Source organism: Polypterus senegalus, chromosome 5 (assembly GCF_016835505.1).
Source record: "Polypterus senegalus isolate Bchr_013 chromosome 5, ASM1683550v1, whole genome shotgun sequence".
In the NCBI taxonomy this organism is placed as follows: Eukaryota; Metazoa; Chordata; class Cladistia; order Polypteriformes; family Polypteridae; genus Polypterus; species Polypterus senegalus.
The window spans coordinates 59,912,771-59,984,859 of record NC_053158.1 but is presented as its reverse complement, the minus strand read 5'-3'; the positions used below and the strand labels follow the sequence as shown (position 1 = coordinate 59,984,859).

Below are 72,089 nucleotides of genomic sequence, written 5' to 3'. Positions count from 1 at the left end.
CGAATAAGAGTAAGGTTCAATGGCCAGGGGGGACAGAAAAAACAAAAAAACTCCAGACCATGAGACCGCCCAGTCCCCTCTGGGCATTCTACCTAACATAAATGAAACAGTCCTCTTTGGATTTAGGGTTCTCATGGAAGGGCCTGATGATGATGATGGTGTATGTCTACTGTCACACATGTATGTCAGAAGGTCACCTTCCGGTCACATCCCACCCTGGGACACCAGGGGCATGTCTGCTGACTCTCCTGTCTTTTTTGTCACCCACAGCTCAGAGAAAATACCCACCGAGGGCAACTGACCCCACCCCTTCTGGTCCAGGAGCTGTAAAAGCAAGATGCTCTCAGAAGGTGGTGTGCCATTCAGGAGATGAGCAACCTGCGCTATGGAGCCCCGACTCTCCAAGGCTGACCACTCTCCAAAGTCTTTAGAACCACAGCCAATGTGTAAATTTTGCTTTTGTCTCTTTATTGCGCCATCAAGTGCCTGTTATTTCAGTTACTTTATTATCTGTGTAAGCAGGGTGGCCTGGTTGGCACCCCAACATTATCTCTTGACTCCTCTCGTACCCTCGGCTGACTTCGCCATTTGGTAAATATAAGCACCACCACTGCAGTGAACAAACGTAAACATGACATGCTTCATGTGCTCAGCCCCGGAATTATTTAAGGCAAAGGTTCCCAAGTTTAGCTCTTGAAAGTTTTATTCCAACCAATTTCACAATCGGGACATTATTCATTTGAGTGATCTTATTTGTATTATTCTAATACATTCTGAAATATGTATATTTTTGCCAAATGTTTAAATGATTACATTTCACTTGCCATTTTGTTTTTAATTTACCCTTTTCTGTAGAGTTGCCTCTTTCATTGTATCCAAATACAACACTGAATGCTGTAGGGGAGCAATTACTTCAGTGAAGTGTTTACTTGTCTGCTCATTTGTAAGAAACGTTTCTCAATGAGCAGACATGTTAAAATAGCAGTGAACTTGCTTCCCCTTAGCATTCAATGTCATTGGTATTAAGTGTATTATTATTACTATAATTATTATTATTGTAGGGTCCTAGGGGATTTGACTGCAAGAAAATTAAAATACTGTAGCTGGTTCATGAACATAAAAGACACCCACCCAAATGCTACTGTAAGGACGTCTACTAAGGAAAAAAACATAAGTGTAAATGTGATGAAAAGTATTTAATTTTTTTCACATTTTATTAAGTTACAAAATACAGAATATGAACTTAGAAATGATCTTTGTAAATACTTTGTCAATCATACCTTTGCTCACCTCTACAATTATAGACTAGAGTAGGGATGCTGAAATTTGATCATGGAGACTCACAGTGCTGCAGATTTTGCTTCCAATCCAGTTGCTTAATTAGAAAATAATCCAACCGATAGCAGAACTTATTTAGTTATATTGCATGGAAGCATTTTCATGTTTTCATATCAGGTAACTCTTATAATTTTCTTAAGGTATCATTCAAATGATTTGAGGTTCAGAGCTGATGAGCTGAGTTTTCAGTCCTTAACTTTTTCTGCTCCATTTCCTTCTCATTTTTATTTTATAAATCAGATGCTTCACAATGAACACGCAGAAGTTGTAAGGTGAATTGCTGGTTCTTCTGTCATTTGCATGTCATTGTTAATTGGCTGCTAGATGAGAACCTAAAGTATTAGGAAGTTTTTTAAGACTAAAAGAAGATATTAAAGACTGGGAGTCTTAGTAAGTGACTTTAACAAAGTGTTGCTTGAGAAATCTTTTCTACAGCAGTAATAGATGGCTTCTAATTAAGAAATTAGGTTGGAACGAAAACCTGAAGCCACAATGGCCCTCTAGAACCAAAGCAGAGCACCCCAGATTACAGTCTTTTCCTCTCATCAAGTACCAGCTCTGAACACATGCCCATATCCTCTCATGGCAGGCCATTGTATTCAATATGCAAACTGGAAAAAGACTGGGTGTGTAAGACAGGAAAGCTAACCGCTTTATCATCATTTCAGCATCCATCTAAATATATTATAAATGCAAAACATGAAAATAAGCAATGGTGTGCTATGAGACTAGCATTGGCTCTGATACATCAAAATAACAAAATTGTCTGAAACAGTGCGGCTTCTGAAGGTGTTTCATGTGATATCAGATGATATACTCCTGTCCTTGGAAGTCTTATTCTTTGTTAATATATCACTTGTATATGCAGCAATAAGTACTTGAAAAAGTACAAAGAAGTAATCAGAATAACCTTAACATCAGTTCATAGGCTAGGCAAGGCTAAGGTGGGATGCCTCCTGAGAATATTGTTCATACAGTAAATCAAGTTGGTGACAGCATCGCCTAAACAAACGCTTTTTTTGCATTATGACCTGGAAAAGAGAAGGCAAAACAGAACCAGCATACACAACAGTGAAAAATAACAAAATAGATGCCGAAGTCTGTAAGATTCCTAGATTAAGAAGAATCCATTTCACTCAGAAAGAAAATGCCCCCAGTTTTTTAATTTTCTTTTTTTATCTTAACATAAGCACTTGCTCATCCTTTCTCATGCTACCTGCTGCTGGCTATGTACCCATATGCTACTAATTCTATTCATTGTGTACAAGAGTAGCCAAGAGAGCAATACGTACAAAATAAATAAATAAATAAATAAATCAGAGCTCTGGAGTGACTCAGTCAAGATCCAGACTTTATTCTAATCAAGAAAGACAGGGGAGTTGGTCTTGTCCATTGTGAGAGATGGACGTCTGAGATGGTGCTTTGCTGATGATGGTGTTATTCAGCATTTTTTATTACCAATCTGAGATATTCTGTATTTAATCAACCTAAGAGGATTCAATTTCAAGTTTATTAAAAGCATGAGCAGGAGACCCAGGGGTTAGAAAGAGTGTAAGCTGGTACAAATTCATGTTATGGCCTGCAACAGACTGAGTTGGAGGAGACAGGCAAAGGAATGAATCAGCAAGTACTCACAATGCAGTCTCTGCTCCATCCAACAGTGAAGGTGGGAGCAAAACTATGATTGAGGTGGGCAATGACAATCTGTCGATCTCAGGCAGGATATAGGAACCAAGCATGGCCTCTTTGTCCCTGCTGTTAACTACTACCAACACCTCCTGTAAGTCAGCAGCCTCAACGCCAATAGGATACGTAAGTCCACCTTTAGAGCATGGAGAAGATGGAAATAAGCTGTCTGAGCTGAAGGTATTGATTATTGAATTCAGGGTAAAAATAAATGATGCAAAGGAGGATATAAAGAAGGATATACACAACAGAATAGACAAGTTGTCTCAGGATATAAAAGACCAGGATATACATTTAACCAATAACTTTGATGTGCCTTCAAAAAAATCTAGCAAGAATTGATATAAAATACAGGAAAGTATGAGCAAAACATAGAATAAAAATCAGAGTACTTGATGCTCACCTGGAAGACGTTAAGCAAACATTTACTACTTGTATTGAAGAAGCTAAACAAATGACCTCTGTAACCGACAAAAAAGCAACTGCTGTAAAATCCAAATGCAAAGTGCTTGGTGATAAATTAGCTCTGTTTGAAGATAGATTTAGAAGGAACAAAATCAGAATCGAAGGACTTCTTGAAAACCGTGAAAGTTCAAACCCAGTGAAGTACATACCTGGGACCTCATGCATACACGGTGTGTACACACAGAAATGTTCCGTAAGAATGTTTCCACGTTCAAATCGTGATGCATAAAACCTACACTTGGCGTAAAGCCACGCACTTTTCCACGGTACCTCATACCTTGTCGTACGCAAGTTCTCCACTTGGTTTTGCAGACTGGTGGCACCCAGCGTCAAAACAATGCTACTATTCCTGTGTGGTAACTCTTTATTTTCCTGACGCGGCTTTATAAATACACTGAAACTAACAGCATATTGTTTATTAGTGTAATGCATCTGATTGTAATTAACTTGTAACAATATAATGGTCCAGGGAATAGCCCATTCCAAATACCATAACTGCTTTAGTGTTGTTACTCTCACTGCACCTTCTTCTTCTTTCAGCTGCTCCCGTTAGGAGTTGCCACAGCGGATCATCTTTTTCCATATTACTCTCACTGCACCACTCAGAGTATTTATATCACTGTATCTGAGTGTGAATCACAGCAGCAGCTGACCAGAAAGAGAATTATTGGTATACAGCTTTAAGCAGAAGCTGTCTCAGCCACGGCAAAACGCTTCAAAGCCTTTCCTGTACGGACCTCGCGGTTCAGAAACAGTTTCATCCCAAGAACTATAAACGCACTCAATCAATTGCTCCTTGTAGAACTGTTTGTACTTATAAGTACAATCACCCCACTTTAAACTTGCACTACAGCTTTAAAATTTTAGAACAACCTGAGCCACTTTATAAAGCGCGTATTTACATATGATGACGATATCATTTTTTAAGATGAAGTGCAGCAAAATATGTTTATTATATTATACAGATAAAACTTTAACTTCATTTAAATAATCTATATTCTTCACTGGGACTGGCGTGAAGGATAGAATAATTAAACATGTACTATGAAGATATTTCAATGTTCCTTAAACGTTTGGAAGAATCGGTGCTCTAAGCTTACAGATGGCTTAACGTCTATTACAGAGCTAATTGTGTGGCGATCGGTTACTTGGAGAAAGAAAAGCAAGGACTGCAAGGGTGGCCACGCCAATATATATTGAATATAAAACAGAAAGAGAAAATAACGACACAGCTAAAAAACACAGCTGCAAATTTCGACAAAAGTTAAACGCTTGTGTCATGAGCATGAGTTGGCTATGCAGTGTCCGCAATGGAAGTGGCCATCCACCATGCATAAGATGCCATATTGACATTGGCGGGCGAAGGGACCACTGATTCTTTCTCTGCCCACAAGCCTAGAGCTACCCATGAGTACTGCTGCAATAAATTATTTCATGGAAGGTCGCGCACAATCACTGCATCATGAAACTCATGTTTAATAACGTGCTTTAACTCCTATCATCATGAAAATGATATCACGTATACATCTCAGTATTTTAGTTATTCAGAGAGCTCTAGTATCACAAATGTAATGGATTCTGTGTCCAGTCGGAGGAAGAGAGCCGGTTTAAGAAGCAAGTAGTGATTCACACACATAGAGCACATAGAAGATCACATACAAAACAAAGCATTTAACGTGCTACTTTAATTATGGTGTGATTTGAGAAACTGGTTAATTAAACAATTTTAAGATGAAGTTTATGATGTTCTACTTTAATGACAAAATAAACTACATGATTAAAGTGGAAATTTCGAGATTGAAGTTGACATTTCGTGCTTTTTTTCCCCACTGTGTGCCTTTTGTTTCTCTGTACCCTAATAAGCTTTCATATGACACTCAGACGGTGGGCTACGACTCGCCTTTTCATGGCGACTTTGATATCTGACAACTTCTTTTTTACTTCCGGCACTGTGCGACTTCGTGAACGTGAGCTTTGAAGTTTCTCCAACACGCTATGTCACTTGATCAGCTTCCTTTTGTTGATTATACCATGGTTTAAATAAACAAATAGTATGTTTTTCCTTTGCCTCCACTTGGTATTCGCTGAAATTCTTATATTTTCCCCCGTGCTTTTCCCATTGTCTTTTCAAAGAAGGCTGAGCTTAAGGGCGATTTCTATTGATTTGCATATTCAAAGAGGCGTAATTCTGGGAAGAATTGGGGTGGGACAGAAGGCGCGTGCACAAGCGTTACTTTTTACGCTGACCGGGATTTATGGAGCGAAAGAACGCGGAAGTTGGAGTACGCACAGATTCCTGCATCTGGATTTTTCTGTGTATAAGCACATTTCGGCTTTTGTGCTTACGTCATGTTATAGTGCGAATTCTATGCACGGCGTTATGCATGAGGCCCCAATCTTTTTCACCCCCGCAACTGTAAGTGCCAACATAATAATAAACTACTTAGACAAAGTTTCTGTCAATAATATGAAATTAAGGTTAAAACTAATTTATTAAACAACACACTCCTTTTACTGAAGATTGCAAAATGTTCTCAAAAACTCAGAAACAGTCTCTCTGGCAAAACAGTGAACTTTGTAAGGTGGAATGTCAAAGGTCTCAATCATGATCCAAAGAGAAGAAGTATTCTCCCACCTAACAGGCCTAAATGCTAAGATAGCATTAAAGTAAAGTAAAGACCAGTTTAGATTGCAAAGACATTAGAGGTTTCACTCCAGCTATGTAATGAAAATTAGAGGTGTGGGCCTATTAATATATAAGACAATCTCATTTGTGGCATCAGGCATAGTATCTGATCTTAAAGGGTGATAGCTATCATGGGGACAGGTAATTTTTCCAAATCTAATATAATTTTAATAAGTATCTATGTACCTAATGCAGATGATAGAGATTTTGTCCAGAATGTATTTACATCTAGTTCTAATATGAAAACTCATAAAATTATAATGGCTAGAGACTTTAATTGTGTTTTAAATCCAGACCTGGATAGTTTTTCAGCTACAGTGGTGATAACATCTAATACCACAAAAACAATCACACAGTTTGTAATGGATAACAACTTATAAAGACCCATAAAGATTCCTATATCCAAACTGAAGAAGATATTCCTTCTTCTCCCTAGTATTGATAATTACCAAAGAATCGATTATTTCTTTATTGATAATTTATTGCTCACTATCAAATTTTGCAAGTACAAAGCTATTATTATCGCCGATCATGCCCCTCTGATCTTGGACCTTGAATCACTATGCCCTATAACACTCATTTTGTAGCTGGCATCTCAATTGCTACCTGATTTGCACTTTACAGAATTCACCTCCAAAATAATTGATTGTTTTTTAGAGGCAAATGCATCCTCGGAGGTCTCTGCAGGAATACTCTGAGAAACTCTAGAGGCATTTGTAAGAGGACAGATTATTTCATATTTTTCCCATAAAAATAAATCAGAGAATGAGAAGGTGTCAAAACTAATCACCAAAATTACAAGAAAAGATCAAGAATATGCCAGATATCCAAATAATGCACTTTATAAGAAAAGACAGTTTCTGAAATCAGAATTTAACTCTAAAAACAAAAGAAATGGAACATCTCGTCTTTAAATTGTGACATAATTACAATGAACATGGACAAAGCTAATAAGATCTTAGCTCAACAAATCTATAAGCAGAAAGTTCGTAATGCAATAACAGAAATTACCAACACAGACAGAGATAAAATCATTGACCATAAAAATATAACCCATACATTTAGGGAGTATTATAAGTCCTTATTTTCTACTCAGTTTAAAGAATACAAGACTTAATCTAATGAGTTTTTGATGTATTACCAATACCACAGCTAGATACACTTAGTGCAGTGGAACTGGATAAACTGCTGACACTTTCAAAATTACTAGGTGAAATAAACTAATTTCAAAGTGGGAAAGCGGCTGACTACTCAGTGGAATTTTATAAAAAAAATCTCAAATAAGTTGGCTCCGCTATTATTAACAATGGTTATAGAAGCTAAAGGCTAAAAAATTCTACCTCAGACTTTTCGCCAAGCATTAATTACCATCTATCCTAAGAAGAAGAAGGACTTACTACAATGTGCATCATACGGACCAATCTCTCTACAGAATAACTATGTTAAGATACTCTCCAAAGTTCTAGCCAGCAGGACTGAGAAAGTGCTTCCTTTGGTTATATCATGAAACCAAACCAGATTTATTAAAGGCAGACACTTAACTTCTAACCTTTGATGTTTGTTTACTATAATATATACACCTATTATATCTAACACCCCAAAGATCTTATTATCTTTAAGTGCAGAATAAGCATTTGATATGGTTGATTGAGACAACTTATTCACCAACAACTTATTATTGGGGTTCAGCCCAAACATATGTGCATGGATCAAACTACTGTATACTACTCCAGAAGCCTCAGTTTGCATTAAACAATTATTTCAGATAACTTCAAACTAGAATGTGGCACTCGACAAGTATTTGCTCTTTGCAATCACCATTGAACTGTTGGCTGTATACTTCTTCAGAGATAAAGGGAATTTTCAGAGAAGGACTTGAACAGAAAATATCACTATATGCAGATGATATGGTACTGTATATATAAAATTCTGGACCAGCAGTCGTAAAAGCATTAGGAGATTTCCAAAAGATATCCAGAATTAAAATGAATTTGAATAAAAGCGTGCTTTTTCCAGTGAATTCTCTAGCATGTAATATCAGACTGGACACATTCCCATTTATCTTAGCAGATCAGTTTAAATATCTAGGGGTAAATATTACAAGTAAATCTCTTTTTCAACAAAATTTTGGTATCTGCATGGAAATAATTAAACAAGATGTGACTACATGATCGACCATCCACCTTACATTAGCAGGGGGAATGAAACATTGTTAAGATGACCATCCTTCCCAAGCTGCCCTTCCTATTTCAAAGCATCCCCATATAGATTAACAAATAATTTTTTAAGAAATTGCAGTCAATTATAAGTTCATTTATTAGGAATTCAAAACATCCATGCATCTGAAGAGCAGTTCTACAATGACCTAAAGCAGAATGGGGCATGGCACTACTTTACTTTCAATTTTATTACTGGGCAGCAAATATGCAAGTTATAAAGATCTTAACATTGACACAAATTGATGAATATCCACAAGCCTGGTCTGCAATAGAAATAAAATTTTGTCCTTCTTCTTTATATGCCTTGCTTTGTGCACCAGTAAATACAAATTATCATCAATATACTAATAATCCAATTGTCCATCAGTCACTTAGAATATGGAACCAATGCAGGAAGCACTTCAAGGCAAGGAAGCTTTTATCTGTTGCATGTCTACATGATAATCAACTTTTCCAACCCTTTCAAACCTACACAGTATTTAATCTTTGGAAAACACCCGAAATTAAAACACTTAAAGAACTGTATATAGATAACGTCTTTGCAGCTTATGAACAATTAATTACGATTCACACTTCCCAGCAACATGACTTTTCCACTATTTTTACCTTTGCTAAAAATATTTTGCTAAAAGGAACCCACCCAGTTTTCGACACTTTCCACTCTGAGATTGCTGGTCTCAAGGAGACACAAACAGGCTGCTTCCCGATACAGGGGGAATGGCTTACGGAAAAGCCTATGTATGTTGCGCAGGGCACGCATTTGCCTGTTTCACTTCACAGATGCCACCTTTTCTAAGAAGACAAGTATAAATAAGAATCTTTAATCGTACCATCACTGTAGGTTTCACAATCTCCGTGGGCATTTTTTTTTTCTTCTTTCCAGCATGTTGTCTTGCATGTGTGCACAGGTGGGGAGTCTTCATCAATTTAAAATGTGGTGCGCTGCTTGAACACACACATATGCTTGCTTGGGTACATAGAAGGTCAAGTATTGGGCAGGAGGGGTTACAGTTTGGGTTTATTGTTGATGTCTTGCAGCTTGAATGTCTATAGTGCTATACGAGTAACAGTACTTTTGGGTTTTTTTTCGGCATGGTTGTATTGCATATAATATAGTTATACTACCCCTATAAATGCAAGAATAAGAATGGTGACGCCCTATTGGAGCAGACATAGAGATGAAATATCCTTTTGTTATTTGAGTCCTGAAGAACCAAGGGAGAAGGTTGATTAACTACATTCCAGAGCAGTTCACTGCATGAAAAGAGCTGTATCTGGACAAATATGGTATGGGAAATCGCCGCTAAACTCTACGTTTCCCAGATGTATGAGGTAGAGTGCTTGGAAAGCTATCATGTAAAAGGACATTTTGTGAAACAACCAGATGCCTTACGTATGTGGATGTATACAGGAATCGGTGGAAGTTTCAAGGAATCCTCACAGCTAGCAATGAGGTGTGATGGCTGTGAGGTGTAAGAGCCTTTCATATGTTAATGACTAGAGGTGAGTAGAGGTGTTGTCTTTGTTATCATAGCCGGGTGGGGGGGATTAGCCATGGGACAGCAGATACTTCATTATTGTACATAAAAACTGGATAAAACACCCTGTCTGTACAAATGTGTTTACTACATACATTTAATATTAGGATAGCTTCATTTGTGTTTCTCAATAGATCCACAGATGACCTCAAGCGCCCTTCCATGATGACAGGCAACATGTCCAGTATGATATTTTTCCCCAGAATAAACACAAACAATTGATTGACTGGGGTGGGCGGGGTGTCATGGAAAGCATTGAATGGGGAGGGTTGTATTTGTAAAGTGCCCACTCAAAAACAAGAGGCTATCCAGCGTCTTGATGTGCTTCAGCGCAAGTTCGGCAAGCAAAGACCGCAGGAAGAGTCAAGCCATGCGCTTAAAAGAGTCAAGAGGGGGCATAACATGGACAATTGCGGTAAGTTGAGCTTTATGTTAGCCGACAATATAGTAGAAAATTATACCTCGCCAAGTTAGCGCTTGGCTACACATCTACTTTTGTTCCTTGCGTCTAGCTTGTTTAACAGTTTGTCACATCCGAATTATACGATGTTGTTTGAAAATTCTTTGTTTCCTATGTATCTACTAAAGCGTTTTTAATTCAATGTTACAGGAAGCTGTAAGGCGCCTCCATAATTCGGAAAAGAGCCCGCATAAATATGATCCACAAACTGGGTAAGCAGTGTTTTTTTTTTTTTTATATGCGATGTATGGGGTTTTATGTAATCATTTTAAATGTAATTAAGGACACTACTCTCTTTCCACACAGAATAAGTTCACCTCATAACCAGGCAGTAATGACATATCTGCTGGAGGAACTGAAGACGACTTTTGCAAATGCAGACCCTGAGTGTATAAAGGGTAATTTATACACTTAATATTTGTATATAAAGGGGAATTGTTATTATAATTATGTTCATGTCCCCTTTATTGTTGTCCCTCTAATAATTTGAATTGGTTTTGTCACTTATATGAATTATTTTATTCAGCATGCTGTAGGACTTACTACGGAAGCTCTGAACCGCACAGTGAAAAAAATTATGGGATAACCCTTATCACCATGCGTGCGTGAAAATATCTTATGCGTACAAAATACTTTCATGCGTACGTACGAGATGTTTTCACGTACGTATAAGATACTTTCACGTACGTACGAGATACCTTCACGTACGTACGAGATGTTTTCACGTATGTACGAGATGTTTTCCACGTACGTCGCGATAAACTTAGATTAAAATATTACAAAAGTGTGCTTCAGGGCTTCCTAATTACGACCTTACCAAGGCCATGGCGCTTCAGTTTGACGTCACTTCCAGCGCTTGTAGCGCGGTAAAATAAAAAAAAACAGACGTATGGGCTTTTATTTATTAAAGGAGTGTGGGATGGTTAGAGTTGGGTTTAACAGCAGCATGCAATACCTACGTCAGGTAATTCCCAGAACGTCAGTCACGAAATGCCCATCGCATACCCCATTACACTATGGTTAAGAGTAGGCTTGTGGGAGGGTAAGGGTTTAGTTTACAGGTATTCGTCTGCACACTCGTACGGAGCACCTGAGGAGATATGGTGTTTTGTTTCTTCCTGGGAAACAATTTGGTGCGTACAACTTACTATCTCGTGCCCACCACTTACCATAGCCTGCGCACCAGGTTCTTTAAAGTTGCACCTGCCAATATTGCGTGCGCGCATACTTTCAGATGAGCACCAAATGCCGTCGCGTGCTACTGTACATCATTTTCTGGAAACGGGACAAATCACTGAACTGAACTGTCTGATGTTTTCCTCACACATTACAGTCCACAGAAATGAATATTGGCAAGTTTATAAAGGCAGACTATGTATACAAGCCCATATCATTAAATCCGCGAAGCAGCACCACTAACCAATGCACTAATTTATAGTAAAAGGAAATTACATTAGTTAGCCATTTACTTTCTAGCCCGCAGCTTGTTATTCACACAAGTTACGAAAAGAATTCATATTTCACGTATTTAGTGTGTGTGAAGTTTACCCAGTTTAATGCGGGTTCACTAATTTAATTCTCTGGTAAACCTGGCACACTCGATCGCATATCTGAACTAATGAACTGTGTGATTTAACGTGCATCTAAAGAGTTAAATCCAAATCGGCCCACTGTAACTCCTGCAGTTTTCAGACAAGAAATGTACCCTTGTTAAAAAGCCAAACTTGAATATCCTAGTGAAATCCACTGGCCAACCTGGCACACTGGGTCACCCATTGCATTGTGCAAAATGAACTGCGATCTTTAAAAGTACAGCAGAGATCTAAATCGTGTTGCAGCCGATTTTTATTGTCACATATTTGACAAGATGGATCCCTAAGTTAAATGGCAGGTAATACTTCCTTTGCCCAAAACGTAAGGAAATTCATGGATTAATTTGCCCTGTTATCGGTGATGCGAAGAAGACACTTTCTTTCAGTTGACTGTGATATATAATATGCGCTCTAAAGAGTGAAATCGATTTGGATCTCTTTCATTTATATTATATATATACTGTATATATAATATTTAGATATATTTTTGTTAAATGCAGTTGAATTTTGCCCAGACCAACCAGAGTACAGTATAGTCAAATTGACAAGTAAATTTAGCATACATCTGTCTTCATATAAATGGCACAAGACTGATTGTAATATTGATGTCATACTCTAAATTGTTAAATCAGTTTGGCTCACTTTCATTTTACAGTTCTGTAACAAGAGAGACTGCAGTTAGATTTTGACACCCAAATGCGGATACAAGTCCTTTTTTTCTAGTAAAGTTTACACATTCCCATATTAGCAACAAGTCGGACTCCGCTGTTTAAGGGGCAATCAGGTTAAATAACCATCCGTGTCTCTGATATGTAATAAAAATGAAAGAAGGTGTCTTTATTTTTTCCCATTACCGTAAACACAATGACATCATAAGTTAGCCAATTAATATACCAAGTGTACCTACATTTGGGCTCAGCATGTATTACCTGCAATTTAACTTAGTGATCCATCTTGTCAAATATGTGACAATAAAAACGGCAGCAACACGATTTAGATCTCTGCTGTACTTTTAAAGATCGCAGTTCATTTTGCACAATGCAATGGGTGACCCAGTGTGCCAGGTTGGCCAGTGGATTTCACTAGGATATTCAAGTTTGGCTTTTTAACAAGGGTACATTTCTTGTCTGAAAACTGCAGGAGTTACAGGGGCCCGATTTGGATTTAACTCTTTAGGTGCACGTTAAATCACACAGTTCATTAGTTCAGATATGCGATCGAGTGTGCCAGGTTTACCAGAGAATTAAATTAATGAACCCGCATTGAACTGGGTAAAATTCACACGCACTAAATACGTGAAATATGAATTCTTTTCGTAACTTGTGTGAATAACAAGCTGCGGGCTAGAAAGTAAATGGCTAACTAATGTAATTTCCTTTTACTATAAATTAGTGCATTGGTTAGTGGTGCTGCTTCACGGATTTAATGATATGGGCTTGTATGCATAGTCTGCCTTTATGAACTTGCCAATATTCATTTCTGTGGACTGTAACTGTGTGAGGAAAACATCAGACAGTTCAGTTCAGTGATTTGTCCCGTTTCCAGAAAATGATGTACAGTAGCACGCGACGGCATTTGGTGCTCATCTGAAAGTATGCGGCGCACGCAATATTGGCAGGTGCGACTTTAAAGAACCTGGTGCGCAGACTATGGTAAGTGGTGGGCACGAGATAGTAAGTTGTATGCACCAAATTGTTTCACAGGAAGAAACAAAACACCATATCTCCTCAGGTGCTCCGTACGAGTGTGCAGACGAATACCTGTAAACTAAACCCTTACCCTCCCACAAGCCTACTCTTAACCATAGTGTAATGGGGTATGCGATGGGCATTTCGTGACTGACGTTCTGGGCATTACCTGACGTAGGTATTGCATGCTGCTGTTAAACCCAACTTTAACCATCCCACACTCCCTTAATAAATAAAAGCCCATTCGTCTGTTTTTTTTATTTTACCGCGCTACAAGCGCTGGAAGTGACGTCAAACTGAAGCGTCATGGCCTTGGTAAGGTCATAATTAGGAAGCCCCGAAGCACACTTTTGTAATATTTTAATCTAAGTTTAACGCGTACGTATGTGAAAACATCTCGTACGTACGTGAAAGTATCTCGTATGTACGTGAAAACATCTTGTACGTATGTGAAAGTATCTTGTACGTAACTTACTATGAGACATTGCGGAGGAAATACTCTTTGTCTTAGCCAGGAAAGTCCCGACAAAGGAAAAGACTTGTAAGTGTACAAATTAATATATATATATATATATATATATATATATATATATATATATATATATATATATATGTATGTATTAAGTTTGGTACATTTCTGGGTGTTTTTAGGGGTTAACATATGGTGTGTTTTTCAGTTGCTGGAGTCCAGGTCTAGAGTCATCCAAACAGATGCAGAGAGAGAACTGTGGCAGACTGCAATTCTGGACCTGATGTCCGATCAAGAGGATGCCATCGTTGATGAAACACCGCTGTGGGTTGTGAGGTCTCCACCTCACAGGAACCCACAATTGTCTGAGCTTTGCCAGTAGCTTCAGTCCAGATTGGAGGCGGATATACGCTATGCTCTTACACACCGTCAGCGTGTAAGAGCTGATAGAATCGGGCCAGAAGAAGATTCATTTTTGGAACTTTAATAAGCACTGGTGCATGTGTTTGTTTCAGTTTGTTTCATTGCTTTTAATTTACTTGCACCGTCATATTTGCACTTTTTTTCTCCATATTTTCAGTTTTTTCTTATTTTTACGTTGTATATTTATTAGTGTTTGGTTTTATTTTAATAAAAACATTTCTGAATCAATTTTATTCTCATTGTTTTAAACGGTGCGGCGGATGTATAGTACAGTGGGGGGTGGGGAGTGTATATGGTCCGTCTACATACCTGCCCAATAACCAATCAAGCACTAAGCTATGAGGGCTTGGGTTGGGCTAAATAAAAAGTGTGACCAATCAAATAATAACAGGAAAGTCACTGGGTAATGTCCCAATAGATGTCAGGGTTGTGGAAGTGTTTTTTTTTTTAAATCAACCAATCAATGTTGAGATAAAAGACCAATGTAGAACAGCAAAGTTGTACAGAGGTACAAAATGCAAATGGTTCTTGAGGTGTGAATGTCTCCTTGCAAGAGCCTTGAGTGGATTATTTGCCATGGCAACAAATGGCTGTACCATGGAAGAATCCCTCAGCAAGATACATCCGAATTGGTATCAATCTGGAAGTATCCTAGGTTGGTGGAATTTGATGTATACGCTCAGTGGTACTTGTAGATACTTCCGAAAATCAGTGGTGTATACAGGAGTTTCCTAGTACAGATACACCTCTTTACATGCAGTGGTTGGTGATGAGAGTACTGGAAAAGCTGAAAGCCGAGTAGTGAGAGAGACTGGGTGTCTCCATGGCTCGTGCGCTTGGGTGTATTTCAAAAAGTCCCAATAAGCCTGTTTTGATGTCTGTTGTTTTTAAGGAAGTTTTGTTTCTGTTTTTCTTAGTGGAAAGACTGCCTCAGACCCTTATGTTATTTTTTTTTTTTGTTGTAGTATTTAAGGCTGCTAAGCCATTCTTTTCTTATTATAGGAGGGTAGCCTTAATATTCTTCCTGGATTTTTTTTTTTTTTTTAGAGACACAGGGGTTAGTGTTTTTTTGTGTGGGACTTGGCATTCCCTTACACCTTGAGAGTGTAGTAGGAGAACTGCTAGTAATAAACTCAATCTTCTCTGACTTTTACATCTCATTGGCTGGGAACCGTTGTTTGTTTCTTTTTCTCTTGTGTTAACAATAGTCACTGTCAGTTGCGCCTGCTCTCGTAAGTAGGTTGTGACACTCACCTATTTCTACTCCAAAAGAAATACTGATCAGTGTTAAAAATTCAAACAGCATCTCAATAATATATAAAAACATATTAAAGTCTCTTCGTTTCAGTTATCCTAGGGTACAGCGGGGAAAGGATCTTTCACTTAATATCTCAGAAAAGGAGTGGAACGCAGCAATGCATGGAATACACTCTAACTCCGCATGCACAAAGCATTCAATCATTCAACTTAAAATCTTTCATCGAAAACATTGATCATGTTTAAAATTGTCCAAAATGTATCCAAGGAAAGATCCAACCTGGGAGTGTTGCAACCTAGCTCAAGCCTTACTGGACCACATGTTCTGGAAGTGCACCAAGTTAACATCATTTTGGACAAAATTCTTTGAATGCCCATCAGACCAGCCTTGGTGTCACAATCACTCCTAACCCAATAAGAGCTGTGCATGGTGTAGTCCCAGATGGGCTTAAAGTGGAGAAGGACAAATTGATTGTAGTTGTCTATACCACACTGCCAGCACATAAACTTATTTTGCTCAGGTGGAAGAACCCCAACCCACCTTTTATAACTCAGTGGGTAACTGCTGTTCTATACTAGCTGAAATAAAAAATCTAATTATCTCCAGAAGGTCCGATCAAAACATTTTTTAAATATGGCAAGGTCTAATTAATAAATTTATAGAATAAGCATTTATATTGGGGGAAAAAATGTCTCCCTTCTTTGTTATTTTTAAAGATTTGCCATTTTGCTATTTGCTCTCCTCCGTTTCTCTTAGGTGGGGGCTGAATTCTGTTTTGTTAAGTTCAAGTTGACTGTTTGCAATGTTATTTTCTATGTTGTATAAGTTAAACTTGATTGTACATAATGTTATTTTCTTCAAGTAAATAAAAAAAAATTAGGGCCAAAGTAAAAGGTGGTGTTCAACAACTTAACTCATCATTAAGGAGGTCTAGAGTAATTTGGCAAGGCAGATGAGGCAAGTACAGTGTCAAGTTGTTTCATCCATGGAGAAACTCATTTTTTCAAATAATGGACAAGAAAAGAAAGCTAATTCGATTTGTATATATTGTGATGTGCTGGAGCACTGATAAAAGAATTTTGGGAAAAGTGCCTTAAAAAAAAGGAGTGTTTGCCATCAAAAAGGTGAGCATGGCACAGGAGCTCATCACAAGGTGTACTAGATAGAGCAGAGTAAAAACTAGGAGGAAAAAGTGAGATACGTATTTTAGCAGTAAGGTTGTAGGCAAATATTTATTATTTTTGGTGGTGTTTTCTGAGACCCAAACATCAGAAATCTGTTGGTAAAGAAACCTTCAGCAATAAAGGCCTAGGGCTTAGGGTAATTTTGATATTTTTCCAAGTCAAAGTTCCCTTTTTTTCCATAACCGTGGTATTCATTAATTTGCCATGGGAAACAATTTTCTTAAATAATAAAAAAATTTAAAATTTTTCAAAATGTATTTTTTTGGAATAAAAAGTTGCTTATATGGCACTAGTCCAAACATGAAAACAAAATCATTAAAACTTGCATATTGTAAAATGGCATATCCATGTCATTTTCAGAAAAATATATCTGTGTGAATATGGACAGAAAACCCACATTGACTCATGAAAATATATAAACCCTATGAGACAAAGACCGGGCACAAGATCTGTGAAGCAACCGTGCAAATCAACACTCTACCATGCTGCTCTGCATGTCAATCATTTATACAGTATTCAGTCTGCTAGTAAATTACATTAGATCAAATACAGGAATTAAAAAACAAACATTGTAATAATAATTAAATAAAAAAGGTAAATGAAGAAAGTCTGAAAAAGGAACTGTAAAAAAATAGAATCAATACAGAAGCTGAACTTAGTAATGATTCTGGCATTGATATAGTGCTGGCTAACTAAACTTTCAAAATCCAAAGACAAAACTATTATGCCAGTTCCTAGAGTTAAACAATTTACAACATGGAGCAAAATAAAACAGTTACACAAAGCCAACAAATGACACTGCAAACAGGTTATGGCAAAAGGGGATTTTAAATAGCCCCCAGGTAACTGCAGGCCTAAAGATCACAGTGCCTGAGGGCATTAATTAAATTGGGTTCCTACAAGCAAAGTACATGAAGAGCAGGGAACCACACTGAAATCACAAACACAAAATAACTAATAATGAAAATCAAGGTGAGGGATTGAGGAAAAATGACAAAAGAACGGGCAGGTCACATCAGTAATTCCATTAGAGACACAGGGAAAGAGCCAAGACCGGGCATATTAAGAAGCAGAGCCATGCAGGGATCTTTATGAATTGGATTCATTTAACAATGCCAGTGGAAAGAAAAGTGCAGAGTATGTTTCCACGGCACTGAAGAGCAGAGAAAGAACAGGAGGAAGGGCCCTGAAATTAAACACAACCAACTGAATAAAATAGTGGCCAAAATCAAGATGTCAAGCTGCTTTTTCATCAAAGCCAAAATGTTAAACAAACTTTTTTAAGTCAAAGAGGTGTAGGCTAAGTTTATTACCCAGAAAAACTACATTATATTTTAAACATGATATTCATAGAATATCCACAAACTTGGACAAGTTATTCATGATACATTATTGTGCCAGTAATGTAATGAGATTTCACTTCTGGTACAATGTGTCTGGATAGGATGTTGCATCATGAAACCAGCTCATGAAAAAAAGGTGGTGTGTGGTATATTGGGTCCGTGGCTTAGAAGGAAAGGCCAGCTTTTAAAATAAATAATCACAGCTTAGAGAGGGGACGTGGTAGTGTGGCCGGAGCGGTTCTCAGACGCACTGTGGTGCGGGCATTTCCTCGCTTAAGCGCACTGGTAAGGAATTGTCTGTATCCATAATTGATGCCGGGAGCTGCTAATCGCCACACCTGTGCCAGTTCCCATTATGAATAGGAGCAGCGCAAGTGCAGAGCTGAGAAAAAAAAGAAATAAACAGAGAATAGAAGTTAAGGGAGAAGATGGTAGGAAGCAGTGTGAGCGAACGAGCGAGCCAGAGCAGGCTTGCTGTAAGAAGGACAGGCAGCTGGGAGAACTGAGATCTAGCGAGGTATTTGGCCGGCACCCGGGGGCAGATGGATTGGGTCCAGGACTTGATGTGTAAGGGCGCAGAAGGCAGTGGGAGTCGGAGTCTTGGGAAGTGGAAGCCCCAGTGTGAGCGCCCTGGTCACTGGGGAACCGGAGTCTCAGTCTGGCGGAGCCATACGGAGCCAGGGTCCGAAAGGCTACAGACCCTTAGGAGAGGTCAGCTGCAGGTAGGGTGACTCCCCTGGTCCATGGCCCGGATGTGAGAAGCAGGGGAGCCACCAGCTCAAGAAGACACCGGGTTTTGTTTTTAAGGGACTGCTTACAGTCAGTATTTTAACCTCATTTTTAATGGAATTATTTATTGGATTATTTTAACCTCCACGTGTTTTTATGGATTATTTATTTATTGACAATTTGATGCACTGCATTCTTTATTTGTACACTTTTTGGTCTTGTTTTAAATAAAAGCACGTCTGCACTTTTGCACCTTTCCCCTTGCTTTGTTTGGTGTCCTCATTGTCCAGCTCAACTGGTTACATTACTGATGGTGTGGGGTTCAAGAGCTCCTGAAAAGAAAGTGGGAGCATTCAGCAGAACCCACATTGTCACATGGTCCCTATAGAAAACCAACTGCAATATAAAAAAAAACAATAAAATCTTTACATTAAAACTGATTAATTCAGTGTTTATGTTGAAATTACTTTTCTTTAATTTTTCACTTAAGCTGGCACTTAAGTCTTCAATCTGCGTCAACAATGATTTAAGGTCTGAAGAGGTAGGGGAAGTGACGGCGAACGTGGTAAGGATGAGAATGGCGCCCGTACACATGTGCAACATGGCCGCCCTGCTGCCACTGCCGAGAGTTGAATCTACAATAAAATAAAATAAAAATAAAACGAGGAATAATCTTAGAGGTCAATCATCACCCCAAAAGAGGATAGCAGACATCACGTAGTATATGCGTACTAAATTTCAGGTCAATACGTCAAACGGTTTGCAAACTACAGGTGATTTAAAATCCTGGACAGACAAACGGACAGCCATGGTAACGTATTATATAAGAATATTTACTAATACATACACTCTGCAAGCTCTGAATGCTTGCAAGAAATGTATTAAGAGTTTGTAACTGTATTATACTCCATTTAAAAACATTAACAAATATCTATAATCTTCAGTAACTCTTTATAAGTACATTCTGAATGTGAAGTACTGTAAAAGGGCCCTTAAGGTTAAAGACCAAAAATAAAAAAGCTGTCAGATGAGAGGAACTTCCAGAACACTGTTTATCAGTTAAATCAATATTCTCTCAATTTTTGTGTTACACAGCTCCAATTTATATTACAATTTATACTATTATGGATTGAAAAGAATGAAATCTTTCACATAAAGGAGGAAAATTAACAGGCAACAGAAAAAAGCCAACAGATCATCATATCAAACGGGCAAGAATTGCTGTATTGAGGATTATTTACAACTAAAGGCTGTCTTACTGGTTTTGTATCCCCTGGTGTAATTTTTTACACTTTTCAGTTTCACTAAGATAAGATCACTTCATGGCCACCTATCTGCAATAGCAGCTTAATAACTGTTACTAATATGCAGCTTCAGGGAAGATAAATTGCAAGTGCAAGTGGAATAGCTAATTATGATGACAAGGCACTGTAAACGCATTCTGGATGTTTATTCATATTTTTAGAGGAGCACTATATAGATTTTACAATGTTCAAGTAATTTAATGACTTGGCAAATATATGCAACATAAATAGGTCAGGCAGCCAGCCTTCTTTGGCTCTTTGAGTTGCACTATAAGAATGCTAACATGTACAAAATAAAAATGAAGCCTCTTGGTGAAGGTGGCTTTTCAAAAGACACAGTTGAGGTCAACTCCCCAGCCCACATCACCAAGTTGAGTAAGAAGAAGACTCATGTGAAGAAAATGCTATGAGGCTATGAAGTTTTAGTTCTGTCACCATTTTAAAGCTGACTGAGTGAAATCATGCATCAACGTAACTATTAGCTTATTCAACACGCTATTATGCATAGCTAGTCTCATAAGTTAGATAAACTTCTGTCAGATTTTAAACTTAGCATGTTAGGAAATGACTTGGGTGGCTCTTCTTGAAGGTGCTTTTTGTCAGTTCTGTTTGTTGTATGCTGCAAATTGCTTTCTTTCATCTGAAGGTTCTGAGTAAATTTAAGCTCATGTGGTATGCATTTTTAGCTCATGTTGCCTCCAGGTGACACTATTTTGATCTGCCAGGGCTGTGTATAAATTAAAGCTTTATGATAGACTTGGTTATTAAAAATAAAAAAGAGCTTGCGAAGGACATTTGACTGAGTGCAGACTCAGTAACAGCCATCAAGCGAAAGTGTATTGGGTTGGTGCACTGAAAGATGAAGGCATGTCACAGGCAAAATGTAATATTTGTTGTGGTATCCTCTTTGAGGTGCCAGAATTGAAAATACATTACTTTGGAATTTGTGGGATTGTGCTGAGGCTTTGAAATGGACTTAAAGCAGTCAAGTCAAGGGTACTTGTGAAATAGATGGGGGTGGTCTGCCAGTTACTGTTATTATTTGTCTTCAAGGACTGATAAGTGTTGGAAGAAGTGATTATTAGGCCTCATTATATGTAGTTGACTGAGTCAGAGATGTAGTGACAGCTGATGATATCAAAAGAGAACACCACATAAAACAAATAAGTATATTAGAATAACCACAGACACAATTAATATCATTTACAAGTGTAAAGCAATAACAAATTAAACCAGCAGTAATCTGAGAGTTGATGGATGGCAAGCATAGATATGCAGGAAGGAGTACGAAAGTGAGAGACATTCACATGTCCTGTAGACAATGAGTGTTGCTGGAAAATATGAGGAGCCAAAATGAAAGCAATAGAATGAGGCAGCAGCTAAATATTGGCTTCAAGTTTGGGAGCATGGCATGTTTAACAAATGCAACTGCTGGATAAGACTACATGACTAGAAATCAAGGATGATGGATTGCATGTCTGCCTCATGGCTTTTCAGTACAGTTTCAAATATGCTGTCACCCCTTGAAAGTATTGGCTAATTTTTACAAGCAATTAATATGCTGCCTAATAGTACAGGTGGCTGTATGAACATTTTCAAAGTATGACATTTTCAGTTGTAGCCTTGGACTGTCATTTTCCTTTTTATGACCTTTCATGATATTAGAGATATGAGACATCAAAGAGGTAAGCCTCTCTTCTGTTTTAGCTGTCCAAAAACACTATGTTTTCTTCTTTACTTTGGGCTGCATTGTATGCATTATACTTCTGGATGAATGCCCATTAGATATGAGGGGGCGGCCATCTTAGCTACAAACATATCGCCATCCATTTTCAGAAGTCACTTATTCTAAGAAAGGTTCATGGGGAGCTGAACCCAATACCAGTAACAACAAACCTAGGGTACATTCATGCACATCTAAACACTCGAATACTGGGTCAGTTTAGGCCCTTCAACTCACCAGAAGCATGTGTCTTTTAGAAAAGGGATGAAAATTAGAGCATGTGGACCAAATGTATGTGGAAACAAGTAGAGCATGAAATCTCAACAGAAGCAGTGACCTGATCAAGAATTACAGTAAAGTCCTTAAATCTGTATGGTGTAGTGTCGGTACTATAGCAGCTGCAGATTCATGTAACAAAACTGTACGGTGATATCATTACATACACAGGACTTAACAAAAAACTTAATATTCATCAGAAAAGTATGGTTATGCCGCTTACTTAAATTTAATTTACTTTGATATACTGCATACCTGTACAATAATTATCTTAATAGGGGATTTTTTTCTAATACTTTATTTGCATTTATATATGAATACATTTGTTTTCAATAAATAAAGAACTGTCTGCCTTCTAGCCTCTGTCACATTTGACACAGTTTACCCTACTTCTTGTGATGTTCAAACTGGGCACACTGGGGAAATAATCAGGAATTTCTGATACCGCAGGGTGTGTTCTCTTTTTTGAGCTGTGACCCAAGAAAAAGCAAGGTCTAGACAAACCCAGGAGGATCATAAGAAGACCAAGGCCCAAAGTCTTGCCTTGTGAGGCCCAGGTTAGTCATAAGACATCCACCTCCTCTGATCAAATAATCAGGTGACTCCACATTAAAAGGCAACCCTGATGAAAAGAAGTGGATTTTGATCCTATTGTAGATGTACACTTTGCATCAGGAGGACCCTGACTCTGGAAAAACCTGACTAGCATATTGTTTTGTCTTGGTAGAGTAATATATTGCTCTACTTTCCCCTAATGTATTATTAATATGTAGCCTTTGTCAGAATGCCTTAGATCTCACAGACTTACCACTGTTTATAAGGTATTATAGTATATAACTTCTCCCAACCTTCCCTTCTACATCTATAACCTCAGGCAATTAGGTATAGTAAAAGACAAACAGGAGTTAAGTTACAATCTAAACAATGTATTATTAATAATATTCATAAATAATAACAATATGCAAAGTAAATTTGAATATTGGCAACCATACAACATGATTAAATGGTGATGTCTAGTTCAGGCGGCACACAGACTTGTTTATTACTTAATGTCTCTAGTTAACGCATCATTTGCGGTCAGCTCATCGCATGCCTGTTTCAATACGGCTGCCGAGCTGTGCTCTACATTGTGTTATCCTTTCAGTTCATCAGTTTGGTAAGAGAGGAAGATGCTTCTTCATCAGATGTTAGTAAGAGAGAGAGAGTGTAAGGTTAAGCAAATACATTTATAGATGTTCTGTCCAGCCAATAGGGTGTTGTGGTACTTAAAGGCTTCTTGTACAAGCCAATTCCAAACAGCCATACTTCTGACCAACGGGGAAATAGAACATCTTAACACCTGCCCCCAAACCATATGTTAAGGTAAAGCATGGCAGTTAGGCAGCCTGGCTTTCTTGTGAGGGCTGAAGGGAGAGACTTTAACAGAGAAACACTTGTCAAAGTGGTTTAAAGCACTTCCCCACAACTCTGTCGTAAAATTCAAAGAGACCCATTCCCCGGGGTTTGGGGGTTGGGGAGGGGGTTGTAAACATGAATGCTTCTCAAATAATGTAACACTAATATTACATTGCTTTGCCTAAATTACAAATAAAGACATACTAAATATTTATCAACGTATATGCAAAATCTCACATCACAAAAGGGGCTCAGCAGAGTGCAAAAAATTATTTAATAAGAAAACAATGACCTTTATTAAACCCTGGCATCGAAATACTGAAACTGTTGATGAAACTTAATTCAAAAATAAAACCTGTTGTGAGCACAGTGGCACAGGATGGCAAAAAAGGTGCAGTCCTTAAAAATATTACAAGAACCAGAACATGACCTCTACTTGTCTGCCTAGAAATGGGCCTCACTCCAGGCATCCAGACCCCAGACTCAAGAGGCAGACCTTTCATTTCCAAGATGGAGGACTGCTCTCTATAAAAGTGCAAATATTACATTTAAAATATCCCAGATAAACAAAAATGTCCTTCATTGGAGAGGATGACTGTAAACCATCTTACTTGAAGGATCAAAGCACAACAATATTCTTTAAAGTCAAAGACTATTAAACAATGAAAAAAAAAAAAATCAAAATAAGGAAAAGGGCCAAAATGTACTGTATATACTACTGGATAAGTTCTCCCATGGATAAGTCTGGGCCTGATTTTACAGTATAATTTCTAGTATTTTATAATATCAGTCGTATAACTCAAGCTATTGGTCAAAGAGATTATGATATGCTAACGCCCACCTGAGAGAGTAACCACGGAGCACACTGCCTTTTTTTTCTATGTATTGTACCTATGTGACCACACGGTAATACCCAAACTATTCCAAAGCAACATTTGCACTGATTTGTGTTTTTTGTATCTCACACCCTCATGCACCTTTATCATAAGCAATCCCTTATCTACGATTGAATGTTCAATCAGAAGAAAACATGGAGGTGGTTTTAAATTAAACAATGTTGAAGTAGCAAAAGAAATTGGTAAGTGCGCTGCTGCAACAAAATTTGACGTGTCTGAGAAAGTAATGCGAGATTGGAGGAGGCAAGAAGACGTAAAAAAAAAAATAAAATTAAGTGTTGCATTTTTGAACGGGCATATAAGTCGGGGTCTGATTTTATGATAGATTTTTCAAGTACTGACTTATACTGTGAGTATATGTGGTATTTGTCAGAAAAGGCACTTAAAAGGAAAGAAACCCAAATCCACAATTTAAGACTGAAAAAATTATACTTAAAATCTTTTAAAATACTGGAGGGTATATGCCAATTAGGTATTCTTGGGTATATGCAAAGAAAAAAGGATGAGGTCTACTGGCGTACAGATATCTTACATCATTTGATCACACATGCGTCCACTGTCCACAGTAGTGAAGCATCTGATTAATAGGTTTCCTATTTTACAAAATCATTTGGCGTAACTACCATTAGAATTAACCAAGATCCAAAATCACGCTCTGCTTCCAACATTTTAGAGGCCTTGGTTTAAAGCAGTTTGAGAACCCCTGCTCTGAACCACTAAATTTCCACAGACAGAGTTATTAAATACAAACCCTTTGGGGGTTGAGTGATTAACCAATTATGCACACTTGGCTTATTTTGTGAGCCATCCAAAAATGCCTGAGGTTATCAAATGATGTTTTCTTCTGCAGGGCCAATCTGTTGCTGAAAAAAATTTCTAAAAGACTAGAAAGCCCAAACAATTCCTTTGCATTGTCTACCCAACACCATGGACAGTTGGTTTCCCATCTAGTCTGCTCTCCTGCTGCTGCTCATTGTCTATTGCCTGCTTTGGGTCTTGAAAATGCACTTTCTCCGAAGCTGCCATTTAGCTGAGTATACTGTACATCTTGCTAGGGCAAAGAACATTTTATTCAGTTAATTATGTGATGATTTTGAATGATAAATAAATTACAAGGAATGGCTGTATCAGAAACAAACTTCAAGTACATTTTGAGACTGAGTACACTAGGCATAACTTCAGAGAGCAGAGTTTCTAATTTTCTTGCACAATATACTTGTCTGGCTTCTTTCTAGAATGTCAATTTTTAATTTTTTAATTTGTAACAGATAAAAAGTATGCTAAATAAATAGCTGTCAAAAAGAATTCTGAAAGTCAGTCAGTATGCACCACTACCACATTAAAGGATTCTTATTCTTCACAATTCTGCATGTTACTTTTGCCCCATCTAGTGGTGGGCTTAGCAACTTACCATTTTAAGTAAAAGAAGAGTTTTGTATTTTGTTAGAATATAATGGAAAAATGTTGGAATGAAATGACACAATGGCATCATAAACAATTATTTTACTTGATCCCATTCATTCCTCTACTGCCCCTTTCCCTTCAGATCTACTTTTACTAGTTTATTTATATGCAGTACATATGTTACTACTGTTGTTTGTTATTATTGATTGTTGTTATTATTATTATTTATTTCAAAATATTTCAATATACTCTTCATTATTTATTATTTATCTATGTATTCTATTATATAGTATTATTATTATTATAGAGTATATTTCTCTATTATAATATAGTTCTTTATCGGTTTTCCCTTTGGCTTGTACTTATTTATGTACTGACTGTGGTCCTAGAGAACCTTATTTTGTGTCCCTGTATGCTGCAATACTGTGTATTGATGGTATGACAGTAAGCCACTTGAATTAATTAAAAATAAAAGCTTTAGAAAATAGACTCTAAATTTCTTTTTGACTTTATATCCAATTGACTTTTGCTGGCTGCACAACCCATTCTAAATAATTATGTATTCACTCAATCCCGAGTTGTTTCATCATGTAGTTTGTGTGGCAATGCATTGTACCAGTGCATGCTCCCCAGCTTGACTTGACTCACTGAATATACCATACTCCATATTTTGTAGTGAAATTTGTAAACTCGGAGGATGCAGTGTGTGAAGTGGGCATGTCTCACTTTGATACTTACAAGAACAACTCATATTCATTTAACTTTTAATAAAGGAAAAAGTAGTCCAAATACAGGGCGAGTCAAAATTATATTAACATTTGAATGACGGAAACAATTTTTTCACAAAACATACTTCATATGAGCAAGATGATTTACAGGAATGTCTCAACCTGTTCACCATCATGTTCAACACACAAAAACCAACAAGCCACAGTATCATTTAAAGCCTGGACACACATTTTGCGGGGAATAGATGATACCACAGTCCGCATTCTGTCCTTCAGGTCAATGATATCACGAACTTTCCTGCTATGCACACACTCCTTCACCATACCCCATAACCAGAAATCACAGGGTGTCAAATCAGGGGAATGTGGAGGCCATGGCAATGGTCCACCACAACCTATCCATCAACCTGGAAAGGTGTGGCCGAGCTAAAAATAATCCATTAGTGTTAACATAATTTTGACTCACCCTGTATGATGGCCAATAAATATGTTATGCTATCAAAATATGTGTAGTAACATAACACCCCAGTGAAGACAGCTAAGAAATTTGCTAGAACACTAGTACCTTCTTTCCAGGACATACAGAGCACGTCACATGCTGCTGTAGAAGAGCAAACAGCTTTATTAAAGACCTTGGTTGTCACTTTTCTTGCTCCTTTGTTCTGGCAAATGGTCATGGCACTTGAACCACTAGATTCAGATTTTAGTTATTGTAGAGGACATTTGGTGTTTCTTTTTTAAATATTTTTTTTAATATTTAATGTACAACATGAATTTTTTTTTCCCTTAAAAGACAATATGTGTCCTGCTACTTCTTCTCTGTATGTCCAGACTAATGGTTTAAATTTCAATCACATGCATAAGGAAAACAAGACAACAATGTGAGAGAACATGAACAAGAAAGCAAAAAATGAACATAACCTTCGATTCCTTGGCCACAAAAACTCCTAAATCATGCTCAAATAATTTTTAGTGGACAAACTTATAGACCAGATCCTATCAAAAGAGACTTGTTAGACAGCTGCAATATACATACAATCCTGATCAAACACAAATTAATAGCCTAACAAGCATTGCCTAGTGGTCAGACCATCCCAGTAAATTTTCCAAAGAGCCCAGAAGGTAACAAAAATAGTTCTATTGGATTGGTTTACATACTGGGATAAACAAAGGGAGAAAGTAAAGAACCAAAGCAACCAAGCAAAGAAAGACGTTGGAACCACTCTGTGCCATACTGCCTGTCAGCTTGGGTGGCAGTCATGAAACTAATAACAAGTTCCCTCCCTTCTCTCTCTCTCCCAAAGTCTGTCCTTTCTCTCAGAGGTGGATCTACAATCAAGACATTCTGGAATTGCATGTAGGGGCTCATGATGGCTAAAGGCCTTTTCACCAACAACTTGCTTGATGAAATGGTAGTATATTCATGAGTTGAAGTGATCAAGGAGGACCCTTGTCTCATGCTGAAATCAAAAGTGAGAAATGCCATGCTGCATTAAAATGATCCAGCGTTAATGTGCTGCATGGTTGAAAGTATAATCAATTCTCTGTTAAGGAGTTAAGTCACTCAGGAGCCTGTGAGGTTCTAAATCCAGCCTTGCTTTCTGCCTTACCACAAAATGGGCCTTCATCCCAATACTAGATTTAATATCCTCCCACAAAGGAGTGCTTGTTACACCTGCCAAAGTAAAATTACAGATGCAGTCCATGAAATCACATCCAGGATCAGAAATGGGTATATAAAGTTTTAAAGCCACTGCACCTCAGTCCCCTTTCAGCACCACAAAATCTTGATCTGCCCTTATTATAATTATCTGAGCCTGTACTGCTTCTCTCTAACTTGTCCTAGGCTGGACCCGTCCGTTTCCTGCCACCTGAACTGGATGATTTAGAATGGATTCCTGCCAAATTCCTCCCCAGCCTTACACATTCCGATACAAAATCAGACATTCTTTCCATTAACTGGGTTACTTGCCTTGTGCAGTAGGCAGAATCGTAAAATCTTTACCCCAGGGCACCAAGACCCCTCTCTCACAGAACTCCCATCAGGCACATCTTCACTGAACATGCCTACCACACATTGGCAGCCCCAGTCTATCCACACTGGCATGTACAAATGCTAACTTTTATCTCTCACCCTTACCCTGTCCTCTGGGACCAGTCAGCCAGACTATCCTCCATGTAAATTATTTTTAAACATAGAATGGCCCATTTTTGATAGACATTAACCAAATGAAGAACTGGGTTTTGACACTGAACTGTCTTTAAGGTTCCCTATATAAAACAAAGGACAAAATTATCTTCTTTTAGTTCTTCATCTGCTGCTTTCAAAATGAACTGTAGGTGGTGCTGCTGTCCATAAAAACTGTTCTGTGTGCAGCCAACCTTTTGCTAACAGCAATGGCACATTCTACATTGTTGATTTCAGAGCTGGTTATTCAAGAGGTCAAAACTTATACTGGGTTATTTTTTATAATAAAGAATTATGCTGACATGCACAAACACGGCATATATGTGTAGTGCTTTCAAGCAGAATTTTTGTTTTTGCAAGAAACATTGCTCTGTCAAATAGTTGGCTGAAATATGTCACTCTATGACTCATGCCTAACAAGCTACATTCGTTACAAATTATCTCATGCACAGAAACCTCATTTTATTTGCCAAGACTGACGTCCCAGCTGGAATTGGTTTGAGGTCCCATAACACAGAAGGCAATAGTTCCTGCTTATTGTCTCCCCATGAATGCGATGGCAGTAGCCCTGGATATCGCTTCTCATTTGGACACCCACAGGGAATGCTGGGAATTGTAGTCCAGTACCGCGGGCTGCTGGGGTCCATGTGAGCAGCTAGGAGGTGCTGCAGGGAATTACACTTCCTACTCTTTTGGACCTCTGTATGGCTGGGAAGTGCTTCCAATGGGCGAAACTCCAGCACCGGAAATAATCCTGAGTCTTCCATTAAAGAGGCCACACTACCTTGTTTAGAAGAGTCAGAGCTGGGAGTGGAGACAGGCAACACTCACCTTGGAGGAGCAGCAGTGCAGAGAGAGAGAGAGAGAGTGAGAGAGAAGGCATAGAAGAGACCACTTGTATATCTATTTTAAACAAGGCATCTGTAATAAACACCCCTTTGATTTGAGCCCGGGACTTGTTTTGTGTATTGTGTTTGCGGCTTAGTGGTGTCACCTAGCTTCCACAAACATATATTCTGAAACTCAGATAATCTAATTCAAGGATGCAAGAGGCCAGAACCCAGCAGGAAACAGCCCAAGATGTTACTGAAACCTGGCTTAGTAAATGTGACACTATTCCCCTAGCTGAGGGGTCACCAGATGGATACTCGTTCCTTCATAAGTCTAGAGATTCTGGTTGTGGAGGAGGACTTGGAATAATTCATTGTAACAAAATGCAAATCACGTCTAAAAATTTAGGCGACTTTACATTCATTCATTTTAAATATTATTACAGATTCCAACACAATTATAGTGCTACTCTACAGACCACCAGGGCCATATTCATTGTTCATGACTGAATTTAGCAACCTTTTATCTGATTTGGCTATAAATTATGATCACGTAGTACTGATGGGGGATTTTAACGTACACATTGATGTGGAAACTGACACTTTTAGCAAATGTTTTACTTATTTGTTAAATTCAGTAGGATTTTGCCAGATTGTGAAAGGTCCAACTCATAATCATAACCACACATTAGATTTAATTATAACTTACAAAGTTGAAATTCAAAATTTAAATATTACTCCATTAAATTAAGTTATTTCCGATCACTACTTAATTACATTTGATTTAGTCCTGCCCTTGCCTACACACACAGATTAAAACAAAGACAGTGCGACATCTAGATTGTAATTCTGCTTCAAAATTTCTAGATGCTTTGAGTAAGTCGAGTGTAATTGTGGAAAACCATTTAGATCAGTTAACATCAAATGTAAACATGGAAAACAATTTAGATCAGCTAATATCACATTATAATGTGACATTGAGAGATGCTTTGGACACAGTGGCTCCCCTTAAAACAAAAGTGATCAAAGTGCATAGAAACTCTCCCTGGGTTTATGAACATAATCGAGCTCATAAATTAGAGTGTCGAAAACTGGAGCGCAGATGGAGAACAACAAAACTACATCTTTCAAATTGCATGAACAGAGAATGTTAAAAAATATAAAAAAGCTCTCTTTAAAGCTCGCTCAGAATACTATTCTACAATAACAGATAGCAATAATAAAAATCCTTGGGTACTGTTTAGAACAGTGGCTGAATTAACAAATGGGAATTCAGATCTACAGTGCAAAATACCAATAGATATTAAGAGTTCAGACTTTATGAACGTCTTCAATGAGAAAATTAAAAATATAAGATCCCAGATCTCAGCATCACAGTGCAAACCAAATACTAGCTTAGCAGACCCTGTCTCACATTGCATTCAACACTTTAGTAATTTTAATCCTGTAACTGAGCAGGAAGTCTTAACTTTAATTTCTAAAATGAATCCCTAGATGAATCTCTAGATCCAGTGCCAACAAAACTAGTAAAAAGTGCAATGGATGTTCTTGCAGCGCCTATTCTAACCATTATCAATAGTTCATTATTGCATGGCACGGTACCTGATGCACTAAAAGTGTCAGTCATTAAACCATTACTTAAAAAGTCAAACCTAGACCCACACATACTAAATAATTATAGAACTATTTCAAATTTACCCTTTCACTCTAAAATACCAGAAAAAGTAGTCGCCAATCAGCATCAGTCACACCTTACGCATTACAATTTATTTGAGAAATTCCAGTCTGGTTTCTCCACTGGTCATAGTACAGAAACGGCACTAACGGGGGATGTAAATGACATTCTGATATCCTCTGATAAAGGAAACTCCACTGTAATTATGTTGTTACACTTAAGTGCACAGAAATTAAATATGCTGTCCCGCAGGGCTCAGTACTGGGACCTTTACTGTTTTCACTTTACATGCTTCCACTGGGATCTCTCATTAGAAAACATAATGTTAATTTTCACTCGTATGCAGATTTCACCCAGTTATACCTTTCAATTAGATCAAACGAAGTTTCTCCAATGTTGTCTTTAATTAGTTGTGTTAGTGAATTAAAGGAGTGGATGGATGAGAACTACAGTACTTGTCTTTAAATACAGATAAAACAGAGATGTTAATTGTTGGAGGGAATTACGCTGATCACAACAATATTCGGTCATCATTTAACTCAGTTGGATCCCCATTAATTTTACTGAATCAGCGCACAATCTAGGAATTATCTTTGACTCTAACATGTCATTTAAAGCACATATTACAAAGTTGTTCAAATCATTTTTCTTCCATCGTGTTGTTTTGCCTGCCTAAGGTAAAGTCATCCCTGATGGAGGATCACAGGAATCATAGGAAAGAGGGGTCCTTTCATTGGATTGGCTGGCCCAGCGCTGTTTCAGCTGTGGATGGCCAAATGGGGGCGGCAGCTTGATGGCTGAGGTCTCCAGGACTCTAAACAAATCCAAATCATATTATGTGATATCATCTACTGTTAAATTCTGCTCTGTACTTGTAAATTTTTATTTTTATACTGTATTGAGAATTTGTTCTGTGTATAGTATTGTATTGACCCCCTTCCTTTTGACACCCACTGCACGCCTAACCGACCTGGAAAGGGGTCTCTCTTTGAACTGCCTTTCCCAAGGTTTCTTCCATTTTTTGCCTACAACGATTTTTTTTCTTTGGGAGTTTTTCCTTGTCTTCTTAGACAGTCAAGGCTGGGGGGCTCTCAAAAGGCAGGGCCTATTAAAGCCCATTGCGGCACTTCTTCTGTGATTTTGGGCTGTACAAAAATAAATTGTATTGTATTGTATGGCACAACAGTCCATCACAGTGTCTATTTAGGCAAAAAGCCACACTGAGCCGATTTAGAATTGCTAAAATTACGTGCAAAACAACTTCACTACTTTTTTAAAAAGGTCATTAAAATTTTGTTTACACTTAGATGCTTATGTTTTGTTTAAAAGAGGCACAAAAATCACAAACATTTAAATATTCAAGTTCATACTGTAACCAGCTTGTAGAATTGATTGGTGTACACCCAAAACTCTCCAAGTCACTTTACAGCACTTCCTCCAGGGGCAGAGCAAAAATCCATCCATCCATCCAGTCTTCCATTTCTAAATGGACTACTTTATCACAGTGTAAAAAGCAGCCATCTGCCCAAGCAGCATGGGGACCAAACCAGTAGAAAATATAAGTTTGTCATAGTGTACAGTAACTCCAACAGGACCAACCTATAGTCTCAAATCAACCTCACAACATAACTTTAGGATGAACTGAAAAAGCAGGTGAAAATATTATCAAGTAAATGTCTACCCATTCTTTTAATTTTCTGAACGAATAAAATGCAATGCAAGGTCATGGGGCACCAAGAGTTCCCTTCTCACGTTGTTGGTGGAAAGGAGTCAGACCCCAAGTGGTACAACAGTTCATGTCACATTCTGGCATTTCCTCTCTTTATCAAATGCACTCATATTTTTGTTTCCTAACTAGAATTTGCTTCCATAAGGGAGGTCAGTGGAATGGTGGAGATGCAGGGAGTAGAGTTGGTGAAGGTGGATGAGTTTAAATACTTGGGATCAACAGTACAGAGTAATGGGGATTGTGGAAGAGAGGTGAAAAAGAGTGCAGGCAGGGTGGAATGGGTGGAAAAGAGTGTCAGGAGAGATTTGTGACAGATGGATACAAGCAAGAGTGAAAGGGAAGGTCTACAGGATGGCAGTGAGACAGGCTATGTTATATGGGCTGGAGGTGGCACTGACTAAAAAGCAGGTGGGAGCAAAGCAGCTGGAGGTGGCAGAGTTAAAGATGGTAAGATTTGCATTTGTTGCGACGAGGATGGACAGGATTAGAAATGAGGACATTAGAGGGTCGGCTCAGGTTGGACAGTTGGGAGACAAAGTCAGAGAGGTGAGATTGCGCTGGTTTGGACATGTGCAGAGGAGAGATGCTGGGTATATTGGGAAAAGGATGCAAAGGATAAAGCTGCCAGGCAAGAGGAAAAGAGGAAGGCCTAAGAGAAGGTTTATGGGTGTGGTAAGAGAGAGCATGCAGGTGTGGGTGTAACAGAACAAGATGCAGAGGACAGAAAGATATGGAAGAAGATGATCTGCTGTGGCGACCCCTAACGGGAGCTGCCGAAAGAAGAGGAAGAAGAAGAAGCTGTTAGATGCACAATGGAACAAGCACTCAGTTATCTGATGTTCTGCTTCTCTGCCACAGTCGATCTGAACTGGTTTTCTAGGACGTAGCTTTCTTGTGTTATAGTGTAACTCATTTTAGTAAACACAAACCGCGATGAAAGGTTTAAGCACATTGTCATAGCTGCGGACTGGTAACTGTATACGTTTATTCAAAACCATCTTTTGTCATATTTCTTTCTTCAATGGGCTTATCCCTCTATATGTACTCACTGAGCAAATTAATAAGCACATCTGTACACCTGCTTATCCATACAATTATCTAATCAGCCAATCATGTGACAGCAGTGCAATGCATGAAATCCGGCACATTCAGGTCAGGAATTTCAGTTAATATTCACATCAAACACCACCAGATTAGGGTAAAAATGTGACCTCAGTGATTTAGACCATGGAATGATTATTGGTACCGGATGGGCTTTTTTGAGCATTTCTGTAACCATTGATCTCCTAGGACTTTCCAATACAACAGTCTCTAGAGTTTACTCAAAATAGTATTTAAAACGAAAAACATTCCATAAGCAGTAATTCTGCGGATGCAAATGCTTTGTTGATTGGAGAGGTCAGAGGAGAATGGCCAGACTGGTTCAAGATGACAGAAAGGCTATGGTAACTCATATAATGCTGGTAACGAAAAAGCTGGTTAACTCCAACCCATGTCTAAAAGACACACATTTTGTGTACTTTAATTTACGACTGTGGTGCATCTCAGAATACATAACACGTTGAATGTTGAGGCAGATAAGCTACAACAGTAGAAGACCATGCTGGATTCATCTCTTGTTTTCCCAAGAAACTGGGCTGTTGAAAACTGAAAAATGTAGACTGCTGAGATGAATCTCAATTTCTGCTGAGGCACACAGATGGCAGGTTCAGAAATTTGTGACAATAGCATGAATCTGTACACCCAACCTGCCTTGTGTCAACAGTCCAGGGTGGTGGTGGTGGTGGTATAATGATGTGTGGAAATGTACTCTTGGTACATATTAGCATATTAGGCCCATTAATACCATTCAGTCATTGCTTGCATATCACAGCCTATACTGGGCTATTCAAAATGAAAGAGCAGATTTCAAAAATGTATTTCAAACAAACTGTATAAGACAAACACATTTCGCACATCACTGGACAGCGGAAAGTTCAAAGTTTAAAAGTCTGCCTAAAAGTACCAATGAATGCCACCGAGCATTGTTTCTCATTTATAGCAAAATGGCCTCAACACCACAAGAGTGTTTTGTTAAATGTAAGGTAAATGTGTTTTGTGCCATTTCTGCAAGCAAAGTTTATGGACCTTTCTTTTTTGTGGAGCAGACTGTGACAGGATTTTCATACCTCGACATGCTACAAGACTGGTTGTTTCCCCAACTTCAAGAAGATTCGAATGACTTCATTTTCATGCAAGATGGTGCCCCGCCTCATTTCCACTTACCTGAACGACACCATTCCAAGACAATGGATTGGAAGAGATGGACAACAAGATTTTGCTCATCATCTATGGCCTCCAAGGTCTCCAGACTTTACTCCTTGTGATTTTTATCTATTGGGGTATATTAAAGAAAAAGGGTTTGTTCCACCTCTGCCCGCTAATCTTAAAGATTTGCGACATCGAATGGAGCAAGTTGTGAATTCAGTAACTAGGGACCAGTTGACTCGTGAGTGGCAAAAAATGGTCTACCGTTTTGATGTTTGTCGAGCTACACATGATGCTCATGTTGAGTGCATGCACCCTCAAGGACCATAGGACCAAACTTTGAACTTTCCTTTATCCAGTGATGTGCAGAATGTGTTTTTGTCTTATACAGTTTGTTTGAAATAAAGTTTTGAAATCTGCTCTTTCATTTTGAATAGCCCTGAATAAGTACTGTTGCTAACCATGTGATATCCCTTCATGGCCTTATTTTACCCATTTTCTAATGGCTCCTTCCAGCATGATCCTGTACCATGTCACAAAGCAAAAGTCATCTCAAACTAGTGTCATGAGCATGGCAAAGAGTTCAGTGTTCTTCAGTGGCCATCCCATTCACCAGATATGAATTAAATAGAACACCTTTGAGATGTGGTAGAACTAGAGATTCACAGCATGAATGTGCAGCTGACAAGTCTGCAGAAACTGTGAGACATGATCATCTCAACATGGACCAGAACCTCAAAGGAATATTTCTAGCATCTTGTGGAATTCATGAAATGAAGAACTGAAGCCATTTTGAGAGCAAAAGGAGCCCCACCCAGTTTATTATAGTGTTTCCAAGAATTTGCTCAGTGTGTGTATTTTAGGTACTGTTTATGCATTAACAACAAAAGGAAGACCAATTATTCTGTGTAAGTGATCAAAAATAGATTTTAATTTTTATACTCTTCAACAGTTTATAATATACTACAATAGCATGTGAAAGCTGCCACACATCAATTAGTGCATTACTTAAACATTGTTACCATTTGTTAAGTAGGTGGTGCTCAACCACACATCTCAAGGGCTGCAGGTTTTATTTGGAATCAGCTTAGACATTCCCAGATTTCTGGGTGCCGGAGCCTTTCACAGTGGCAATGGGAGGAAGGCATAAACCAGACCTGGCCACGAATCCTGCCCATCATAATGGTAAATAATTATAAACAAAAACATTGATCATTAAAAAATACTGTAGAATGATAAACTCCTTGCAACAAAAATTAAATTGTATAACCAAGAAAATAAATCTAAATACTGCACTTTATGTTTAATTTTTTGGAGGCAACTAGGAAAAAATGCTGCAGCCGTTGAGAATTCAAGTTGAGTAACCCTCTACTTAAACCAAATGCATTTTTAATTTCAGTTAATGAAAATGCAGCAACAATGAAATGTTTCAGGCATTAAAAATTTAGTTTATATTTTTCTTTTCTTTTATTTCTTAATACAATGTATGTAACGCAGCTGAACATTCTGCTATAATTTCAAGTTTCTCCTAAGAAAAAAATTATGCCCTTAATATGCAACTCGGCAAAATTCTAAAGAACTGGCATTGGAAAGGACAGCTGATATATAAGGATTCTATACAAAAAATAAAGAATGAAGCTGCACATTTTTACTATCAATTAATATGGCCCGGTGCGTTATGGAATGCATCAAATATACACGTCATATTTTAGGTTGGGACTACCAGCTCTCAACTTCAGCCCATGCCTAACAGACTCAGGTTTACTGTACTTTAATTTTCAGAAGTTATGAATTAGGCAGTTAGAGATGGGTTTTTTCTGTAGTTTTGCAGCTAAATCAATTCTGTAGTTTTTATTTATTTTTTATTTGTAGCTTAACTATCTTCACAGGACTACGAGATGTTTTGTTGCAATGGCCAATCTGTTTACTGTCAATGACTGATTTCAAACCAGAAGGTAACTATCAAGCATTCTTCTCGGTGTGGTAATTTAATTATTGGTAAGTTAAAGAATTGCAACAATGCTCACATACATTAAGTGCTCATAAATATGTGTATTAAAAATAACAGATTTTTTTTAATAGTGTGGTGACTATTAATTTTAATTTATATTAACATCCATTACCACACACTAATTGGTCACATCAATTAACTGATAAACTATTAAAAATGAAACTTTAATTACTCACTCAAAACATCATTTTCTATTTGTTCATTTAATGAATAGAACCTCAGAACATGCAAAGTGTGTCAGTTAGAGTTTGTAAGGATACATTTTTAAATTAAATTGCTGATAATAAAACTTCCTAAACTTTCCAGTAGGCCCAGTAGGAAGCAACAGGCCCTTTTCTGTAAGATTAATGAACACTGACAACATTTATTGAATGGAGTGACAGTAAAATAATAGATGCTTGATTTAAAGGCAGCATTTGGCATGTGATTGAAAATTTGCAGACATGAAACCTCACTGCTGGAAGGGGTCTCCAGAATGGAGGCTAGTTACCATGAGACAAAAAGAAATAAAATTAGTGAAAGATATTAGGCAGACTATTTAGCCTCTCCATATCATGCTGAATCGAATGTATTTGCACATAACTACATAAACAGTACAAGTAGAAAAGTAAAATATATGTAAAGGAAATGTATAATCATTATAATTATTCTTCTGCAAAATATTCACTACTAAATGAAACCTTAAAATTATTCTTTTTTATTTTTATGGTTGGGGCGCATAAACTCATATGTGGTCTAACAAAGCTGGCAACACAGCAATGTCACTGACATAAGTGCGAGATGAGATGAACAAAAGGGGATAGTCAAAATGTGCAACTTTTTAAAAGAAAAATAGTGTTCAGTTACGTAAAGATCTGAACACGGAATTTATAAAGAATAAACAAAAAGCAATCTGAAACTTAAAACACCCATTCTCTTGAGATACCAGTGATGCTAAATTTTATAAAGTGGTGTACTGAAGAATGCAAAAATGGATAAACCTCTAAAAAAGCAGGTTTTGGTTTACAATTAAAGTCAGAAAAAGTTACACTCACAAAACTGTTTTACTGCTTAAGGGATACTGATGACTACCATATATACTCACGGATAAGTTCTCCCGCGGATAAGTCGGGACTTAATTTTACTGTATAATTTCTGGTATTTTAAAATGACGGTCGTATAAGTCGAATGTGGAAAATGTACGCTATTGGTCCAAGAGATTACGATATGCTAATGCCCATGTGAGAAAGTAACCACGGAGCACACTGCCTTTTTTTTCTATGTGGGTGCGGCAATGCTCTTTATCAGCGGGTGCTCCAAACCTCTCTCTCTCTCTTTCTATTGTGCCTACATGACCACACAGTAATACCTGAACTATTCCGGAGTGACATTTGCACTGTTTTGTGTTTTTTGTATCTCACACCATCATACACTTTTATCATAAGTGCATCACTTATCTACGATGGAGCATTTGAACAGAACAAAATATAAAGCTGGTTTTAAATTCAAAGTCGTTGAAGTGGCGAAAGAAATTGGTAACTGTGCTGCTACAACAAAATTCGATGCATCTGAGAAACTGATGTGAGATTGGAGGAGGGAAGATGTAAAAAAAAAATAAAAAATTAAGTGTTGCATTACTGAACGGGTGTACAAGTCGGGATCTGATTTTATGATCAATTTTTCAGGTTTCAAGACCTGACTTATACGTGAGTATATATGGTATGTGTAGTAATGGCAGAACTTATAATTATTCTTACTTTCAGAACAGCTTAGGTGTACTTTTTTGCATTTATAAATCAATGAGTGGAAACTATGATACTTTAAGGCTATCTTTAGGAACAATAATAAAAACATTCTTCTTTTATAACACATAATTAACTAAATCGTGTAATATTTTATGCCATCCATTTTGCTCACATGCATTTACCACTCTAGAGCCATGGGGGCAAAAGGTGATCTAACAAGCACTGGAATGAGCTAATCCTGGATGTGATGCACAGACATTCACAGTAGGCCATTATAGATTCACCAAATAACTATACCAGCATGCCTTTGCAGTGTCGGAGGAAACCCTTACAAAACCCTCAAGAGACATGAAGGAAACTTACAGCCTTACAAACTCCAAACAACCGTGACTGGTCTTGAAATCAAACGTGGGTTTCTACAGCTACATATGTTATAATCACTGCACTACTGTGCTGCTCCATGCTAATTATTATCTGGAAAAAGGAACTACATAAAGACAAAGAATAAATCATACAGAGCACTGAAATAAAGAGAAACTCCTAACTTCTGTAACATAAAGCTAGTCCCCTTCAATACAGCCTTTAATACTGAGAATGAACTACAAAATCAACAAAGCGTGTTGACATCCACATTGCAGACATTTCAAATCGTGTCTTCTGCAATTAACTAACTTGTTGAATTAATAGAAGCGATTCTTTTGAAACCTAATTGGCTAAAATGTTTTGTGAGTGATTTCAGTAAAAGCATATCAGTGATGTCATGGTTGACACACTATGCTACTTACTGTTGTATGCAGAAAATATTTTGCAGTACTATGATAAAGGAAAAGGGGGTGGATTTAATCGCAATTAAATCTTCATTTATGAAGTGTTAAAATGTAAATAGGGTAATGAAAATTACTGTACATATTCTAAATTTATATTTATCATCAATGTACTTTATTACCACCAGGCTATATTGAAAATTTTGCTTTTTTAAGACCATCCATGGTTATAAAACATGGCAAAAATTTTAGGGACTCGCCGGCTGCTTGTTCCATCTTAAGTGCATAAAAATAGGAACTGATTCTACAAGAGATCAGTTTCCTTGAGGACAACAACTGAGTGTTGAAAGTGTTCATCTGATGTCTCTCCTTTTCCAGTGCTTCTGGCTAGTCATACTGAAGAAAGCACCTCACTTGTAGGGTCCTTCTCTTTCTTTTCATCCCTGTCTACATCGATGACATGAATAGATCCTGGCTTAATCATTAAATCCTCGACATCAACTTGGCTCTTGTTATCCTCAACTTCCATGTATCTTCCTGATGGAAAAGATGACTTTGAGAGGACCTGTTTTAAACGTCGCTTCATATCAGGGTCAGGGCAGAACAGGTAATCATACAGTGCAGCTGCAATAATGGCACCCATGAGTGGACCAACCCAGTAAACCTAAAGTATAGAAACATAAGTGGGTTTTGGTAAATAACAACATCTTATCATACATCATGAACAACGACTTTAATCATGCAACAAATACTATATGTTTTCATTGCAACACCAATAATTATTTTGAACTTATTTAAATAAAACAGCAATTATTAAAATCCACTTTTACATTGAACTTGATCTTACTGGACAATCTCAATCTCATCATGTCTATCAGAAAAATATCTGAATTGTTGTGCCGAAGTGAATACCCTTTTTTAAAAATATCAAAGGTCTGCAGTTGCCATCTTTCAATTTAGAAATACGAGCACATTTGGAAAGACCATGGGCCTCATGCATAACGCCGTGCGTAGAATTCGCACTATAACATGACGTAAGCACAAAAGCGGAAATGTGCTTGCACACAAAAAAATCCAGATGCATAAATCTGTGCAAATGCCAGCTTCCACGTTCTTCCACTACATAAATCCTGGTGAGCTGTAAAATTAACGCTTCTCCACCACAACTCCTCCCAGAATTACGCCTCTTTGAATATGCAAATCAATATAAATAGCCCTTAAGCTCAGCCTTCTGTGAAAAGGCAATGTCAAAAGCATGAGGGAAAATAGAATTTCAGCGAATGTCAAGTGGAGGCAAAGAAAAACGTACTATTTGTTGGTTTAAACAGTGGTATAAACAACAAAAGGAAGTTGATCAAGTGACATAGCATGTCGTAGAAACTCGAAAGTCATAAAGTCAAAAGGTGAGTCGTAAACCACAGTCTGAGTGTCATATGAAAGCTTATTAGGGTACAGAGAAAAAAAAAGGCACACAGTGGGGAAAAAAGCATGAAATGTCAACTTTAATCTCGAAATTTCCACTTTAATCACGTAGTTTATTTTGTCATTAAAGCAGAACATCATAAACTTCATCTTAAAATCATTCAATTTACTAGTTTCTCAAATCCCATCGTAACTAAAGTAGCACGTTAAATGCTTTGTTTTGTATTTGATCTTCTATGTGCTCTATGTGTGTGAATCACTACGTGCTTCTGGGTTTTCTCTTCCCCCGACAGGACATGGAATCCATTACATTCGTGATATTACAGCTCACTGAATAATTAAAATACTGAGATGTATACATGATATCATTTTCATGATGATTGGAGTTAAAGCATGTTATTAAACATGGGAGCATGGTGGTGCAGTGATTGTTCCTGCCTAACGCAAGATGCTTGCTTTGCCGTGCATGACCTTCAATGAAATACTTTATTGCAGCAATACTGTCTCTTTCAAACGTACTAACCCTCAATTCCTGTCCTTACATTTCTTTCTCCAAATACCCAATCGCCATACAATCAGCTCTGTAATAGACGTTAAACCATCTGTAAGCTTAGAATGCCGATTTTTTAAAACTTTTATGGAACATTGAAATATCTTCGTAGTATGTGTCGCGTCAGTACCAGCAAGAATACAGCATGAGGCAGGATCAATCCGTGAACGGAGCACCAGTGGCTCACTAGCACTGTGGCACTGTGTCCTCACATGTTTAATTATTATTAACAATATAGATTGTTTATAGATTATTTAAATGAAGTTAAAGTTTTATCTATATAATATAATAAACATATTTTGCTGCATTTCATCTTAAAAATTATATCGTCATCATATGTAAATACGCGCTTTATAAAGTGGCTCAGGTTGTGCAATATTATAACTGGATCGCAAGTTTACAGTGAGGTAATTGTACTTATAAGTACAAACAGATCTACAAGGAGCACTTGATGGATTGATTGAGTGCGTTTATAGTTGTTGAGAAGAAACTGTTTCTGAACTGCGAGGGAAGGCTCTGAAGCGTTTGCCGTACGAGAACAGTTCAATAGACAGCATGGCTGAGGCAGTGTGTGCTTGATGCTGTATACTGATAATTCTCTTTCTGATCAGGTGCTGTACAGCTGTGATTCACACTCAGATACAGTGATATTAATACTCTGAGTGGTGCAGTGAGAGTAATATGGAAAAAGATGATCTGATGTGGGATCCGAGGTGCAGTGAGAGGAACAACGCTAAAGCAGTTATGGTATTTGGAATAGTTTGACCATTCTGTGGACCATTATACTGTTACAGGTTAATTACAATCAGATGCATTAAACTATATGAGGTTAATTTCAGTGTATTTATAAAGGAACAGTAGCACTGCTTTGACGCTGGGTGCCGCCAGTCTGTAAAACCGAGTGTAGGACTTGAGTACGACAGGGTACGAGCTACTGTGGAAATGTGCGTGGCTTTACGCCAAGTTTAGATTTTATACATTTTTGTGCAAGCGCACCGTTTATACAGCAGGCCCAATGTTACAAAAACATACTTTTGTTAGGCTGACGCCCATGCATATTTTTGTACAGGTTCCCTATTTTTTTTTTAATGCTCTTTCAACAAATTAATTTACTTGTGCCTTCCAGAGCCTGAAAACAATGACAAAACCTCCTGACCTACTTTATTCATTCTACAATATCAACATTACACGATGGCTAGCTAGTATCAAAATTAGCCTCGACATTCATCTGCACAGCACGCTGACCTATTAATAGAAGGAAATTAAGAGGAGGAGAAAACTCTTCATGTTAGAATTAAAGATAAATCTGTAATGAAAAGGTGGCTGGTGTTTCAGCTCACTAGTTCACTTAGTGGGCTGTGTTTCCTCACTTATGCTGTAGTTTGAGTTGCTGATTTTCCTTCTCTAATGAAAATAGCAACTCTCATACTGCTTTGACCGCAAAGGTGGGTTTTTTGACAAACAGAAAATGTAATCAGCCTTTGAAGGTATAAAATACAAACTCTGTGTATTTTCAGAATTCTGATGACAGATATGAAATATTTAAAGTCATCTTCCTGATTTTTTGATGTTTAGCACAAGTGAGTATTTTTATTATAGCTTGTAATTAATGATACTTGATATTACTTGATAAAGCAAATCAGACGGCAATGTTGTGAAAGTTTGGGTATTGTCTGATTAGAGCATTATTTCCTTGAATATGTCTGTAGATTTTGTTTCAGAGCCACAAAAACAAGAAAGATTAAAACAAACTGAATGAATACACAATACATGAAAAATAAGAAGAAAAGAAAGGAGGTGATTCAGTTCATCAAGCTTATTTGGTTAGCAGCTATTCCAGTATCTCACCCAGATATGTTTTGAAAGTCGTCAAGATTTCTGTTTCAACTACAGGACTCCTCACTTTGCTGCAGTGTCTTCTGACTCCTTATGAATGGGTGCTCTTACCCACGGTGTACCGTTTATGAAAGTAAAACTGTGCATGCGGCGTACATCAAAGGATGTGGTATACACACAAAGGGGTGCCATTTGTGCTAATAAAGGGGCATATACTTCTGACACTGATGGGTACCCCCACTCCAACAGGTCATTGAAGTCTAATTATACTAACTGCCTACTATGGAACATGAAGGGCAAAATCCGTCCACCCCACCTGGAGCTCCAAATGAGCTTCAACTGCCACTGCTGTTAATCTTCTGCTTTATTTTGAACTTTGTGTTCATTAAGTGGGATTTTACCAGGGTGCTGCTTCAATACTTCACATACCCTTTGTCTATCCCACACAAGTCTTCAATACATTTCCTTGCAATTTCCACCAGTGGAAGTGAGTTTGTGTTTGACTATTGAATTGAAAGAATTCTGACTAATTCATTGTATTGATGTCTTTTAGACCTCTGAAGGCTTAGGTCTTAGAAAAAAACTTTATCCCTTAGCAACTCGAGGCAAAAGTAAAAAAATTGTGTAATAATAGACTCTATTACTAGACTGTATTACTAGGACTGAATTCGTATATTTAAAGAACATTTCAGAAGTTAGAACTCTTCAATGCAGAATGATAAGGTTAATTAATACTTTTATTTTTTGTCGACTAGATTACTGTCAATCACTCATAATAGGAATACCTAGGAAATACGTCAGTTGGTTGCAGTTACTTCAAAAAGCAGCAGCAAGAATCTTAACCAGGAAATAGAAATCTGAGCACTACACACCTATTTTGGCACCATTATATTGGTTACACATATCCTTTAGAACTGACTTAAATAACAACTATTGGTAAATAAAGCTTTAAATAATCTTGCTCCTTCCTATATTTTGAAATGCTCATCAACCTACATTCTAAGTCATAACCTAATATCTTCTAAAAGTAATTGCGCACTCGCGCTCTCTCTCTTGTTTGCTCATGCACTCACGCTCTCTCTCTCTCGCTCTCTCTCGTTTGCTCGCACACTCACGATCTCTCTCTCTCTCTCTCTCACCTGCTTGCGCACTCGCACTCTCTCTCTCTCTTGCTCGCACACTCGCGCTCTCTCTCTCTCTCTAAACGCTTCCTATACAATCACAATGCCCGTCGTACACGGGGCTAAATGATTTTCACGATTTTCTTTGTAAAAATTAGGGTGCGTGGCTTACACGAGGAAATGTAATTCTGCAATGTTTACTTCTTCTGCTTGGGCTCGCTCATTCTCTCTCTCGCTCACGCTCTCTCTCTCGCCCATGCACTCTCGCTCGCGCTCTCTCTCTCTCTGCTTGCTTCGCGACTCAAGGCTCTCTCTCTCTCGTTTGCTTGCTCGCGCACTCTCTCTCCTTTGCTTGCTCACGTTCTCTCTCTCTCTCTCTCGCGCACTCGCGTTCTCTCTCTTACTTGCACACTCGCGTTCTCTCTCTCTCGCTCGCGCACTCGTGCCCTCTCTCTCTCTCTCTCTCTCTCGCTTGCGCACTCGCGCTCTCTCCCTCTCTAAACGCTTCCTATACAATCACAACGCGCGTCGTACACAGGGCAAAACGATTTTCCCAATTTTCTTTGTAAAAATTAGGGTGCGCGTCTTACACGAGGGTGTGTGGTATACAAGTAAATACAGTAATTCCACGCCGGGTCAAGGGGTGGCAGAGTGTACTAATTTTCTCTCTCTCAATCCCTTGCAGACCATTCTCGGGAAATTCTTCCTGTTTCTTGGGCAGTCAGCGACGTCACTTCCGGTTCCAGACCTGATAACATCACTTCCCTTACTGGCCTATAAAACCGCCATCTTGCCTTCAGTATATCAGTTCTTTTTTGGACTCAGTTGTGATAAGCATTTTGGCAGCCAGGAAATATTATACGGATGGCTGCCCCAAACCTTTGCAATGTCTTTGTGTTGTACTTGTGACACTACATTTTAGGCTCCTAATAGACCACACATGCATAGAGTAATACTGGTCTTCATGAATGAGAAATCATTATTAATCTTTACTTTCCTCTGCTTTTCTTTTCATTATTTCTGTGCTGACGTTTTGTGCCACCACCACCACCTGAACAAAGCACTGTGCAGCCATCTGTGATGCCCGAATGAAGGCGGATGACCCAACAACCCACAAGACTCATTGCATTGAATACTCTGGAACAACAAGGAATGACCGAAGAAAATTTATTTTAGGTAGAATGCCCAGTGGGGTCTAGGTAGCCTAGTGGTTTTGGAAGCCCTGCAGATATTTTTTTTCTCCAGCTTATCTGAAAGCTGTTTTTTTTCTGTCCTCCCGGCCATCTGACCTTAGCATTCTTACTTATCTTTAGACACTAAAAATCCAATACTATATATAAAGGATTCTGTTTTTATACTAATTATACATCTATTTTATGCAAGCCCATAGTCATTTTTGTGATTCAGTCATTATTCTTACATTCCTAATTTTTTTACTGCATTTTTTCTTTGACATATTGTAAAGCACTTTAAGTTACATCCTATGCACGAAAATTAGCTAGAGATACTGTATATATGTTGTTGTTGTAGATAAGCACCTGAACTCAGCATTCTTTGCTCAAAACTAAAAGAGTTTAAATTGCCAAGCCTGTGAGTGTAGGACTTGCACTTTAATCCTTAGTCAATCTCCTCTGCACAGCTTCTAGTGCTGCTATGCCCTTTTTGTAGTGTTCTGACCAGATCTGCACACAGTACTCCAGATAGTTTCACATTATAGAGTCTAATATCACTTAGTTGCACTGAACATATTTCTATTGAATAGTAGAGCAGGTTTGGCAAGATACTGAACTTGGTGAGGGACTTGTCTGAATTGCTTTTAGAACAATAACATTCAAACAATCAAAGAACAATTAATGGTTGAGGCTGGAATATGATTGCCCAGTAGCTCAGTTAGACAATGGTCACACAAAAATGAATCCAATTTAGAACATATGTACATAGAATGTAGTGTAAGGAGCATGTAAAACAAAAATATATAAATCACAAATTCATTTGCAGTCAACAAATGTATTAGTATAGGGAACAAATTAATATCAGCAAGGTGATAATGCTAAAAGCTGAAAACAGAGAAGTATTAAGTGTCAGCAGGAGCTGTACATACAGTCTTGTCTAGGTTCAGAAATTAAACTCCTGAACACACACACACAAAAAATATCATGAATGTTAAAAACAAAATTGAAAGGGCAGTCAAAGATTGGCACTGCTTGAATTGGCTAACAAACTTTTTAAGACAAAATTATAAACAGGATATTATATAAAGAACTAGACATGAACAATGAAGAGATCATGACTCAGTGGGGCACAAATGAGGAGAGATTAGGTAAGGATTAAGAAAATAAAAAAGCTTCACAATATATACAAATAAAATTCAGCAATCTTTTTAAAGTTACTTTGTATATTACTCATACACAACATTAAAAATGGAAGCAAAAGAGCTTAGAAAAATGATATGTAGCTGCAATTAGGTAACAACAGCCATGGCATTATAGCAGAATTCTACCTAATAAATACCTCAATGAAGTATTTTTGAAATGAACATTACTGTGAATGCAAACAGGATGGATAACCACTGTCCAGTATTTAGTATGACATGTTGTAAAAATTAAAGTAAAAAAAAAAATTAAATTATGACAAGTGAGTTACAGAACTGATTCTGTGATTGCAATGCTAGCATACATCACACTGAAATTCTTTAAACAGCTTGTTTTGAAATTACCTGACGTCCATGCATTCTTTTACAATGACCCACACTTGAAGATACCATTTCTAGAGCTATGCAGAAAAACCTGCCATTGTTGATTTCATCAGGCTCTTCATGAGCTCTTAATTGTGTCGTGTATTTTAAAAGCAAACGTTAACAGTACTTAGGATTATTTACTAAAATTAACAATTATACATGGCCCTGTCAATATGCATATGAATAATAAGCCACGTACTGTCCCATATAAGATGCAGCATGGGGAACTGCCAAACAGTGATAAGACAATACAAAGTCATAGTTTTGGAAAAACAATAAGCTCTAGCAGTTCAGTAATGTATCTTTAGGCTTGAGCCAAGAATACTGTAAGTCACCAAAAAAGACAGCATTAGTAGCTTCACATGTAATTAATTGCTGGACATAAAGGTCATTGGAGGTCAGTTGGGGAGAGTAATGGATGGACGAGAAAAAGTGAAGGAGAACCCAATATCCATCTATCCATCCATTATCCAACCCGCTATATTCTAACACATGGTCACGGGTGTCTGCTGGAGCCAATCCCAGCCAACACAGGGTGCAAGGAAGGAAACAATCCCCGGGCAGGGTGCCAGCCCACCGCAGGGCACGCGCACACACACACACAAGCACCAAGCACACACTAGTGACAGTTTAGAATCGCCTGCATGTCTTTGGACTATGGAAGGAAACCGGAGTACCCGGAGGAATCCCAAGCAGACACAGGGAGAACATGCAAACTCCACATAGGGAGGACCCGGGATGTGAACCCATGTCTCCTAACTGCGAGGCAGCAGCACTACCACTGCGCCACAGTGCCACCCCAGACCCCAATATCTTACTTATAAATACCATTACCTGAGTGGTTGCCTACCCCTTTAAATGCTGCTTATGGCTTAGAAATGCAGAAGCAACAGGGACCACCAGAGGAAGCCCTGGGTGTACGATTTCTACACAAGGTGTGGGGATGGATCTAGAGATGGGATTATAAAGCCATCACGGTCCCAACGGTCTGATGAGCTTGGGGTTGGAGCAAAGTCAGAGACAAAAGTTCAGTTGTGGGAGGTCAGACTGGTGAATGACAAAGACAGTAGGTTAGGAAAGGGAGAGCTTTGAGAAACAGGAACTCAAGAGGGGCAATAGGAGTTTGTTTAACTGGTTTATTTTATACTTTCCTTGTGTTATCCCTCTTTTGTGTGTTTAGTTATTATTTTTAAAATAAACACAAACTTTTTGTATTTATTTAGATGACTAGTCTCATTTCAATTCGAGCACTACTGTAATATACACACGAAGATATTTTTATATTATATATATACACACACACACTAGGGGGTTCCCCCGCTTGCTTCCCTTGCCAATAGACCTGTGTTATGCACCAGCCACTTCGCATCTCTACTGCTCATGTTGTGAAGAGGGGGGCTGAACGCACCCCAAGGAGACGCAGTCGCTCCTTCCGAAACCCCCTCTTAAACTGTGATATAATGGGAAACAAATACAGGTTTTTTTTTTTACCTCCTCTTTGCTCGATCAGATGCTGGCTTGCTGCTGCCACCGTGCTGCATGATCTGCATCTTGTGCAGCACTTTGAACATTTAAAAGCCTGTACAGCAGCTGTCCTACTCTTTGTCTTTTATTTCCGGCCCTGGGCGTGTTTAAATCATTTGGCACAAAATCTCGTCTTGCAGGACATCGAGTTCTTGATATTTTTTAGTTTATAATTTAAAAGTGAAATAAGAATCTGAAAATCTAACAATATCACATTAAAGTTTGATAAATTCTGAAAAGAATGATACTAAACATATTTATTTTTAAAATAAGTCTGATTTAAAGTGTGACAAAAAAGTGACATAAAAATGTCATATAAAATCATTGCACAAAATTGTTGCACTTTTAGGCTTAGGATTTTATATATACAGAATAGATAATTACTTATGTATATAGATTTTATACATACTTCCCCTGGAACACTAGAGGGCAACCCCCCTGGCTCACAGTGAGGCCCGTGGCCACCACCAGGGGGTGCCTGGACAGTTCCTGAGCCCTGGGCTGCAGTACTTCTTCCGGCAGTACTTCTGGGTGTGGCAGAAGTTTTGGGAGCACCTGGAGCACTTCCAGGTGCCGTAAAAAAGGGACTGCCTCACTCCATGAGGGGAGCCAGAGTTGGGAGGTGGTGGAGAAAGGAGAGACAAAAGGAGGGAAAGGACTGTGTATTCGTGTTGGTGCATTACTTTGTGCTTAAGTACTGTGCTCTGTAGTGGGGAGTGAAGGGACAGCACTGCCCCACTTAAAAAAAAAAAAAAAACGTGTGTTGTGTGCCAACTCTATGGATTGCCTGTGTAGGGTTAGGGCAGCTGCATGTACTACGGTGCACACAACATTATATACAGTGATCCCTCGCTATATCGAGCTTCGACTTTCGTGGCTTCACTCCATCGTGGATTTTAAATGTAAGCATATCTAAATATATATCACAGATTTTTCGTTGGTTCGCGGATTTCTGCGGACAATGGGACTTTTAATTTATGGTACATGCTCCCTCAGTTTGTTTGCCCAGTTGATTTCATACAAGGGACGCTATTGGAGGATGGCTGAGAAGCTAACCAATCAGAACACATATTACGTATTAAATAAAACTCCTCAATGATATACGATATGCTTCCCTCGCGGTGCTTCGCACACTTAAAAGCTCTAACAGCACGTATCGATTTTTGATTGTTTGCTTTTCTCTGCCTCTTTCTCTGACATTCTCTGCTCCTGACGGATGGGGGTGTGAGCAGAGGGGCTGTTTGTACAGAGGCTGTTTGCTTAGAAGATATGGACGCTCCTCTAAAAAATTCTGAAACACTACCTTCACATTGATCCCTTACTTGCGGCCTCTTTATCGCGGTACTTCCACTTAAAAGCCCAACAGCCCTATTGATTTTTGATTGTTTACTTTTCTCTCTCACTCTCTCCCTGACATTCTCTGCTCCTGACGCAAACTTCTTTGAAGAGGAAGATATGTTTGCATTCTTTTAATTGTGAGAAAGAACTGCCATCTCTGTCTTGTCATGGAGCTAAACACTAAAGGGTGTTATTTCATGTCTAGAGGGCTCTAATAATGTTAAAAAACGTATTTAGAAGGTCGTAAACAGGTTTTCTATGCTCTAACTGCGAAAATATTAGCTTTATAAATAAAGAATCATACTTCGAGGAAATTCATTTATTGCGGTAGAGCCTGGAACGGATTAACCACGATAAACGAGGGGGTTTACTATATATATATATATATATATATATATATATATATATATATATATATATATATATATATATATATATATATATATATATTATAGTGGAAGTCAGCCCGGACACAGACAGGCGGACACTGATGGTTCACCAACCAACACACGTTTATTCATCTGTACAATATTTACAGTGCACACAACCCAGTACCCTGTACCAGACACACTCAAAGTCCAGGCCTCTTAACCAATGCTGCTTTCTTCGGGTCTGCCTCCACTCCTCTCCTCTGAGCTCTGTCCTTCTTCCAGCCCCTTTTATATTCACTCGGATGTGCTCTAGGTGCCTCCCGATGAACTTCTGCCAGCACTCCCTGGTGTGGTGGAAGTACCGGCTGTGCACCCGGAAGTACTCTGGGTGTCCCTGGTCTTGTTCCCCCCAGCACTTCAGGTGTGGAGGAAGTTCTGAGGGCCAGGGCTGGGTACCACCCCCAGCCGCTTGCCACTATATATATATATTATAATTCATCGCTGGGGGGGGAATACTGTGGAGGATGGCCGGCTGTTTATCCCGGCCAATACCCCCAAGCCGCCAGGTGGAGCCCTCCTTGCAGCATGGAGGTCCCCAGAAGACCAGCAGGGCATCATGGACAATGGAGTTTTTATGCACCGCCCTGCTGGATGCCATGGGGGCCACGAGAGGGAGCTGCAGGGAGGACCGAAGAGTTCTTCGTGCCCTATGACCCGGAAGTTCGTCATAGGAAGAGCGACGGGCTTCCGGGGTGAGAAAAAGCATTGTTTACCCTGACCCGGAAGGAATAAGGACTTGTGGACTGTTGGGCAGGAACACCTCCGGGTCAGAGAGTATAAAAGGAGCTGAGCTGAGTTGGGAGGCAGGGTGGCTAAGCGTCTGGGAGATTAGAGGATTTGTTTATTTGAGTATTGTTTGTTTATTGGGAATTGTGGAGAAGAGCGTGCTTTGTGCACATTATTATAATAATAAATAATAATTGGACTTTTATCTGGTGTCTGACGTGGTGTCTGAGGGTACAAGGGTGCGAGCAATAACCCTAATCTGTCACAACTGGCGTAGCCGGCAGGATTCTCTGGCCGTCAGTTAGCAGAGGACCTGAATTTAAAAAATTTCTGTGGGTAGTAAACCCCGAGAAGACTACGGAGTTAGGAATTACCACAGCATCGCCAGAACCCATAAAGAAAGCCAAGTCTAGAATGGGGAAAAGGAAAGGCAAGCAGAGCACTGTTACCAACGGGAGTGACCTGTGTGCAATGGCCGACGCTCTGGAGGAGTTAAGGAGCTGCCTTTCAAGTCCGGAGAAACCTCCAGGATTCAACGAACGCTCTGAGGTACGTGCTGGGAACGGTATGGAAAATTCTTTTATTATTACTCACTTTGTCCCATGCATGTACCTCAGAGAAGATCACCTGGAGACTCCGCGGGGAAAAGGAGACTACCCCGGAGACGACAGCACGCTCCTGTCGGAACCTGAGCACAGAGGAGACGACTTCCGCATGACGGCAGCCGACGAGGGACACGGTAGCAAACTCAGTGCATTCTAGGAAGGAGGAGCTCCGTGTCCCGCTATTTGCGCCTTCGAGCCCGAAGGAACGGACTTGGTCTTTCCGAAGGGGAAGGGGGAGGCGAGCGAGGCATCGCTCAACCCACAAGAAGGTAAGGAGGGTCGGGGAGTAGCTGATCAGGATGTCGCAAAAGTATTAAAGACAGACCGCAGTTCGCCGAAGAAGGCAACTCGACCCTCTGAGAACTCCAAGTCCCAGAAGCCTCCGTGAGACCCATCAGAGCACGTGCCTGAAGCGGGCATGCTCATTGGCTCCCGGCCGGCAGAGAAGACAGACAAGGAAGTAAGTCTTATGCCGGTCGAATTAAATAATATTGACTTGCGGGAACTCGAGCGCTTGATCGAGCCCATAAAGAGTTGTTTACAGGTCCTGACGACCATTGTGAAGATCGTCGGAGAATTGGGAGCGGTAGCCAAAGCGGCGTTGGAGAAGCTGAGGGACTACGTGCGGCGATTTGGTGGGGAGCCTCCCGTATATCATAATGTGGCGGTACAGGTATGTGAAACCCGTACCGTATATAAAACAAGAGGGACGCAGTGTAATCCGGGCCCGCTTTTAATAAATAGCGGGTGCCAATACACGGCGTGCCCTACAAGAGAAGCCGGTACGATAACCGAGTGGCCGGTGGAAGGGCTAATCGATCCGGGGCAGCTACACAGTGCTGACTCCCGGAGCGAGACAGCCCTAAAGACGCCGCCACCGGTAATTTGTAAAAGTAAGCGGGTGCAAACAGTAAAGGGTCTCTCTTTACTTAATAGAGAGACTCAGACTGTGGACAAGCCCCAAATTAAGCAGGAGATCCCGAAAATAAAATGGGGGTCTCCTGACAAGAAAGGTATAGAAGAAGAAAGAGAATAAACACCGTTAGAGGCGGCAGGGGTTTCTCTCCCAGCAAGAGAAGGGGCGGACCTAACATTTCCTTATTGTTTTCAGTCCCGTAGGGGGAGAATACCAGGGGGACAGAGGCAGTGCTACGGGTGCCGAAGGTTGGGCCACATTTGGCGATACTGTCCATGGAGAGAGGGGGACAAGATATCGAATTGGAATAATATTCCCCCTAGGTTCTCCAGGGACCAAGATATTCGGACTAATTAAGGCTCAACCGGAACGTCCTCTTGGAGGAAGACTTCCCTCTCGGGGCAGGCCGCTCCAAATCTTTATAATTCGTCGCTGGGGGGGGGAATACTGTGGAGGATGGCCAGCTGTTTATCCCGGCCAATACCCCCAAGCCGCCAGGTGGAGCCCTCCTTGCAGCATGGAGGTCCTCAGAAGACCAGCAGGGCATCATGGACAATGGAGTTTTTATGCACCGCCCTGCTGGATGCCATGGGGGCCACGAGAGGGAGCTGCAGGGAGGACCAAGAGTTCTTAGTGCCCTATGACCCGGAAGTTCGTCATAGGAAGAGCAACGGGCTTCCGGGGTGAGAAAAAGCATTGTTTACCCTGACCCGGAAGGAATAAGGACTTGTGGACTGTTGGGCAGGAACACCTCCGGGTCAGGGAGTATAAAAGGAGCTGAGGTGAGTTGGGAGGCAGGGTGGCTAAGCGTCTGGGAGATTGGAGGATTTGGTTATTTGAGTATTGTTTGTTTATTGGGAATTGTGGAGAAGAGCGTGCTTTGTGCACATTATTATAATAATAAATAATTGGACTGTTATCTGGTGTCTGACGTGGTGTCTGAGGGTACAAGGGTGCGAGCAATAACCCTAATCTGTCACAATATATATATATATATATATATATATATATATATATATATATATATATATATATATATATACAGTATGTGTGGGCAAAAGTAGGTTTACAGTTGTGAGTAGACTAAAAAGAGTGCATAATGTATGAAATGTTTATTTGTCTTTTTATTTGTCTTCTTCTTCTTAAAGCCATGAAGTTAATAAAGCTATTGTAATAATCCATCCATCCATTATCCAACCCGCTATATCCTAACTACAGGGTCACGGGGTTCTGCTGGAGCCAATCCCAGCCAACACAGGGTGCAAGGCAGGAAACAAACAATAACACCCACAGACACACCCACACACTAGGGACACCTAACCTGCATGTCTTTGGACTGTGGGAGGAAACCAGAGCACCCAGAGGAAACCCACCCACGGGAGAACAAACTCCACTCTGGGAGGACCCGGAAGAGAACTAACTGTGAGGCAGCAAACTACCCACTCTGGGATTGCAATAATCATAACATGCATGTATTTTTCCATACAAACAACTGTAAACCTATGTTTGCCCACTATATATATATATATATATATATATATATATATATATATATATATATATATATATACAGTAGTATATATATATATATATATATATATATATATATACACAGTATATATATATATATATATATATATATATATATATATATATATATATATATATATATATATATTGTGGAGGTTGACCCGGACATAGACAGGCAGACACCATCATTGTCACCCAAACACACGTTTACAACTATTTACAATAAGTGAACCACAAAACCCCCAAAGTCCTGGCCACACAATGCCTTTCTCTCACTCTCTTCAGGCCACCTCCTTGCCTTCCCCAGCTCAGTCCTCTCTGCTCCCGACTCTCGCCCTGAATGAAGGGAGGCGGCCCCTTATATCTACACCCGGATGAGCTCCAGGTGCTCCCCGACAATCTCCCGCTGACATGCCCCAGTGTGGCGGAAGTGCCGGCTGTTCTCCCGGAAGCTCTCCGGGTGTCCCTGCTTCTCTTCCCCCCAGCACTTCCTGGTGTGGCGGGAGTGCTGAGGTCCAGGGTCCCCAAGGCATTGGGCGCCTCCTGGCGGTGACCACGGGCCCCCAAAGCAACCAGAAAGGCGACCCCCACGTGATTCCAGATGGGCACATGCCCACTTCCGGTCCTCCAAGGCGTCCCGGCCGGGTCGTGGCCCCTGGCACCCCTGACACTGCCCCACCGCCAGCGAAGACCACTCGGGAGGAGCGGCCTGTCCCGCGAGGGCAGCATACCCCCGAAGCGAGTCCTACTTCTGGGTCGCTGAGGTCCGGCCCTGTTCTCCCAACAGGGATAGGGGTGGAGACGCCAGCTCGACACCACCAGTTGGTGTCCCCCTGTGCCTCGCACAGGTTGCGCTCCCTCTTACCGGCACCCCGGCGCCCACTCGCTCGGCACCCCCTCCGAGGTTTCCGCGCCCCTTTGGTAGGAGCCACTCGCTCCTCCATAGCCTCCGCCAGCCGTGGCAGCACCCCCTCGCCAGCAGAGAGTCCTTCCTGCAGATGGCCCGTCTCCTGAGGGCAGGTTCCCAACGGAGTGGGTCCTACTGCCAGTCCGGGGTCTGGTCCTGCAACAAACAGAAAGAGAGGGGCAGAACTACTGCCTGGACACCCTTCCCTGGCGTCCATTCATGCCACGCACTGGCAGTGTTCCCCCCTCCATCCGACACCACGGTACTTGCCTTTTCGGCACCCTCTCCTCGGGTCCCATGTCCCTCTTGATGTTGGAACCGCCTGCAGTCTTTTCCTCTCCACCGGCCTCAGGGATTCCCTCTGCCCCCGCAGAGGGTGGCCAGCAAACGGGTGTGGCGGAAGTGCTAAGGTCCAGGGTCACCAAGGCATTGGGGCGCCTCCTGGCGGTGACCACGGGCCCCTACAGGGTGGGGCTTCCACACCCTGAACCCGTGGCCCCCAAAGCAACCAGGAAGGCGGCCCCCACGTGATCCCAAATGGGCACACGCCCACTTCTGGTCCTCCAAGGCATCCCGGCCGGGTCGTGGCCCCTGGCACCCTCGATAATGAGGGACGCAACTCCGCCTCACACGGTGACCGAGCTACAGGTTATGTACGTATATATGTATGTAAGTACGATTCAGTTAGCGTTGGGAACCCGCGTACCAAATTTCTTGAAGATGGGCCCATAAGTAATAAAGACCGTTGGAAAGTTCAATATGGCAGCCGACAGTGGCATCATACCACTGAAATAAGTACATATATCGGTTTCGGTTAGCGCAGGGAAGCCGCCTACCAAATTTCGTGAAGATGGGGCCATAAATAAGAAAGTTCAACATGGCAAACATTGTCGACCGTTATGACCATTACTTGTACAATTTCGAAATGAAACCTGCTTAACTTTTGTTAATAAGCTGTAAGGAATGAGCCTGCCAAATTTCAGCCTTCTACCTACACGGGAAGTTGGAGAATTAGTGATGAGTGAGTGAGTGAGTCAGTCAGTCAGTGAGGGCTTTGCCTTTTATTAGTATAGATTTAAATATATTTTTGCTTTTGCTTTTCTGTTGGCTAACTTAAAGTAATACGTAGTAAACTTAAGTGCTCATATACCCTTTTATCAAACTAGATGTCTTGTCTAAATGCCTGAGTATCTTGATATTTGCAAGATGCACTTTAACCCATTTTTTTCAAACCAAAATACAAAACCATACAGCCAGATTTGAACTTGTCAAGCTGAAACCATATGAAACAGTTCTGAAATGCCGTTTTCTGAACTTGGGGCATAAACACAATGAAATTAGGTCCCCAGGGATTCATTAGCAGAGCCCTTTGTTATTTGGGAACATGCAGTGCAGGCTTTATACTCAAGTTTCTGATCTAGTTCTGAAGCCGCTCAAAAGCTTTCACTCAAAAGGTACAACTTGTATCACTTATTAAGTCTTTCAAAGAGTTTTGAACATTGGGAGAAGCAGACATTACAGATGTTTCATGCAGGCCACAAACAAGAAACTATGAAGAGGTTTTAATGCAAGATTTATAACAATCTGTGTTAGTTGACAGAAATATTCTTACTCTAACAAGAATTTTGAAGGCAACCATAGTTATTATGTATGAATGACTTTTAACAATGTGCTCCTGGTTTACTTTTTAATTGTGCCTTGCTTTTTGTTATTCATTTTATTTTTTAGGTCCAAAAAGCTCTAATTGAATTGCCTGCTCAATGTTAACGTGTTAACTTTTCTTTTAAAAACTGACAAAGCACACATTTATTAACGGTAGTTTCCATTAAAATCTAAGGTGGCTGCACAATCATAAGATTTCCCTGGCTCATCTTTGAAGGAAATGAAAAAAGATTGAAAGTGATGAAGCTGTAAATTCTCAGAAATAAACAAAATACCCATTTTAAATGACAAATTGTTAACAGCAAGTTAGTATTCTGTATTTTTTTTTAAAAAAAAAAGAAAGGTGGTCAGAGTGAAATCTTGTCGACACTTTGGCTTTCCAGAAGCCAAGTTTGAGACTTGCGGTCTTTGACATTATTAATAGTACGGCAGTCCTGCCCATCACCCCAATAATCCTGTGCTCTCCCATAGTTATGGCTCTCGGGCTCCATCTACACATCACACTTTTACCTCTTTTTATTAGCAGTCTTCTTGACCTTGTTGAGCCTATGTAGTCTCTTTCTTTCTCTCTATACACAGAAATATGGCAAGTGTTAAATTGTGTTAAAGAAGCCCTTAAAGTGTTTGTATACTCTTTCTGTATTAATTTAACACTTGCAGTTTTTTTGTGAGCCTCCAATTCCATGTTCCGGTCATGTCACTCCATGACAGGGCCTGTATACTGTATTTATCTGCTGTAATTATTTACAAGTTCACAGTATAGTACAATTGTTCACATACATTATTACAATTGGACCATAGGTGTGTTAGGTGACTTGCCCATCACACAATGCGCAAAGTCAGACACTGAACTCAGAACCTTGAGGTTTAATATCCAATGACTTATTCATTTCACCTCACTGTCTACTAGGGAAGGTGATGTCAATTAAATCTCACCCAGTGGTTTTCCCATTTTCCTGTGATAACAGCAGGTCCAAAAGATCGGGCAGGATTCATACTTGCTCCAGTATAATTTATCTACAAAAGAATAAATGTTAAATTAAAAACATTGAAACCGATGGTTAATTCAGCACATGCTATAAAAACATTTCTTTAAAAAACAGGAATAATACTTCTTATTTCTTTCCAACTATTCTAGAATCACTGATTGCAATATTACGGGATATGTGTGTTTTAATAAATGACTGTAAATGTTCCCAATTACACTGTTTAAATTATTAAACGGTAGATATGTCTATTTACTATCAGACAAACTTAATAAAGTGAAGAATTATGAAAGTCAAAGACTTTCCTGGAGCACTGACCACAAACTCGGCGCTTACCCAATACTCCCTTACAAAGGGTGAAAAAGTAACCTAAATATGGGAGGAAAATTTCATAAAAAACCCCCACAGATGTGTGAAATAAATCACTTGCAACGAGTGCAGAATGCAGCTGCTAGAATCCTAACTAGGAAAAGAAAATCCAAACACATTTCTCCAGTTTTGATGTCACTACACTGGTTACCTGTGTCATTCAGGATTGACTTTAAAATTCTGCTTATGGTTTATAAAGCCTTAAATAATCTCGCTCCATCTTATATATCGGAATGCCTGACACGTTATATTCCAAATCGTAACCTTAGATCCTCAAATGAGTGTCTCCTTAGAATTCCAAAAGCTAAACTTAAAAGAAGTGGTGAGGCGGCCTTCTGCTGTTATGCACCTAAAATCTGGAATAGCCTGCCAATAGGAATTCACCAGGCTAATGCAGTAGAGCACTTTAAAAAACTGCTGAAAACACATTAATTTAACATGGCTTTCTCCTAACTTCACTTTAACGTAATACTGATACTCTGTATGTTCAATTCTTCATAATAACTATTCACAGTGGCTCCAAAATCCGTACTGACCCCTACTCTCTCTTCTGTTTCTTTTTCCGGTTTCTGCGCCACCACCACCTACTCAAAGCATCATAATGGACTGAAAGCCAGAAGTCTACGTGACCATCATCATCAAGTCCTTCCATGAGAACCCTAAATACAAAGAGGACTGTTTCATTTATGTTAGGTAGATTGCCCAGTGTGGACTGGGCGGTCTCATGGTCTGGAATCCCTACAGATTTAATTTTTTTTCTCCAGCCTCTGGAGTTTTTTTTTGTTTGTTTTTTCTGTCCACCCTGGCCATCGGACCTTACTTATTCTATGTTAATTAATGTTGACTTATTTTTATTTTTTATTGTGTCTTCTATTTTTCTATTCTTCATTTTGTAAAGCACTTTGAGCTACATTTTTTTTGTATGAAAATGTGCTATATAAATAAATGTTGTTGTTGAGGACCCCACACTGAGATTGACCATTGAAGCCCAATAACCTGGAGCAGTGAGGCAGCATCCTAACCAATGCACCACTCACTAAGGGGGTAAAGTTCACCACAAAACTTGTCACGTTTCCAAGTTTACTGTACATTTATCGCAGCAGGGCCACTGACTTAAATAAAAATTACTCTTCATTTTTGTTTTTTTAGTTCCAATCTGTTCTTTTCCACAATCTAAACACATATTTCCCTTTCTCTAATTTACTGTATTTTTAGATGTTATTTTAAAAAGCCTTACAGTTTATTTGATATTCCCTTTTTTCTATCCCCTTTTCAACTGTTCCTCTGTAAGTTGTCATTGTTCCTCTTTCAGAAATAATCCACTTCTCACATAAAGGTTTTCTATGCTAGTCTATAACAATTGTTCTGAACATCCTTGTACGTAGTAGCAAACTATCAAAAAATGCATTTGCGTATCTTTTTCATGAAAGATCACTAATTTTCAAATTTAATAAAGTTCAAATTTAATAAATTTAATAAAGCTTTAAATCTAAATCACATGCTTCATAATGCAAAAAGAATGAATTCCTAAAGACGGCTCATTCTGTCAAATATTTAGGAGAATGAAAACAAACTTACAGCAAACAGGTGTCCAATAGTGACAGCAAAGCCAATTGCCAAAGCCGCAGAGCCTTTCAAGTCCTGCCTTTTTGAATCACATGTTGCAAAGACCGTGAAGACCAACTCAAATGTGATAAACATTTCCACCACAAGTCCATGACCAATTGACAGTTTGGAGTTAATCTGTGAGAAATACAGAATGTGCTAATTGAGAATAGGTAACACTTAATTTTAGGTACTACCCACAATGCATCTGCCTTATATGGTCAAAACTCTGAGGACAACTGATCATCACATCTGTGTGAACTTGTCAGACATCTTCTTGCAAATCCATGAACATTAATATTGAGTTGGCCCCTCTTGGTGGGTATAACATCCTTGACTCTTTCTGGGAAGGCTTTACACAAGTTTATGATGTATGCCTGTGGGAATTTGCACCTATTAAGCCAAAAGGTCATTTGTAAGGTCAGGTACTAATGTCAGACAAAAAGACCTAGATTACAAAGGGCATTCTAATTCATCCCAAAAGACTCCAGTGCAGTGTTAGGATTCTCTGCAGGTCACTCAAGTTCCTCTACACCAAACTTGTCAAACAATGTCTTTACAGACCTGGCTTTGTGCCGGTGGCACAGTCATGCTGGAAAAGAAATGGGCCTTCCCAAAACTGTTGCCACAAAGTTGGAAGCACACCATCATCTAAAAGGTCCTTGTATGCTGATGTCTTAGCAATACCCTTAACTTGAACTAATGGACCTAGGGTAAACACTGAAAAAACAGCCCCAGCTACTCCTCCACCAGATGTTACAGTAGACAATGTGCAATAGTGTGGAGGTAGTGTTCCTCTGTCATCTGACAAACTCAGATTCGCCTATCAGACTTCCAGGTAGTAAAGCATCATTCATCACTCCAGAGAACACATTTGAACTGCTCCAGAGTTCAATGGCAGTTTAATTTACACCACTCCAACTGATGCTTGGCGTTGTATTTAGTGAACTTCAGTTTGTATGCAGCTGCTCAGCCATGTAATCCCATTTCATGAAGCTCCTGACACACAGTTCTTGTGCTAATATGGATTCCAAAGGTAATTTGCAACTCTGTTGTGAGTGATGCAATAGAAGAGAGGCAATTTACGTGGTGTACCATTTCATGTCTGACCTGCTGGTGATCCTAGATGCTTCCACTTCACAAAAATAGCACTTACAGTTGACAGATCTAGCAGAGCAGAAATTTCACATACTAACTTGTGGCAAAGGTGTCATCCCGTGACAGTGCCACATTTAAATCACTGAGCTCTTCAGTATGATCTGTTCTACTGCCAGTTTGTCAATGGTGATTACATGCTTTGCACTTGATTTAATGCACCTGTTAACAATGAGTGTGGTTAAAACACCTGAACACAACAATTTGGAGGGGAATTACCATACTTTTGGCCATATAGTGTATTAATCACATGCTGCTATGTATCAAGACGTCAACTAAGGCTTCATTTGGCATTAATAATATTTAGAAAGCAAGTGTTTTTTTATCTCCATGTAATGTGACATACTAAAATAACTTCACTTTGCAATGGTCTGAGGTGGCATAAGACGGACATAATATGTCTCCCAATTCTGCATACTTTAGTGTTAGACTTATAAATCCTTAAAATGTAATATCACCAAATTGACCTCTCATATCCACAGGTAGTTTTACAAGCATATCTTAAGTCCCTAATATGCCACACTGCACAGAGGTGAATAACAACTTTATGGTTGCTAAAAGAAGCCTTTGTAAAGGTCAAATTACAATAATATGTACTGTCACTAATAGATGTATTATACAGTATGTAGTACATAACATTACTGTATGTGTTAACAAAGAATACTAGTTTAGTCATCCTCTTAGCCTATGAAATTTCTGAATCTACTTTTACAAGGTTCAAATGACCTGGTAAGTAGCCTAACAATATCAGGTACCAAGCAAGAAATTACCTTAAATGGCAAATAAGTCTATCATAGGTCACAGTTAACCCAGAGCTCCCACACTCAGTCATATTGGAACAACATGGGGTTAGCAAAATCATCTTTGGGATTTAGGAGGAGTCTCAAATATCCATAGAAAGCCCAATGGGTTGGCCTGGAAACAAACTCAGGATCCAGAAACTACTCTAATCATTGCATGGATGAACACCTTTATATAGTGTGTTTGAAAATACAGCAAAATAAATGTCAACACTCTCAATACACGCTAGCATACAATTTACTATTATTCTTCAAGCTGTAGACCAAGTACTAAGGGCAGTGGCAAATGCCATTTACAATGGGATTCAACTAAAGCAAGCAGCAACATTCAGCTAAGCAGGCCATTGTTTTTTGTTAAAGCTGGGGAGAAGCCACCATGCCAACCCAGGACGTCAGATGCCCGCCCCTGACAACAGCACAAGATTGGCAGTCCCAGGTCAACCTAAGCAGACAACTAAAACTCCCTGAAAAAGATCTTGCCAACCACACTTAGGCCGTATTTGGTCTTTACATCACAGTCAACTAAGCAGGTGGTTTTTAATGGAGCTTGCACTTCCCTGGGAAGATTGGATAGAAGAATCATATAAAAGAAAGCAGGGCTGGTGACAGAATGTCGAACCAAGGGATACAAAGTCAGGTGTCAGCCTACAGAAGTAGGCTGTGAGGCTTTGCAGGCCAGTCTCTTAATAGAATCCTGAAACTCCTTGCATATTGGGACTGCACAACAGAAAGGACATCTAGAACATTCTTGAAGCAGTTGAAAAAGCTTCTAGGTGGCTAGATTATCCCCTCCTGTTTCGCCCAGGTGAAGGTGCCTGATGATCAAAGATCTGAAGACCCCAGGTTCATCACCGAGGGTGTGACCAAGTTGAGCTGCAAGGTGTATTACCAGTACAAAAAACTACAGACTGAAAGATGCATAGGTCTACCAATAAAATTTAAGCTGAACACTTATCACCAACATAATGAGCCCGCTCAGGCTCAATTCAGATCCCAATGTTGTTCAAAGGAGCATATCATCACTAGCTACAGATATACCTCATTTAAAATACATTACCGTAGTTACACCCAAATTTCCCCTCACACCTTCTGGAGTCACAAGGTACAGAATTCCAGCACCAGCTATAGCTCCTAGACACTGAGCTATGATGTAAAAAACAGCTTTGGCGAGGCTCAGCTTCTTGGTGCACACAAGCGCTGCGGTCACAGCTGGATTGATGTGGGCTCCACTGATGTGTCCAAAGCACTGCACCAGGGTGGCAATGCTGAGCCCAAAACACAGAGAGATGAGAACAAGGTCTGCTGGTGGTGGATTGCTCTTTTCTCCCCAGTTTATTGTAGAGCCTAGACTGAGGAGCACAAAGATTAACATGGCCAGGAATTCTCCTGACACGGATCTCCAAAAGGACTGAGTCCAGATGCCTTTGAATGCAACCATGATCTTTTCAGTGCTGCACAGAGAGGGGCAATTCCTGCAAGAGAAATATATTAAAGATAGATGTACAAGGCTGATAAAAAAATATGCCATATCTAACAATAAAGTAAGGAAAGTAACAAAAAAGCACTGTGTGAAAAGGAACCTGGAAGAGAAAAACAATTAATACTTTGGGACTTGTTTAATGGCATTTGCATTTTGCATTAAAATTCTTTTCACAACCTGATACATGATCATCATTAAATATTCATTTCTTTCTGTTTTTCCTAATGCATAATCACTGATGAACATAAAGACAGACATGTTTCAAAAAAATTAATTTGTTAACAAAACATTGTGTATGTATGAAAAAAATCAGTCACAAAAGAGGTAACAATAAAGCCAAAATGGTTTTTAATTAAGTTTCCAAATGTGTGAGCCTAAGCCTCTCAGAAACGACAATCCTGCTGGGGTTTCCATTTACAACAGACAAAGTTTCCAACAGCCCAAAAAAGTCTTCCAGCCAGTGGCAGCCTTTAACTTCCTTGACATTAATCCCAAGTTGGAATTTTCTGTTATTACAGTTAAGCCCGAGTCAAACTCGGGGTGAGTGTAATTATCTGACTTACAGTGTTAAAACCAAATAACTCTCGGGAGAGTATTCTGCTGCCTTCTAGTGGATGAAAAACCATCAGTCTGAAAACATTATGACTATTTCTATGCATGCTGAACTTCATAGAAGTTTTACGGTAACTCACGAGTGGGTTGGAGCCTTCAACTAAAAACATACTGACAAACAAAAAGCAAGTAAGCCAGTTTTAGAGCAAACTGAAACCGAACCATTCCTCGAATCAAGCAGTAGTGATAACATTGTGAATCGATCATAAGATGTTGACATGGACAGAGAAACTGATACATTGTATAACCAAACCGTCATAATACGTGTGGTGTCTTTTGTCGTGTGATGCTTTACATGGTATGAAGGTAGTTGCATGGCAAAAAGGCAAGGACAAGAAAAAAGTTAGCCTCCCAAGTACTGTTCATAATGGAGCAATTGTCAATGTTTATGTCAGAAGAAATGTGAAAGTTACTAAGCCTGGTACTGTGGTAGCCTGCAATAACACAAGGAGAATATCGATCCTGCAGGTCAGGCACTGACATTCTACTCTCTCATGTGCAAGCAATAGAAAAAAATATTAAAAGAAAATATAGAAAAGTGCACAAAGAAACACACTTCTATTGTCCTGATTGCAACGACAGGCTGTATGCTAGTAATGGTTTCATAGCATATCACAAGAAGGTCATGTACTAAATCTGCATTACAGCAGTGGACACCAGCCATACCTTTCCTATTGTATTTATGTTGACACTTTGGTGTTTACATGTTTCTGTTACACACAATAACACTTTTTCTTGTTGAGAAAAACTCAACTTTTTAGTTTGTTTTTTATGGGGGTAAACATATTATTAAGTAGGTTACAATGGAGAAGACCTCCAGAAGAAAGACATTAGTCAACATAACTTTAGTCAAATAACAGCCAAAGACAAACACTGGTGCTGAATGAAACATAACAGAACACCAAACTGAGCCTACCATGCTCCAAATTGGGTATAGCAGCTAACAATTTAAAGGAGACTGCCAACAAAAAACAACAAGAATATACGGTTGCAGTGGGCTGGGAACACAAACACTAGAAGAATAGAAAAACAACCTTGTGTGGACCTACCACACAAAATTACATGCTGATGAATAAAAGATCAGGACACAGGGAAAATGTGATGGATCTAAGGATCCCAATTGTTCATTATCAAAAATGTAACTTAGTGGTAGTTGCAGATATAATGATGTGAGGTGTGTTTTCACAGCATATACTGTACAGTATGGAGCCCCTTAAGAAGAAGAGAACAACATTTGAAGCATACTGAATATTTAAAATTATTGTCAACTGGGGTTGAAATGTCAGAGGGGTCTCAATGAAAATGAATCCAACTGTTTTATGGAAGCTAAGCCCAGGTTATGTGGTAAAGATTTTGGGCTCCCTGAAGGTCAAATTTTGGGTATCTTAATCTTTTATTACTACTTGATATTTTTTCTCTACTTGTCCTTTCCATTAGATTCAAACCTGGTGATAGGTGCTGACCGATATTGTTTGTTTTAGTTGGGATATTAAACAAGTATAATGTCGAAGCAATAACAGTATTTTTCATAGCTCTATAAAATCACTCAGATACACCTCATGCAGCTCAGTGCTGGATGTTTAGACTGCACCATGTAGCTCTACATTACTCATCAACAAACTCCAGTGTCGCACTGTTCATTTGGCTTTATCAAGAACATTCTCAGTCATTACTTATCAACAAACTCCAGTGTCGCACTGTTCATTTGGCTTTATCAAGAACATTCTCAGTTCAGAACAAACCAATTAGCAGTGATAGTATGGGAGGAAGACAACCAAGTGATGATTGCTTCATTTCCCAATGTGTGTTATTCGGAGGTTTTACTGTATTTTATTGTTACATGCAATGTGTACGTATATGTGCTGCTGGGTTTTGTCCACGTGCCAGCCTTTCATATAAACCATGCTAATCCCAACACAACTTTGTGCTGTCTACACATATATTATGTTTGGTGTTGTATAAATACAAGTAAATACAGGTATTTGTTAAATACTTCCCTTTTACCCAATGTACCTGCAAGCCGGTTCCAGTTGGCAGGGACTGAGGGATGGCATAGGAGCCTTTGGATTCTGGATCTGTCCTTGAGCCAGGTATCTCTCATCATCGTATCAATGTATACTTTTGTTAGTTGGATTTTTCGGCATGATAATGCTACCTGCTTCAAGGCTCAGCATGTCATTTGATGGTTAAAAGAACATTACTTTAGATTCACCTTAATGAAGTAACTTTAGCAGTCAACAAATATCTATCCAGTTGTGTGGAAGAACAATAAATGTACTGTTTGGAGTAGAGGTCAGTCACCATCTAATTTACAAAACCTATGGAACATAATGCAGTGAACAAGAGTCAACATCTTTGTGCCGAATGTTTGACCAATTCTGAGTCTATCCTTCAATTAATTTAAGCTGCTGTGCAGGGGACAAGTGCAGATAGGAGAGCAATACTCTGTTAGGTAGGATTAGAGGCCGTGCTATGTCTGGTAACCCATCCAGGATGGTTGAAGGTATCTTTCCTGAATGAGGGGCCAAGGAATTGGAAGGCTACAATCCGGGGTAATCTATCCCATGGCTCCCAAGAGAGCAGCAAGCCTCTAGGGCTGCCCCGGACTGAACCATCAAACGGATGACTGGGAGTTTTAGTCCAAATAGTTAGACAGCCCTGTGGGCAGAGGATTCTGGGATCCATGGAGTGAGATGTCAGCAAGCAAACCCATTATTCCTACGAGCATGGACTGACCCGGAAGTGTTTCTGAGTTACATCTCTGTTACACCTGCCTCTGCTACTCAGTTGGTTGATTTTGGAGTAAAGAGAGAAGTAATGGAAAAGAGTCACCTGATGGAGTAGAAGACGAGCACAGGAACAACGAAAGGCGGCCAGAGGTAGAAGAACAAACAGAGTAAGAGTATTTGCAGGGGTGAATGTAACAGAGAAACCTTTTTGCGATGGACCCTTCAGTAAACCCCATTTTTTATAGTAGCCTGGTTTGGTATAGTTGTGTCCTGTTGCTTGTTAGATGTACAGAGTACAGTGAAATTCTTACTTGCATATGCTAATCAACATAAAATATCAGACTAGGGTGGGCCTTTGGTTTTTAAATCTCTATGCTGGTATATCCATTTATGTATGTGGACACTTAAAATGACAGAATGTAAGTGGTTAGTTAGGGAGGCAGACAAAAAAAAACATGCATACTGTATTTACAGTCTCCATATTGCAAACTTCAGAATGCAGAAATAAACTGAAAAGCCATAAAAGATTCACCATTTGCCCTTCATGCACCACAAATACAATTATAAAAAACATTTTTAAAAAAATGTATATTTTTTGCTTTGAACTCTTTTATTTAGAAAATAAAACATAATAATAGAACACATCCCAGTGAAACAACTAAAAATAACTTAGCAAGTACAAAAGTACGATCCAAAAACAATCCATTGAACTCGGCACTCAACTCGCACCAAAATAAAACTTGAGGACCCATCTAAAATGGGCCTTTGGTAAGTATACAAGAACAAGTGAAATAAAAATGTTAAGCAAGGGCTTGAATGTTATACATGTTTGTCTGTAAGAGCATGCAGTCCGTGACAGGTTTGCCTGAGTGTGTTCAGTTCATTTTTTGGTAATCTTTTTAGAACAGATACAGTTGAAGCCTTCAGATCGCGCCACCCCGAAAATGTTAGCAGTCACATCTACAGCCCACAACCTTAGTTATTAAGTCTGGAGTGGTCTACTGTCTCACAAACCTAAATTACATTAATTAAATGGCATGCTAGGTTTTAAAGTGATGTTTCAAACTTGTGTAAAAAAACGGAAGGTTAAAGGTGCACTATTTGACATTACCTGCAAAACAAACCTGTTGATAACTGGCCATGTTTTACTGAGTGATGGGTTAGAATTTCGGCCCTGGCAATGCATGCTCATACTTTACACATTCTCCTCGTGTGTACTGTACTGTACTTAAAAATAAGTGAATGGTATTCGCGGACGGCTGCAAATTGGCCGAGTGTTTTGAGTACCCAGCGATGAACTGGCATCCCGTTTGCCCCTCTCTTAAGTGAAATTCCGCGACGCTAAACTGGTTAAATAGGTTAGAAAATTACACTGTGAATGTTTTAAAAGCCAGCAGCGCTGTATACCGGGAGGATTACGAATATATGTTAAGCATCGCCATTCAAACCTTATTATAGTGCCTTTCCGCCGAGAGTTCGATTACAAAATAGCATGTATGGGGAAAAGGCTGCGCAGTAAAGTAATAAGTTCAACAGCAAATGTTGAAGATAATAAAAGGAGACCTTTAGAATGCAGAACCCGTAATAAGATTGTTATTTAAAAATGTACGTGTAGATATCAGAGTCACTGCCTTAAAGAGTGGCGAGAGTGTAGAATACACAAAGCAAGCGCTGCTGATGAAGTGGGTGAGTGGGAGGCCGGCGTGGAAGTCGCACGATGCCAGCGGTTCAGCGCAGTACTTACACAAACAGAGCTGTGAGTGCAGGAGGACGAGACGGGGCTTTGAATGCGGAACGCCTGTTGCACATTGAACGAGCTGAGTGAGAAGAGTGAGGCTAAATAGGCAAGCGGCCAGGGAATTCCTCTCTTCTTGTGCGTGAGAGAGAGAGAGAGAGAGAGCGAGGCGTCAGTGTTGTTGCTAACGCGCGGAAAAAACGGCTTCTATGTCTGTCAGGGCTTGATTATACGTGCTACACATTTACTAAATGTATTAAATTGTTGAGATCGCAGGTAGATACAGTCATGTTCTGAGGCGTACAGGGCTGCTGTTACCTTATACAAATAAATGGATTATTTAGGCACCACAGTCTGTTTGCGGTCTGTCATACAAGGGGTGCCGAGGGAAGCGTCAGGCAATGGAGCCTCAGGAACACGCAGGTGGCAACCACTTCGCAACGGGATGCAGAGGTGTGGGCTTTATCACTGTTCACCACAGTGCAGATCTTGCTAGTTACACTCCTATTCTGTACAATAACGAAGTAAATGTATGGTAGAGCGCTGTGTTCTCACATCAGCCGCGCTTGACTTTATAAAGAATACATGTAACTGGATGTTAAAATGCACTATGCAGCAAGGGTAATGTGACGTTTTCTAACTGGATTTGTCACTTTGCTTCAGCGTAGCTTTTAAGAGGACAGCAGACGAGCTTCCTGAAATACTGGTCACATATTTAAACACTGCTGTCTGACGTCTTAGCACGTGTCTAGTTTTTTTTCCCCCATAAAACAGTGGAGCCTCGTGGCCTCACAATTTCATGTTTAATCCCCTTTTGGGGTGCACTCGTTCTTTCTCACGCTGCGTCTTTTGTTATAGTTAGCGCTGTTCAACAAGTCCGGTTTTCTTGTCCAGTGGTATGCAAGTCCGGTTTTCTTGTCCAGTGGTATGCAGGTAATAATAATAATGTAATTTATATAGCGCCCTCCTCATGCTCAAGGCGGTTAGGATGATTGATAAATATAGTGACATTTATAAATGAACGAGGGTATACGGTGATGGACAGATGTCTTACCTGATCTCAGAATTCTATCTTGCGCCCGACCATTTCGGAATGTGGTGCCCGTCAGCCTGCTTTTAGTGTGCTAGAGCAGGAATTGGATGATTTAATTCTCTTACTGAATTTCGCTTAGCAAGACCGTTTACTGTAAGCGTATCAAGCTTTATTTAAAATAGCTAAAATCAAATTTTAGACGGTAAAAAAATGAACACATTACAAAACGATTACGCAAGAGATTCTGGAAATCTTGTCTTATCCTTGCAACCTGTTGTAGGTCGCATTACTACCTGCGAAGCACCTCGCGCTTTAAAAAGCAAAGAAACTTTGTAGATGCCGTTGTGGCCTCAGCGTCTTGGATCAGAGCTTGGGGGCATCATAATGATATTATACAGTATTACATTTCTCCGTGCCTTTAATTTGAATCAGGGAGACCAGGAAAGCAGCAGTATTTTATTAAAGGCTGCACAATTGAAAAATAAAGAATTGTGCACTAATGCAGCTATGACTTTATTATTAAGGAATATACCTTTTACATATTCATGGAACTCTGTATTTTCACTGACATCGATCTGTGTTTTAAGATGTGCGCTTGCAGACAAGGACATTTAAAAGCCAGTATCGATGTAATTGTTATTAGTGTGGTAAAAGTCAATTGATATTAGGAAAGTCGCTGTAGTAGATTTTGGTATCCAAAGATAAAGATTTTGTGCTTTTGTGCTTATTAACCTCAACTTTTTAAAAAAATACAAAACTCGCATCCTAATTTAAGGGAAGTAATATGCTGCACCCGACGTGTTTTTTTTTTTTCTCTTTTGCCATCGTTGGCCGTTACTGTGTAAATTAATTAAGACGGCTCCAAATCGTCAGTTTACCTCAATCTTAAGGATTGCAATAAGATGTGAAGATACCTTTACCATAAAATGAATACAAAATCGCACTATGACACAAAGTTGCCCTGTATAAAGTCGGCCTCACCTTAAGAAGCTCGTGGCCGCTCGCCCGTTCATGCCTCTCCGGGGATCGCCGTCCTCTCCGGGGATTTTATACAAGGCGCTATCCTCCCGCCTGCTTGTCATGGTGCGCAAATGAGCAAACGTGCCCGACCGGCGTTGCAATATGTGGCTACTGATGAAGAAAGACAGTTATGTACAAGCCCAACTCCTAATTGAGAAAAATTAACAAAGGCAGGAATTTGAATGTTTCTCAACAGTGTATGCAAGACAAAATATTTAATATTATCTAATGAGTAAATACTTTGTTTTAAAGTCACAAAGATATAAATTGTGTGCATAAGATGTGAAAGTGCCTGAACTAATCCACTAATACAAAATCTTATCCACATCATATTGTCTGCTTCCTTAATAGTTATTTTCTGTAAATCATATTATATTCCATTCAAAGAAGACAAACATGGAATTTTTATTTATTTATTTATTTTTAAGGAGGCTGGTAGCACTTCTGTTCTACAGGTCAACCCCTGTCTACATAATGCAGCATGTGGTGTTAATGAAGACAGTTGGACAGGAATGGCATGCCTGTTACCAGTTATGCTCTCAGCTATTTAAATACTGGAACATGACTGGCAGCCAAGGCATGCTAAGTAGAATCCTCAAAGCTGTTTTGAGAACTTGAGAACTTAACCCATCCTCATATATCGCTACAACAGGGTACCTATGTAAGTGGCATCCTAGAAAATACTCTGGCAGGACCCAGAACTTTCTATTGAAAGGTCAGGGGACATTATGGAGCGAATGATTCCAACTCCACTACTCACCTCGGGTACAACTAGAAACATGCATGTTGTGAAACCAAAAGCACCTAGCTATATGTGTTTCTTTGCATGGAGCCAGAATGCTGTTCAACATTAAAACTGTGTAGGACACTGCTGGTGCTTCAAGACCTAGTTTGGTATAAATATCCTTGGAAGGTATGGTAGTCTGAGGAACTAAAAATGAGAGCTGTGTGAATCATCTGAGTGAAAAGTTTCAAGGTCTGAAAGACACTGCTTAGCTGTTGTACTCATTACTAGGGTTATGAAGACTCATCCATTGAGTCTTCATAATCCTGATAAGATGGAAACACCAGGTTTGCCACAGCTGGCATAACAAACTGGCAGATACAGAGGAACAGCCTGCCACAAGGTTATTTCTTTTTTCATTTTTATACTAGTTTTTCTTTATTGTTTCTGATCTTATATCAAAGGTTAGTTTAGTTCTAGTCACCTTCATAATGTATTTCTAGTTTCAGTTCAGTTTTTGTTTCATACAGACATTTTAAATGTATTTTTATATATATTCATTTA

At 39.3% G+C, this 72,089-nt stretch overlaps 1 protein-coding gene and 1 long non-coding RNA gene across 2 annotated transcripts; one reads left to right on the top strand and one right to left on the bottom strand.

The window, feature by feature from the left end:
* Positions 1 to 10,347: 10,347 nt before the first annotated feature.
* Positions 10,348 to 14,494, top strand: LOC120529977. The gene is made up of 3 exons (XR_005633839.1): positions 10,348 to 10,604; positions 10,699 to 10,790; positions 14,350 to 14,494. It is a non-coding gene; the product is annotated as an uncharacterized LOC120529977 (long non-coding RNA).
* Positions 14,495 to 39,112: 24,618 nt separating this feature from the next.
* On the bottom strand, positions 39,113 to 70,865 carry aqp4 (aquaporin 4). The gene is made up of 5 exons (XM_039754680.1): positions 70,763 to 70,865; positions 63,250 to 63,664; positions 60,211 to 60,375; positions 58,214 to 58,294; positions 39,113 to 40,636 (listed from the first exon to the last, which is right to left on the bottom strand). Exons 1-5 carry the CDS (start codon positions 70,861 to 70,863, stop codon positions 40,364 to 40,366), a joined length of 1,035 nt encoding a protein of 344 aa, XP_039610614.1. The 5' UTR covers positions 70,864 to 70,865; the 3' UTR covers positions 39,113 to 40,363.
* Between the last annotated feature and the right edge of the window lie 1,224 nt (positions 70,866 to 72,089).

What these genes read in the sequence shown, in the direction of transcription:
- aqp4 (XM_039754680.1), bottom strand. Translation starts at nt 70,863, where the DNA reads ATGACAAGCAGGCGGGAGGATAGCGCCTTGTATAAAATCCCCGGAGAG. An exon ending in CTATTGGACACCTGTTTGCT is followed by an intron (nt 58,295 to 60,210) that starts GTAAGTTTGTTT and finishes ATTCTTTTGTAG; the next exon opens with ATAAATTATACTGGAGCAAG. An exon ending in GAAAATGGGAAAACCACTGG is followed by an intron (nt 40,637 to 58,213) that starts GTGAGATTTAAT and finishes TCTATACTTTAG; the next exon opens with GTTTACTGGGTTGGTCCACT.